The sequence below is a fragment of the Rousettus aegyptiacus genome, unplaced genomic scaffold (genome assembly GCF_014176215.1).
Source record: "Rousettus aegyptiacus isolate mRouAeg1 unplaced genomic scaffold, mRouAeg1.p scaffold_m13_p_10, whole genome shotgun sequence".
NCBI lineage: Eukaryota > Metazoa > Chordata > Mammalia > Chiroptera > Pteropodidae > Rousettus > Rousettus aegyptiacus.
In genome coordinates this window covers 95,967,720-96,028,667 of record NW_023416285.1, presented here as the reverse complement: position 1 = coordinate 96,028,667, position 60,948 = coordinate 95,967,720, and the positions used below count along the sequence as shown (strand labels likewise).

The 60,948-nt window shown below is 57.0% G+C and overlaps 1 protein-coding gene, 1 long non-coding RNA gene and 1 pseudogene across 4 annotated transcripts; 1 reads left to right on the top strand and 2 right to left on the bottom strand.

Annotated features, from left to right (window-relative positions):
- Window positions 1-11,526: 11,526 nt before the first annotated feature.
- Window positions 11,527-41,041, top strand: GATA3 (GATA binding protein 3). 3 transcript variants are annotated; one of them, XM_036228196.1, is made up of 7 exons: window positions 11,527-11,765; window positions 12,007-12,258; window positions 21,711-22,331; window positions 24,540-25,076; window positions 30,120-30,262; window positions 34,530-34,655; window positions 38,462-41,041. In XM_036228196.1, exons 1-7 carry the CDS (start codon window positions 11,729-11,731, stop codon window positions 38,744-38,746), a joined length of 2,001 nt encoding a protein of 666 aa, XP_036084089.1. In that variant the 5' UTR covers window positions 11,527-11,728; the 3' UTR covers window positions 38,747-41,041. The 3 variants fall into 3 exon arrangements, with proteins under 3 accessions (XP_036084089.1, XP_036084088.1, XP_036084090.1); XM_036228195.1 differs by having other exon boundaries at window positions 30,117-30,262; XM_036228197.1 differs by having other exon boundaries at window positions 11,529-12,258; window positions 30,117-30,262.
- Window positions 17,142-20,849, bottom strand: LOC118608707. Its single transcript, XR_004953160.1, has 2 exons — window positions 19,924-20,849; window positions 17,142-19,237 (listed from the first exon to the last, which is right to left on the bottom strand). It is a non-coding gene; the product is annotated as an uncharacterized LOC118608707 (long non-coding RNA).
- Window positions 41,042-49,754: 8,713 nt separating the features above from the next.
- On the bottom strand, window positions 49,755-51,178 carry LOC107505965 (annotated as a pseudogene).
- Window positions 51,179-60,948: the final 9,770 nt, after the last annotated feature.

The window sequence follows — 60,948 nt, the reverse complement described above, 5'->3', positions numbered from 1 at the left end:
TTCCTTCCTGCGTCGCAGCCTCGGAGCTTAGCAGGGTGTCCATTAGGGGGACTCGGTGTCAAAGGAAGGAAGGAATGATGACTGAATCAATATAAAGGCTCAAAAGTCTATCGATATTCCTTCATGTCCCCGAGACCTTCTGGAGGGAAGGTCCATGGGCAGTGATGAGAAGGGGCGTCCCCGTCGGACAGACTGGGTCCCTGGAGAAAAGGGATAAACTTATCTCGTAGGACGTTCTGAGTGTTCAGTGAGCATGTTCTTGTAACCTACGTATTTATGATGGAGGCGGTTATTGTAATTATATAATAATATCGTTACGGCCTTTGCTACACGCCTGGGCTTCGGATCACCTGGACAGCCGTGTTCCTGGGGCAGAATTCCCACCGGTCTGGTTTCTCCGCGATAACTCGGCCGGGCCGAGAGCTGTGTCGCACGTGGTGCCCAAGCCTGACCCTCGGCAAGGCCCCCTGGCCACTGGAGTGCCACGCTTACCCTCTACCCGCACGCACCTGTACGCCGGCCCTAGCCTGACGGCACATGGGGGCATGTCCCCAACACCCCGAAGTTCTGTGGCCTTCCCCTTACCCCCCACCAATGTGAGGCTCCAACACTCAGAGACCCAGGTCCCCAGCTCCTGGCCAGCACCCAGGCACAGTCAGATGTGACCTGTGACCCTCTCGTGCAGGAGGTCTGTCTGCTTCCTCCTGGCCCCGCTGCCAGCCCTCAGCCCGCATGCCTGGCACTCGGGGTCTCCTTTGAAAAGGCCGGGTCAGCCGCCTGCACTCACCCCACTTCGTGTGGCCTCTGCTCAGGCCACCGCAGCCCCCCGCCCCCTGTTACCCACGTCCCCTATCTGCTTCAGATGCCAGCATGCCGACACTCGTTGGGAAGGCCTCGCAGGTGGCCTGAGGTTCCTTTCTCTAGATTATTTTCCTGGGGACAATTCTAGATTGGGAAGGAGAGACCCAGGAGAAGCCTGTGACTTCCTGGGACAGGTTCCCTCCCTTTCTCCCCGGGGACTCCCCTTGCCGTGGGGCTGGCGGTGGCCGGCACATGAGGACCAACTATGGCTCTTCAGTGCCCTCCCACCCAGCCAGGCGCCTTCGGCTGGGGCAGACGATGTCACCTCCGCAGGTAAGGAGAGCATCCTTGCCTGTGCTCTAGGGATAAAAGGGAGTGACGGGTCACCAAGCAAAAGGCATCCCCTCAGGACGAGGAGGCCTCCTGCAGAGTGGTGGCCCGTGGCCAGGGATCCCAGGCTCTGGGAGGGCACTGGTCCCTGGGAGCCCCTGGTGCTGATCTGGGACCTGTCCCAGCCGGGCTGGGGTCTCTGCTGGTGTCTGTGGGACATGGTCCAGCTCCGCAGCCGGGTCCTGGCTGGTGGGTGCCCACCAGAGGCCCCAGTGAGGTGGCTGGGCGAGCGCTCCTCCCAGACGCGCCCGTGTCTGTGGGTGCGGCAGCCCCGCGACACGCTGAGGAGTGGTGAGCGCATCAGGGCGCTGGGGGCTGCAGGGGTCACAAAGGCTGGGGTGGGGGGCGGAGTCAAGCCCACAGAGGCTGCGCCTGGCGAGACTGGGCCCACCGCCCCCAGCGAAGCCTGGCAGGGCGAAGGGGCAGGACCAGAAGGAACAGAAAGGCGGGAGGGGCCGGGAGAAGGTGAGCAGTGGCGGCCTCCTGGCCGTCCTTCGGTCCTGCGGCCCTGCCCGGTCGGTCTGTCCTCGGCAGGCCGTCCTCGACGTCCGGGGTCTTCTGGTCCCCGCACCCGCCAGCCCCCCGCCCCACGCACGGACCCCTGGCCCCAGCAGGCCCTCTTCCTGGCCAGACTGGGGAGAGAACCCCAAGACCCGCGCGCTCGCTGCTGAGAGATGGCCTCTCGAGAGCCACGGCCGGGAGCGCGACCCGGGAGGGGCCTCGGCCGGGCGGAGCCCGAGCAGGGGAGGAGAGAAGCGTCGTTGCCCAGGGACTGCTCGGAGGAAGGGACCCACAGGGGGCTGCGTGCGAGCGGGTGGCAGGGAAGGAGCCTTAGCCAAGTCCCCAGGCGCGGGGGTCCTGACCCGGGAGGCCGGTCCCACCCACGCTCAGATGCTGCCTCCGCCTCTTCTTATCCTCGAGGCCCCAGAGGTGGCGTCGGACAAGGCCCCAGGGGCGGATGGGGACGTGGAGCGACCCCCGGCCCGGGCACAGGTGCGCACAGGGGCGTCGCGCGGGGCCCACGCCCTCGGTGGCCTCGCCGCCCGCGGAGAGCGGGACAATGGCGCCCCCGGTACAAGTGCAAACTAGTTTCCGTGTCGGGGGGGAAGGAGAATAAAAGTTTAATAAACGTGTGCTGTGTTGTGAATGACTTTGTGACGACCTCTGCTGCAAATGGCCTATGCATGCGGAATAATGGTCTCCTCGCAGAGAGGGAAATAGCTTAGTGCTATCGTCGTTGCCTCGGTAACCATCAGAGGCCCCATCTAGCAAGAGAGAAATGAGTTATGAAAAGGCTTGAGTGAAGAAGGGATTAACACATGATCCCAGGGACAGTATGTCAATCAAAACCAACTGAGAAATTACACTGCTCTATTTGAGAATTCCTCCGGAACCCGGACGCTCGTGGAGGCGCGCGCGTCTCTCTCTCTCTCTCTCTCTCTCTCTCTCTCTCTCTCTCTCTCTCTCTCTCTCTCTCTCTCTCTCTCTCTCTCTCTCGTTTTAATTCGAGAAAGAAGGGGAAAGTAGCATCGTGATTCGTCTTCCCGACTCTCATGGAGAGTTGCACGGAGGAAAGGGAAGAGACCCGCCAACAGGAGGGGCGTTGAAGAAGACGGGGGCCCCGCCCCCCCTCGCTCGGGGACCTGGTCCTCGCGCCCCCCCCCCCCGCGGGGTCCCCCCACCCTCACTGCCCCGCAGGGTCCCGCACCGAGCCCCACGCTGCAGGCTCACGGGCATTGCACAGAGAGGCCCGGGCCTGGGGCTCAGCCTTGGCCGGACCCCAAGCTGCACCCGAGGGGGAGTGATGGGGGCTGGGGGGTCCCCCGGGTCCCAGCCCTGGAGCCTGAGAGCACGGCCTTCGCAGCAGCCTCTTGCCGGCTGCCTGCTGCCTCCACTCCATTTCCGACTCGGGAAATGAATCCTCGAGCATGGCGCGCCCCACTTCCCGACCGTGACACCCCCACCCCCCGGCGCCGGGAGCGCAGCTGAAACACCCACGCACGCGCCTGCCCCCTCCTCCGGCACAGAAACCGGGCCTCAAAAATAAAGGGGGGGGAGAGGGGGAAGACCACAATTCCTAAGGAGCCGCCTGCGGTTAATCGATTCCTAACTCCTCCTCTGGGCGCGGAGCCCCGAGAGCCCCGCTCGCAGCCCCGAGGCTGCGCCTGCGGGGACTTGGGCTCCGACACCCGAGCGGGGAATTTTGAAAGAGACCTCGACCCGCTCCCCACCCCCCCGCCTCTCCCCGCAAAAGTGGTTCCCGTCTGCAGACCCGTAGGAGGCGCAAGACCCCGCGGGGAGAGCGCCCCAGGACCCTGGCGGGCCGGGCGGGGCCCGCGGCGTGGTGGCTGCTGCTTCTGACTGCAGAGCTCTGGGGACCGGGGGGCCCCCCGCGCTCGTGCTGAGGAGCTGTAGGGCCGTCTCTGCTGCAAGTCGCAGCGGCCGGGCTGCGGGGGGCGGTCCCGGGCCCCAGGTCGCCTCCGCACACGCCGCTCCCTCCCCCTGCAGCCGCCCCGCGCGCGCAGCCCGCCCTCTGTCCCCAGCAGGGAGGGACCTCAGCCACCATGCAGCTCGAGCCCCTCAGCCCGTGGGGAAACTGAGGCCCTGAGAGCATGCAGTCACCGAAGGCACACGCACACGTTGGCGAGAGCCCAGTTTCTCACAGTTACTTTGGAAAATTGGCCTCATTATAAAAAAAAAAAAAAAAAACTTTTATGGGACTTTTCGCAAACTGAGAGCTTTACTTTGCCCTGCAAGGGTGTGGAGGTGTGTGGGGGTCTCCCGACCCATCTGAGTCTGGGTCTCTCCCTCCCTCCTTCCTGCCTTCCTTCCTTCCCTCCTTCCTTCCCTCCCTCCCTCCTTCCCTCCCTCCTCCTCTTCTTCCCTCCTTCCCTCCCTCCTCCCCCCTCCTCCCTGCCCCCTCCCCCGCGGGTCCCACACTAGGTCCGCGCCCCGAGCGCCGCGCACGACTAACCAAACCGCCCGGCCCCCGGCGCTATTTGATCTTGGCGTCCGGGACACTCATTCGGGAGCTCCCAGCAGCGGCGCAGACATCGGACAAGTCCAGCCTGAAACCGAAGCCTCGCGAAAGGGGGACATGAGGAGAACCTGATAGCTGGAGACTCGTTTCTCCAAAGGCTTTCGCGACATCTTAGCCCGGCCCCGGGTCCGCGCCGCGCCAGGGCGCCGCCAGCGCGGGTGTAAACGTTAAATGTTAGCTATTTGTTCCAGTGATTGGCATGAAAGTCGACTCTCTCTCGTCTTCTTTTTTTCCTCCTCCCTCTTCCCTTTCCTTTCTCCCCGTGCCCCTCCGGATTCCCACAAATACCGATCCAACCGGTGGCTCCTCTGATCCGTCCGCCCGCCCACCCGCCGCCACCCAAGTCAGAAAAGTATCAGAACAATGACGACCAGGACCAGGCGAGGGGACACGTTCCTGGTTCTGCCCCATTTCCGCAGGGGGCTCTATTCGCCGGGGTGGGCTCCCTGTCTTCTGATTCTTTTCTTTTTCCTTTTTCTTTCTTTTTTTTTTTCTTTTTAAGGGGGCAGTTATTCCTTTTAAACAGCGTCGATAGCACATGAGAAATTCAGGACTGCTGTGCCCTCTACCAACCAGAGACCAACAGATGGGCAGATAAACGTGTCGTCTGGTTTCAAAAGTTCCAGTTTGGACTCGAGGGCAGCACCCAACAGAGTGTCTTATTCCAAGCCCTGGCAATTATGGGTCCCCCAGAAAAGGAGGAAGGGCCCCACGGGTGGGGCTGGCTGGCACCCACAGCCCCCTCACCCCATCCGGGTTCCAGGTCTCAGCCCGAGCTCTCCGGCCCCGCTCCCGAACTCTCTAAATCATAACCCGCTTATTCCAGACTCCACCATTCCGCACCCCCGCCCACCGTGGTTCTCCATGGATTCGGTTTGTTCCATCACTTTATACCTTATTCCAACGCAACCTTTTCAAACTCTGATTAGCGAAGCTTCATTCTCCTCACTCGCTCTTTTCCCCAAACCCCGTCTCTCCCTTCCTCCCTCCTTCTTAAAAGATCTTGGAGCCGAGGAGATAAGATACGCAGTCCTCTATTGGGAATCCTGTCTGTTAAAGATCAAATGTGGCATCAATGGAAGACCAGATGCAGAGAGAAACAAAAGGGGAGGCTGGGAGATGCTCATCAGCTAATTACAGCTGCAAATATTATGCAAATTTATCTTGGCACAGAAATGGAGAAAGCGAGTTTAAGTGTGGAGATAATGCCGGGAAATTGAATGTTCACCTGGGCATGGGAACGGCCCAGCAGGCTCTGCTGGTCTGTTTCATCTAGGGGAGCTCGGGTTTTCCTCCCTATCAGATCATCTGCACTTCACTGCTCGGGGCTGAGAAATTAATATTCCTTATAATTGATACTTGAAATTCTGGGAGTAATGTGTCCTAAAGAGAGGGACGAGAGGGGGAGGGAACAGCAGTATCAACACAGTATCAACACCAAACTGGAACTAGACATCTGAGGGCCATCCACTAACATCCACTAAGGCCAAAGAGAAGTGAAAGAGGAAGGGAAAATACCCCAGGAAGTCAGGTCTCTCTCTCTCTCTCCCAGTCTCTCTCTCTCTCTCTCTCTCTCTCTCTCTCTCTCTCTCTCTCTCTCCCCCCCACCTCAAAATTGAAATTTCTTTATATAATCGAGATTCGAGCTTTTAAAATCTGTGATTACGTGGCTGCCTACTTGGAGAGTGTGGGGCAGACTTAGGAATTGAGTCTTGAACTCCAGCTAATGGGGAGCCTAAGGCTGTCTCCGGAGAGGAGCTCTGAAAGGTGGGAAGGGGGGCATCCGGGACTCTGTCGATCTAAGCCACTGGAGGAAAGGAGTCTGGGCTCCCTGGAACCACTTCCTCCATTTTTACCTGCCGTGTTCGACATTCTTCGACCTACTCAGGGACTGTCTGCAAAATCACATTCCCAAGAAACAAACTCCATATCTTCGCATTTCAGACGTAAACGTACTTAAGTGTAGGAGAAGAAGAAAGTCAATAGCAACTACAGGAAACAGAAAAGAATTCTCCCAAAACAAAAAACAAAAAACAAAAAACATCAAGTCCTCCTCCCACCTCCCAGTACGAAATCTACTGCAACCTAGAGAAACGTGGAGAATTTCAGATGAGCATTATTCGGGGGCAAGCCATCCAATTACCAGCAAATTATGATCTGACGTCAGGAGGGGCAATTGGAGAGCGAATATGTATGAATCTCTCCTCACTGGTTTGCATATTTGCAACAATTGTTTAATCCAAGCAACCAGAAAGTAATCAACAGGCACAAAAAGCTTAAAGAGCAAATTACCAGTGGCTCCTGCCCCTTCAACCTCCTGAAGCCTGGAGGTGGCTGCCGATGTCCTCGTAGGGGCGGGGGAGGCTCTGGGTACAGCCTTGGATTTTGAAATCCATCCTACAAGAGGCAGAGAGTAAAGCCTGTTGCGTTGAGATGGCTTTTGTTCCTTTGGCGTTAGGGCAAAAGACAAAAGAAACAAAAATGCCAATTATTGTAACTAATTAACCATTAAATGAGATGTGTGTCTTCTGCTTTCTCACTCTGAAATGGAGGGAAGATGATGAGGGTAGGTCTAGGAGGGGTGTCTAGGAGAAGGGGCAGGTACACCCACCACCCATCCACATTCTGCAAGTGCTGACCAAGCCAGAGGAACCATACACATATATATATATGTGCATATCTACATATACATATACATATATATCATACTTTTAAAAAGAGAGCAATGAATATTGAAAGAAATCTGGAATTGATTTTTCTTTTCTCGTTCACTTGAAATGGGGCTGGGGTGGGCAGCTGTCAGAATGGGAGCTTCGTGGGGGCAGGAGATGGTAAGGAGGGAGAAAATCTCAGGAAAATTAACATCATTGCTATCTTTCAATATAAAGATGCAAATGGCATTTTATCTTAACTTGGCTCTGTGCTTTAGTCAGTGTTTATGATTAATTATCTCCTTTTTCATAAAAATAAATCATGTTAAAAATTAGGATCTGGGCGCTGGGGAGAAACTAAGCCCTGGTTTCAGGTCGATCTTGTTAATTTCAGCCTGAAATTGACACACTAATTAAACAGCGGCATGGTAAAGCGGGGAGCAGGCAAGATTATACCCAGCGCTTTTTTTTTTTTTTATCAGATCTACCTTATATTTTCCCAATTAAAAACTGCAAAAAGCAGTTTCATTGCCCCGGGATAAAAAATAAGAGTCCTCTTTTCACAACATTGGCCATCACTTCCTACCATCAGATTCATTGTGATGTATTAGATGCAATAAATTATCCCATGTAACAAAACATTGGGAGCTGAAAGGCAGATAATCTGGAAAGCAGAGATAAGGATTCATTATTCCAAATCATTATGAATCCAACGTTGCCTCTGACTTCTTTCTTAATCAGCTCCTCTGATCCTGGATATGTGAGCAGTACAGATAAGGAAAGACTCGTTTATAATTCTCCACCTCGTCTAATATTTTAAAATAAAGTCAGAGGCAAGAAAACGCCATAAAACACTGGTGAGCAGGCAAGCGCCGAATGAAAAATCACTTCCATGTTATTATATCCACAGTAAGATTTAATTAAAATTCTCCACGTCCACGTGCTTTATTTTCAGATAGGATTTTTTCCCATCATGTAGTAATTGATAGGAATTTGCAAACGGGGCTATTTATTTAGGGCGCCTGGGTGAAATAGGTCTCAATTTTTTTTTTTTAAATTTCCAGCCACTGCTTCATGAAACTTTTATTTGAGACGTCCAAGGTTCTGCACCACCCAACGCTCCCGACCAGGGACAGGACAAGGGTCTTGTACCCCCCTGTCACCCCCAAACAGGCTGCCTTCTTGGGCAGGGAGACAGAGGCAAAGTCACAGACCCGAAAGTTGAGTTTAATAAAAGTGTTCTGTTAGGAAAAGAAAAAAGAAAAAAAGAAATGAAAGAACTGGTTGTCCCCACCCCAGATCCCGTTTACATCCTCTCAACAGCCCCCGTCCTTGCGCACTTATAATAAATTAAATCTCAATGAGAGGAATTGAAAGATTAGAACTTTCAAACCAAGGCTAATGTCGAGTGTGTTTTCATCTGGTGGAGAGGGGACTTAAAAGAACTAACCCAATGTGAAGGGACGCCCAGGAAGGTAGAAAAAAGGACGGGCGGACGATGCCGAGGACTGGCAGGCAGAGAGAAAAATTTCGCCTGTGTTTTAGGGGAAAGAAACGGGGTGTTGGAACCCTGGAAGAACAGATATACGGTGTCCCCAGCCCTGCGCAGAGCAAGTCTAAGTGGCTAGACATCTCAGAAAGATTGAAGATCCTGCCAGCGATTATTCCTTCCCACAGGATCTCTCTCCTTTTTCTTTATCCAACAGGTGAACTTCACAGCTACCTGCTGGTGGTGGCAGAGATGCAGGCCACACTATTTCTATTATCTGTTCAGTCGTTTACTGATCCACCTCCCATCTCCACAAGCCCGGTGACTTTCCTTTATATTTAAAACTCAACCAAAAGCCTTTGCTTGGAGGCATGTGGCTCCCCGCGACCTGCGACTTAAAGCGGTGGATGCTGGTGCCGGATGATTAGCCTGGTGCGATGGCCTTCGGGAAGGGCCCCCAACCCAGCTCCATCCCCAGGCCCAGAAGGAGCCTCAGAACATGTCTCTGCCTGGTTCAGCCTCTGAATGCAAACCCAGGAAGGAGGACCTCCTGCCCAGGGTTAAGGGGTGAAGAGGCCTGTGGTCTTTCACACCTCCTCCCACCCCACCCCGCGAAGCAGGGCACGGTGGGCAGGGGCCTGGCCGTAGGTGAGAAGCACCTGCAGTCTGTGCCTGGCGGAAGCTGGGTCCCCGTCTTCTCGGGCACCCCAAGCAAGGACTTCTCAATAAAACAGGTCATCTGAGAGTGCTGAAGTCTTGAGAGGGAAGTCACCCTGTCCCCTCTAACTCTCCGGACCACACCAGGCCCTGAGCACCCAGGGACCCACTGGCCCTCAGCCTTTAACTCGGACAGTGGCCGGGGAACAGCAGAAGGCCGCTTTGCTCTCTCTGTCGCTCGCGAACATATATACACACGCACAGAGACCCGAACCACGAATCAGCGAGACAGAGTGGGAGCTTTTAAAATTCAGAGAGCGACTTGTGGCTTCATTAAAGCAACATCTTTACAGCGCGCAGGGGCCCGCGTCCACCAATCGTGAATAAATAAATCTTCAGCCGTCCGACGAAGCGCCCGGCGCCTCTCTTTACCTTCTCAAGATAAATTCTCTCCTTTCTGCACCCCACCTGCCCCAACGTCAGGTCTCCCCAACCCTCCCGGAGGAATTCGCTCTCGTATCCCCAGTGAGTGGCGGGGTCCACCCCTAAGTCCATCAGGGCAAGGAGTGCCCGGCAGGCGCGTCTCTGAGCGTTGCCCCTGTCTGACCATCACATTGAAAACCAGTTGTGTTTTCATGGCGTGAGTCGGGTTGTTTTTTCTTTTTAAAGTCGGAGTGTCTGGCGGCCGAATGTCCTTGAATGAAGCCTTCCTTTGCTAGAGGTGGAATTGGGGTGACGGGGGAGCGGCGCCGTATGCGATCGCATTCCTGTCCCTCACCAGAGTCACCTTAGACCCGGGGACGAGCAAGTGCCCGCGTCGGCAGAAAGGGAACGCAGAGAGGGGCCGCGAGCCCCGCGGGCTCCCCGGGGGGCGCGGGGACGCCGTGGCCCCGAGCGCTGGAGAAGCGCGAGCGGGAGCCAGACTCGGGCCTCGCGGTGCGGGCGGGATCCTGGGTCGAGGGGACGGGACTCGGGCCTTGCGGTTGGAGGAGAATCTTGGGGTGTGTGTGGGGCGGGGAGGACGTGGGGTAGAGTGACCCCCCCAAGAGGGGCCAGAGCGGGGAGGACAGCTCCGAGGAAGACGCAAAGGGCCCCCACGGGCCTAGTGGACGACGACGTGGGGTACAGCTACCAGCGAGGCCGAGGAGACAATGGTCACCGTCTGGGTGACGGATGACCCCTCCCGGGGCCCGCCGTCCAGTTCCCCAAGTGGCAGCGCGCGACGAGGCGCGAGGGGGTCTCGGGAGCCTCCAGGGCCCCGGAGCCCCCGGCCCACGCCGCCCCCCGCCAAGGGCGCGGCAACAGGTGGGGCACACGCCGGCGGCAGCGGGGCCTGCTCCCTGCGCCCCGCAAGGCGCAGCGCCGCCGGCTCCGCGCCCTGGCGCCAGGGAACTGGATTCGGCCGCTTGGTGGCGGAAGGCGGGCGCGAGAGGGCAGGGGGGGCGGAGGAGGGGCCGGGCTCGTGACGGAGGTGGGCTTCGGGGCTCCCTCCGCGGCTGGGGGGGAGGGGGCTTCTCCTCCCCTGGCCTGGCTGGCGGACGACGGGCCCCGCGCTCCGCGCTCTCGGCTCCAGCCCGGACCCCCAGGGTGGGAGGGAGGCGCGGCCCGGAGCGGCGGGGTCCGGGGTCCGGGGTCCAGGGTCCGGGGGCGGCCGCGTCCCCCGGCGCTCCGGCCCGCCCGAGCGCGAGGCTCCGGGGCCTGGGCAGCGCCTGCCCCGGCTCTGCGGACACCGGGCGCCGCGGCCAGCTCGGCCCTCACGCCGCGCTGCGCGGCGCTGCCCAGCGGGCCCGGCCCCGCGCCGCTCGTGCTGGCCGCGCCGGCCAGTGGCCTCGGCCCCGCCGCCACCCGACAGGCGCCTCTGAGCTCCGCGCGCCTCTGAGCCGGCGACTGCGCCCTACCTGGCTCCAGCACGAGCAACTCCTCGACTTCCTTTCCGGGCAAGGCACAGGTTTTATTTAATTTCTCCCCAAAGACGTATTTATTTTTAAAGTCAGTCTCCATATTCTCATTGTATAAATATTGTGAAGGGAAAGCCCTACCTGTCAAAACAAACGGACTCTGACCTTTCTCCCCCAGTGTTTATAGAGTTTCGCTTTACTCTTGCAGAAACCTTTTCTCCACAGACTCCTCCGTGGGCTTTTCTGATGGGCCACCAGTAGGAACAGGGATGGCACAGGGGTGGGGGGCCTTCCACCAGGGCTGCAGGGCGCTGGGTCCAGTGGGGAGACTCATGCACAGGTCGTTTGCCTTAGACATTTTAGCTTCGGAGCTTGCTCGCGCGCTCTCTCTCTCTCTCTCTCTCTCTCTCTCTCTCTTATCTTACTCTCCTAAAAGGTAACTTTCCCCTAGACTTCTTTATGAGTTGGCCCCCCCACCCCGCCCAGAGCCTCTCCCCAAACCTCTACTTAGTGTGTGCGTGGGCACCCCTGCCTCCAAACGTTTTCACGCCCACCAGGAGGAAGGAGAGCCAAAGACGGGGAGGAGGCCCGGAGCCCAGTCAGCCCCCGTCCATCCTGCTTTTCCTAACTTACTGGCCGGCGGCGGCCGAAGCGTGTGGGCGTTTCTGAGGCGTCGGCACGGACAGAAACAGGAGGACGAGTCGGAAGGGAGAGAGAACCGCCCCAGGGGACACAGGCCCTGCAACGGTGGCCGCCAGTGGTGTCTCTAGATGCTCCCACGGGGTCCCCACTTCCTCCAAAAATGGGAGGAAAACTCCACAGAAGTCTTTACACCTACGGTAGGTAGCGACCCAGTCAACTGCCGGTGACAAGTACACTGTTAATTGTGACCCTGCCAGAGACAGTGGGCTTTGCAGGCGCCAGGGGCTGGTCACATGTCAGGCAATCTTCCCCCATCCCCCAAACTCTGCCAGCATCACCCGGCCCCTGTGTGTGGTTTGCATGTTTGCAAAAGGGGGTGAGATTCATTCCTGGCTCAGCCTTCTGCCCCCCTCCCTTCCCCCCTTCGCAACCCGGAAGAGCTCTGCTGTCTACAGTCAGCGGGAGAAGGTGGAGGGAGGGCTTCCCAGGAAGGATGCACATCGCCCAGGGTTTACTTCTTGCTGGAAGCCGGCGTGAGATGCCGTAAACAGCTGGGGCAGCGGGGACCGCAGAGGCAACCACGGTGGCCAAGTCTGCCTGTCAGTCCTGCCTTCTCCATTCTCCTCCGGCAAGTCAAGTCGGGGGAGGGAAAAATAAAAAACAGCTGGCCCGCGGGAGCGAGCCACCCAGGTCAGTGCATGCTGTCTTCTCTAACTCTGCACTCGCGTTCCACGCTCCACGTGGAGAGAATTCAAAGGAGGTCTCGGCTGCAAAGGGACAGCCGCCCCTGGAAGAAAGGGACCGAGACCTCGGTCTTATTGTTCCTCCTGGTCACTGGAAATCTCGGGCTTTTCTGCAGTGACCTTGGGCGAGCGTGGTGTGTGCGTGTGTGTCTGTCCTTGTTTGGAGGAAAGAGCTTAGAGTGGGGGGCACGGGAAGGAAAACCACACAGAAAAATGAAGGTGGTGGGAAGACTCGGGCCGGGCCGGACACGTGTTTTCCGTAACAGGGGTGCAGAGGATTGGGGGGGGGGAGCTCATTTGCGGAGAAGCAGCCCAGCCTTGTCCTGAAGGTGGCTGGAAGGTCCAAGTGTCAATTTCATGTTTATTTCCCTCTGCTTACAAGTGTGTGTTTAGGCTCATTGTCTCTGCATATAATTAAAGAAACAGCTGTGCTCTGTGAGATAAAAGTTGGAGCCCAGATGTGTGGGCATCTGGCATCCCCCCTCCCCCCCAGAAGGGGGGACCTGGTGACGGGGAGGCGCCTTTGCTTCCTGGAGCGGCCCGAAGTGGGTAAGAAACCCGTAGCTTCCGAGAGGGTGCCCAGGGTCATGGGGAGAGGGTGGGCAGAGGGGACAAGAATTCTACTTTCTCCTGGGACACTGGACCAACAAGACCTCCAAGATGTCACTTAATTAGAGGCAGGTCCCAACCAAGAGAGAGAACGTTAAAATGCGAGGGAGGCTGAGGGAATCTGGGCAGGAGAGTTGTTTTTAGACATTTTCGCCTCCTCCCAGTTGCCCAGCCAGGATGCTGAGGAGACTCATACAGGCGACTGGGTCCAGGGCAGAGGAACCGACGGCCACCGGCGGGGTCCCCCCTCCGCTTTGGTCCCCATGTCTCCTGGTCCTTTTCTCCTCCTCTGTCAGCCACATTCACTGGGGATGTCTGGGTGGTAGATGGGAGAAGATGAAATTTAAAGGGACAAATAATAAAGTAGCATCTGCAGCCCTTTCACTGCTTAGCGGCTGTGTTGGGAAGGTGTGTGTAGGGGCCGGTGGTCCTCCGGCCACAGGCTTGGGGCAGGGAGTCCCAGCGAGGCCGGCAGAGTGAAGCCAGGTGTCTGGATGTGAGATGCTTGCAGGCCCTAGATGGCTGGTTGTGGGAGGGGGGTGGCCATGAAACCTCTTACATGTTTGTGCGATTCTGAGGAAAGTGTTTCCTGCCCATTTAAATCCGAGCTGGGGTGCAGTTACCAGGTCAGACAGACCAAGCCCCAGGTGTTTTTGGGGTGCCGCTGTCGCCTTCCGCCTGGGATGGAGCAGGAGGCCTAGCTGCCTGCCAGTTGCCCTGCAGGCCTAAGGTTCCTGGCTTGAGAAGCCAGCTGGATTTTGAGGACACCAGTGAGTGGTTCCGGGCACACAAGCCGTGGACCCCGCAGGCCCACCCTCCGCTCCACACAAGACGCGTCTGCCAGCCCTGGGGACTCAGGGCTGGGTTGGTTTGCCTACCAAAAATGCAGACAGGGTGGGGGGGGGTGTATTTTCCTTTATTGAAATTTCTGCCTTGCCCTTTTGTAAAGACGCATAGCATGGGGGTGAGTTAGGGTGTAGGGAAGGGACAGGAGTGGACCCCTAAGGCGCTGGTTGAGGGGGCCTCTCTGCTGCGACCCCTAGCAGCCAGGGGCCACACACAGGGCCTGCAGAGCGGCAGGCGTGTGGCAGCTGGCTGGCCGAGAACCCCTCTTGCGGAGGGTAAGGCAAGGTGTGGCAGGAACTGTGGGATGTGGCATTAGGGACGCGATCAGGTGTGTGGGGCAGAGTCCCAAAGCCCGGTGTCCGCCCTTGGGTTATCGTAGCCACTTCTGGGCCGCGGGGCTGGGCCGTGGGGCACGGCCGCAGCGCTCAGCCTTTGTGTGGGGACCACATCCTTCTCTTAATGGTCGAAGTAACCAGAGAGGTTTCACAAGTGCGGCTCGGCCAAGGCGCCACGAGCTGGAGTCCGGGCCCCACTTTGCTTCTGGCGGCTGGACAGACGGACTAGAGCTGGTGGCGGCGGTAGGTGCGGGGCTCGGAAGGGCGAGAAAGAAGAACGATGTCCCGGTTTCTTGGGGTGTCTCTCGCCGCGGGCCTGCGGGCTCACGCATGATGCTGCTGAGTTGTTTTAGATAATAAATTGCTTGGGGTCCACGGGGTGGCGGGCGGCAGAGCCGAGCGCGCGGCAGGCCGAACGTGGGGGAGCGGAGGGCAAGGCCGGCGCAGGCCCGCGGAGGTGACCGCGGGGGCCCGGCGTGTCCCCCCTGTCGGAGGGAAGGCGCCAACAATTCCCGCTTTTCGGAGCTCCTGCCTCCTGCCTCCAGATAAGAACGAAATCGCCTCCTGCGTCTTCCCGCTCCCGGCGTGAACACTCCCTCCCCTCGAAGCCCACCGGCAACTGTCCAGCGACAACCACGCCCCCGTTTTCCCGCAAAGCTAGAGAAGTAAGACCACCATAGCCCCAAGATAAAGCCCTCCTCCCGAAATGACAAGCCGAAGTGGCCGGAGGAGAGGCGGTCGAGGCGGCCAGCGCCGAGCCAGGAGGCCGCGACCTGGGCAGTGGGGCCAGGGCCCGCGCGCACCCGAGAACGCCGGGGCCCGGGGTTCACTCGGCTGAGTCCCGCCCGCCGACCACGTCCCGGGCGTGCCGGCATCGCCTGAGGACACCGTCGGAGAAGAGCCTGGGTCCAGACGCGCGCGCCCCTCCTGAGAGTCAGGGGGACCAATGGGGGCCGGATCAGAGGCCTGTGGCCCCGGGGCCCCGCGCGGACCTGCTGGAAGCCCTCCGTCCCTTCCTTTTCTCTGGGGCGCCCACCTGTCCCCTAACCGCCGAGGCCAGGGCGGGGGGGATTGGCGGGAGCTGGGTGGCGCGCCCTCCCTCTGCACCCCCTCCAGGGCGACTCGCACCCCCTTCCACCCCCGCCCCCGCCCCCAGGGAAACCCTCCTCTCCTGTCCAGCCCCGGGGCTCCCCGCTTCGCCAGCCCCCGGACCTGAGCGTTGTTCAGTTCAAAACAGAAATCCCTCGCCCTCTCGCCACCCTCCCCCTTTCCGCCGCACCTCCACCTGCCCCATGTTTTATCTCGCTACCAGAGGGGTTTTCTCCACGGGGCGGGGGGGGGGGGAGGCAGAGGGGCGCGGCAGAAGGAGCGCCGGGATCGCCCGCAGGCGGGGCGGCGGGAGCGGCATCTCCCAGCGCATCTCTCTTTGACGCTTCACGGCTTTCGCGGCTCCTCTCCGGGCCGGGGCGGGTTTCCTTCCGATTTTTAACCGGTGATAGATGAATAAGCAAAAAAAAAAAAAAAAGAAAGAAAAAAGAAAAAGTAAATCAAACCACACATCACCCCCCCCCCCCGCGATGGCTCATTTCCCAGGGCAGGTGGAACTCAGGCCCGGGGCGGGTGGGCGTGGGAGACGGGAAGAGAGCGGCGCGCGCGCGGAGCCCTTCGCGCCTCGGTTCCCGCGGGCTTCCCCTTTGACGTTTCCACCTCCGGCATCTTCCCTTGGCCAGTGAGTTTTGAGGGCCCCCTTTGCCTTGCGCCCCCGCGCCCCAGGTCCCTTTCTCGCTGTTTCTTTCCAAGAGGACAGCTCCCCTGCCCGCCCTGCCTGCCCGCGGCTCCTCGCCTTTGGACGTCGCTCCCCACTCGGCATTTCAGTTCATGCGGGACAGGGACGGGGCCTGGGTGGGGGACCGCACCACGGAACGTGGCGCGTGCTTAACCCGCGCCGACTCGGGGCGCCGTTTCAGCCGCGCAGCCGGGGCCGGGCGGTGGCGCCTGGGGCCGTGTCCCCGGCGTAACCCTCCCGTCCTGCAGCCGGCGGGCTGTTTATACAGCTTTACCTGTGCTATTCTCGTATCCAGTAAAAATCCTCGCCCGGCCACGGTAACCTAATCCGAGGGCCGAGGCGGAGGAGGGGGCGGCGAGGCTGGCTCAGTGGAGAGGGAGGCGCGCGCGCCGCGGGGGCTTCTCTCGGCCTTGCCCCTCCTCCCCGATGAGGAAGGAAATGGGGACGCGGTTCGCGTGATCGAGGTGGGGGCCAGGCGCCCCGGGGCTAAGGAGCGGGGAGACCGGTTTCCACCCCCCTGTCGCCTCCGCTTTCCTCCCTCCAGCGGGCACCGGGGACGGGCGCGTCGCCGTAGCTCAGACGCGTGCTGCCCGCAGGCGCTGCGGTCCGGGGGCGCCCCGCGGGGCTGGCGCGGCCCAGGACGGGTGTCCCCTTGTCCCGGACCAGGACCTGATCGCTCTCGCGCCGCTTTCGACTCGCCACCGTTAAAACTTCCACTCCTCAGACAAAATCCCGCAAGGAAGGGAGCGGACCTCCAGGGGCTCTTTCCTCCTCCGCCCGGGCGGCTGCCGGCGCAGGGGGATCGAATTAAACGCCTCTTGGCGGTGATTGTCTCTCGCTAATTGCTCCAACAATGGCCACTATTAAAATGGAGACACCCAATGAAAGGCCCCGCGGGGCCGCGCCGGGCTCCCCGCGACGAGCTGGCCGCCGGCCTGGGGCTTGCAGACCGCCCAGGTGCGAACGGGGCCGGGCAGGGGCGCCGGCGCCGGCCTCGGCACCTCTGGCCTCCACTTCCTCCCCAGGCGCGCAGCGACCACGGCTGGTTCACACCGTTTTTATTGACCGATCGCAGCCAAGGAAGATTGATCGAGCTGGAAAGGGAAGGGGTTTCTCCTCCCCCAGCCCCGGCTCGCCGGGGCCTCGGGGCCGCGCTCCAATTTCTGGCCTTTGCCGTCGCTCTGCGCCCTCCCCGCCCCCAGCCCCGCAGGTCCCCGGCTTCATTTCTGTCTTTAACTGTGAGGCCGGGTCCGCCCAGGCCGGCGCCGCGGCTCCGGGGGGAGGGACTCGGCGGCGCGGCCCGGCTCCGCGTCTTTCTCTCGCTTGCAAATATTTGCTGCCTCGCTGGAAATCCGACTGTTTCGCGCGCGCGCTCCGCTTGCAAAGTCCTTAAGTAAACACGCTCAAATGACCGCCCCAGGCGGCCCGAGGCACGCTCGCTCCCCCTGCGCGGGATTAGGAACTTTGTGACTGCGACCCCAGGGCTCGGCTTTTCTGGCTCCCCGCTGCGGGCCGCGCGCGGGCGCCCGGGGCGGCCGCTCCCGGCACCTCGGCCCCGCGGAGTTCGCCTGCGCGCGCCCGTCGCAGGCTCGGGTGGGAGACGCCGGCTTCGTGGATCTCCGATCTCTGGGTCCCGAGACCCCCCCAGGGGTGAGCCTGGGGGTCAAGCTCCTCCCCTCTGGCCCGCGGGACCGGGTTCCCGGCTTCCATCCGGGCAGTCTCTGCGCTCGCGGAGGGACGGTGGGAGGGACCTGTATATGGGCTTTTGTTTGGGGGGGGTCCCCCCAGCTTACCCCGACCCAGGAGGGAAAGTCTGGCTCCATTTCTTACCCTTTCCCCAAGAGGGCACACACACCCCGCTCAACTTGACGCCTAAAGCAGCCGCCTCGAGGCCTGGCGCTGCACATAGGCCAAATTGGCTCCTGCCGCCACACGCGGGGACTCGGCTCCTGGGGGGTGGGGTCGTGGTGCTGGTGGGAGGGCGGTGGCTGCGTCGGCTCCTGCTCGGCTCCCGGATACTTGCCCCCAGGGTCCCAGGCATCCAGGCCATTGGCCAGCCCCTTACCCTGCTGAGGGAGGCCTCGCGCCCTGCGGGAGCCCGGGGCGGCAGCTTCGTCCTCGGTCTCCTCCCGGCTTTCTCCACCCGAGCTCCGCCGGCCGCTCCAGGGGAGGAGGGGGGCCTCGTAGACCAGGCCTGGGCCGGGGTGCCCGGGGAGGGGCGGGCAGGTCTGCAGGAGGGCACTGAGCGTCTCCGCAGGAGGCCAGGATCAGCTCTGCAGGGTACGGCAGAGGGGGAATCCGGACCACCTTCCCCCCCCCTTCTCCCGGCCTCGAGCCCCCTCCTCTCCCCTCCCCCGCGCCCCCGGAGGAGGAAGCCCGGCCTGCATTTGCCGGCGAGGCGGGTCAGGCCGGCGCCTGGCCTAGCCCAGACCCCCGCAGCCCGGCTCTGCGCCTCAGGCCACGCGCCGCAGCCTCTCTCCGGCCGCGCTCCCTTCCCCCTTCCTTCCCCGTGGGTCCCGGGCCCGACCTCGGCCCTCCCTCCCTGGTATCCCCCTCCTCTCCTTTTCCCTCCCCCCTGCTCTGTGCTCCCGGCTCTGGGGCTGGGCCCGTGACGTCAAACCCAGTGTGGCGTCGGCGAGACTGGCCGGCGCGGGCCATCAAAAGAGCAACGTCCTCTTTCCCAATTACCCACTGTCAGTCCGGGAACAGGGGCGGACCGGCTGGGAATTAAATGTTAAGTACCCCCTACAGGCTGGCTCCATTACACCGGGCATCCAGCCGCAGCCCCCCACGCCTCTCTGCCAGCTCCAAACCACCCAGACCAAGAGGGGCCTTCGAGAGCTTTTATTTTTCCAAGGTGGTTGGGGATGGGGTGGGGGTGGGGCTCACCATCCCAGTGCAGCCCGACTCGGCGCTCGTGATTTAATTAAAATAAATAATCCCCCCTCCCTCCCCCAGCCCCCAGGTTTTTTTTTTTTTTTTTTTTTTGCGTTATCAGTAAGGCGCCGCTGCACCGGAAGGCCTTCCTCTCACAAATCTTTTCTCTTTGTCTTTAAAAATCGTTCTCAGCGTCAGAAGTTAATATTCTCAAGTCGTGGCGTCGGCGGCACTTCTCCGCGGAGAAAGGCTTGCAGGTCTGGGAGCAGAGGACCGCGGAGCCACGCTGGGAAACTCCCGCGTGGCTTGGGACGGGGGTCTGGCGGGCGAGCATCTCCTGGTCCTGGACTCACGCGCGAAGAAGCGCCTTTCATTTTTTTTTTTCCCCTCTCTGCTTCCACCCTTCATCTTAATCTCGGGATTTTGAGAAAAAACGTGTGTGCTTCCGTCTGTCCACGATTGTGAGCGGTTTCCTGTGTAGGTTAGACAGAAACTAAATAATTAAAAGGTTTGGAGAGCGCAGGAGCGAGCAGGAGGAGAGGCTGGCGGCTTGACTGGCCCCAGAGAGCAGTGGTCAGGGAGGGGAGGGAAATGCTGCTCCTTTACTGGGCCGCCGCAGAAACGCGGAGCAGAGGGGCTCAGAAGAAACATGCGGGCGGGTATGGACTTAATACAGGGATTTTCTTCCTGATCTGCATCTAGGAACTCAATCCTGATTTCTAACAAACATGAGATTTAAGAAGATGGAGACGCGAGAGGACTCGGGGCACCCATGTTTCCAATGCTTCTTTCAAATAAATTTTACTAATCTTCCTACAAGGGTTGTGTATTAAAAAAAAAAAAAAGACCCCCGCCCCCACCACCAAATTAAGGCTGAATATTGATGTCTTTCCTTCACCGCAGGAAAAGAATCCTGCAGAACCTAATTTTAAGGATTATCTCTTCTCGCTCGAATTTCTGTATTTGTAGGGAATTTTATGGGGTGGAGGAGCAAGAGGGTACATATAACGTCTTCATTTGAAATGGAACCTCGCATCAAGCTCAGTACGGTCCGTGGGAAAACCTACGGGAGAACCCCGCACTCTCTCCTCGTACACGTTGCCCCGGGTTAGTGGAGGGTGGAACCTGGGCTTGCTTTTCCCGCCTGACCCCTGCGTACCCCGGTTGCCTTTACCAGCAGGGAGGCTGCAGGAGCTTCCGCGCCGCTAGGGGATGCAGTGGCTCAAAGGACCAAGCCAGGCCGCGGAGGTTGGAGCCCCCGGGGCCGGCCAATCGCGGCCCGGCCACAGCCTCGCCCGCTGATTGGCCCCTCCGCAGGCCCCGCCCCAGCCACGCCCCCGAGGGGCGTCTCGGAGCCGCTCTCCCTCCTCCCGCGGCGGCCGGGCCCTGCCGAGGGAGTCCTCCGGGGCTGCGGGGCCTGGGGAGGGTCTCCGCGGTCCTGCTCCGCGGCCGGGTCGTCGGTGGAGGGGGCTGGGGAGACACGCCGGGAGCCGGGTTAAGTAGCGAAAAGTTGGGTAGCTGCAGTGAAGACCCGAGTTCCTTCTTTCCATCCCCTCTCCCTGCACTTGAAACTAGTTCGAGTCTTTCCCCTCTTCGCCCATCGCACGCACACATCGAGTACAGATATCAGGTCCGGCAGGGACTGCTGCAGCAGCCGAAACGTTCGTTTGAGAGGCTCGTTACCGCCCAAGGCTGGAAAGCATGTTGACGACGACCCCCAGAGTGACGCGGACATTTCAATCAAAGGCATCTTCCTCCTGCCAAACTCCTTAACCTCTTAAGCAGTTCTCTCTCGAGAGAGGCAAATCCTAAAGCACTTTGACGATAAAAAAAAAAAATTTATTTTCTGACCATTTTTACATGCACGTCGCCCCAAACCGATAAACTTCCCTGGATTGAAAAAAGGAAATATTTGCTCATTTAAAACGTCTGGAAAAGCGAGGCAGCCTGCAGAAATGAACTTTATGAATGGAGCAGGCCGCTTTCCCCGGCACGGAATTATCTACCCAGCCGGAAAGAATTGGCAGGAGCCAGAGCCACATTTAAAGGGCCAGAGCGCGAATTCTCTCCTGCCCGCCCCCTCCGCCCCCACCCCCGCCTCCTCGCCCACCCGCCCCGCGGCCCCCGGCCCCGGCCGCCCTCCGGCGCCCCTTCCGGTCAGTGGAGGGGCGGGAGGAGGGGCGGGGGGTGAAGTCCTGGAGCGGGTTTGGGTTGCAGTTTCCTTGCGCTGGGGAGTCTGTCCCCTCCTCGCCAGCTCCAGGCTCCTCCCTCTCGGCGCGGATGACACTAGAACCTCCTTAAGTTGCGTCGCGCCACAGCTGTCTGCGAACACTGAGCTGCCTGGCGCCGTCTTGATACTTTCAGAAAGAATGCATTCCCTGTAAAAAAAAAAAAAAAATACTGAGAGAGGGAGAGAGAGGAAAAGAGAGAGACCGAGAGAGCGCGAGACAGAAGAGCCACGCAATCCGACCGGGCAGTTTCTGCTCTTCGGGTCACACGCCTCCTTCTCCTCTCTGCTCCTCGCTGCCCAGGTTGGTACCGACGACTCTTTTCTTTTTTAAGTTTGATTTTTTTCCTCCCCCTCCTTCCCTCTGCATTTTGGAGAACTTTAAACACCTTTAAAACTCAACGCTCCTCTTCTGGAGAGTTTCTGGAGGCTGGAAGGAAGGTCCGGGACCGGTGTCCCCGGAGGGAGGGAGCTGTCGTCCGAGCTGGAAGGGCGCAGGCGGTGCCGGGCTCCCGGGACGCCGGGGTGCGGGGACGTCCTTGGGAGTCGCTGCCTGCCCGGCCGCGTCCCGGTTTTCCGTGCTCCGCGGGAGGCGCGGGCGCCTGCGCGCGCGTGTGCGTGTCCGGGCGCGCGGGCGCGGGCGGGCGGTGCGACTTCCTAAACCCAGGTGCCACAGTGCTCAGGAGGCTCATCCTGGTCTCCCCTTCCCTCCTTCGCAGGTGACCCGAGGAGAGGGGCTCAGCCTCGGCGCCGCCGCAGAGGAGCCTCGCTTGCAGAATTCCAGCCGGCCTCGCTCCCCCCCGCCCCCGCTTTTTACAACTTGGACCCCCTTTATCCTTCCGTACCTGTTTTCTTGGAATTCCTTGTTTCTTCCTCCTCTTTGCGAAACTACCCCTTAAAGTTTTTTTTTTTTTTTGAAATCTCACTCGCTCATCCTCCCTCCCGCCTCGCCCATTCCCCCCCTGACGACCCCCGCTCCTCCGACGGCGGGCGCACCTGCAGAGCCCCGGCGCCCCCACGCCTGACCGCCCAGCCCACCGCCCTCCCTCTCACGCGCGGGTTCCGGGCCCGGCGAGAGGGCGCGAGCGCAGCCGGGGCCATGGAGGTGACGGCGGACCAGCCGCGCTGGGTGAGCCACCACCACCCCGCGGTGCTCAACGGACAGCACCCGGACGCGCACCACCCGGGCCTCGGCCACTCCTACATGGACCCCGCGCAGTACCCTCTGCCCGAGGAGGTGGATGTACTTTTTAACATCGACGGGCAAGGCAACCACGTCCCGTCCTACTACGGAAACTCGGTGAGGGCCACGGTGCAGCGGTACCCTCCGACCCACCACGGTGAGTCCGGGGCGGCAGGGGAGGGCGAGGGGCGGGCAGACCCGGCCTGAGGCCCCAGTTAGTGCTTCATTTAAAAACTATCGGGGCCCGGAAATGGGCGAGGGAGCCTTCTCGACTGTCAGGAGTGTGTTTTTAACAGCAGCCGCAGAGGCGCCTCTCCGCGGCTGCTGGCCCAGGGGCCTGGCGCTCACCTGGCGGGCGCAGGGCTGCAGCCCTCTGTCCCCGTGCGGCTGCGGTTCCCTCCGAGGGCCCAGGCGCCGCGGGCCAGGGCTCCCCGGCCCCGCGGCCGCGCCGGCCCGGCCGGTCCAGGGCTCGGTTCCTGCAGAGCGCTTCGCTCCCCCGGTTTCCCCTCAGTTCTTTCTCGGGGGCTACTGCCCGCGACGCTGTTTCTGCGGCACTTCTCCAGGAAGGCCCGAGAGACGTCTTCATTCACACCCCAGATTTTGACCTCTCCCCAGAGCTAGTGCATCTGCTGCGTGGGCAGGCCTGCTACGGCTCGGCTCCCAGGAGTGGCATTCTAGTGCTCGAAGGGGTTCGGGTGGCAAGACCAGTGTCCTAAGGTTAGGACACATGCGGTTTCCTCCATTCCCGGCTGCACAGAATTTCCTGCGTCTCTGCTTTTAGGTCGCCTCATTGCTGCTCCTTGCAACTCCCGCCTCGCCCTCTCCCCTTGGCCTGCAACTTTGGAGCCACTGGGCTCCCAAAGGAAGCCGAGGGTCCGCCAGGGTTCCTTGTTTTGGAGGGGCCATTCCAGTAGCCTTTCCTTTCTTTTTTTTTTTTCCTTTCTTTCTCTTTCACCTTGAGAAGTTGGGGAGGATTCTGAAACATTACAAGAAGCCCAGCCCCGTGCAGTTAGGAGCAAAAGCTCTAAGGCTCCCCAGCTGAGCGTGGGTTCCTAAGGAAGAAGAAATAGCAACAAAGTGGCAGGCAGTGCCCCCGCCGCCTGAGGTCTGCCCCAGTCCCTCTCCTGGGCGCGGGTGGCAGAGTCCCTCCCGCAGGCGTCCTCCGCCCTCCTGTCACCAGCCCCAAACAATCGTTTCTGCGGCCGGGGCGCCCTTTGCGCTGGTTATGTGCAGATCGGCGGTTGAGTGGAGACGGGGTGGATGCAGACCTAATATTATTTACTATACTACTTCCTGCATAATATGAATCTTGACCCTCGGTGTTCACAGAACTCTCCTTCCCCTTCACTCTCCTCCCCTTCCTCTCGCTTAAGATTTTAGTTTCAGTATTGTTCTTAATGGTTAAAATAGGCCGGCAAATGCTGAGGCAGGTCCTGGATTAAAAGATCAATAAGTGTGTGGATTTGAACTTGCAGTTTAAATGTACCCCTCTCCGGGTGCATGGACTTAACCGGTCTGGGGTTCGGCTGCCTTTCACCCGTGTGTGAGCGAAACACACACACACAAACTGGAATTTCGTGTCTCGGGCTCAGGTGGAAATTCACATGTCGCCCTGGCAGAATCGCAGCTTTGAGGGCCCCTGGGGCTTATTTTATTTTCTTCTGTAGGATTTGAGAGGGTGACAGGGCCATCTCAGGGTCCGTCCAGCCCTGTGAACTTCCTCCCACAGTCTGAGCGATTAAAATTTCCCTGCAAATCCCGTGTCAGGCCTTGCCAGTCATGAGCCAGCCTGAAGTAGGGTTACTTCTACCCTCCAAAGCCACCCCCACGCCTTCTTGCCTTGGGCTTGGGAGGCTGGCGCTGCCGCTGGCCCGTGTCTGGTGGTGGCTCTTCCTGGCATTGCTCACGGGCGGCCAGGCTCAGCCCTTCAGGCCTCACCATTCACAGCGGGGCCTCTTATCAGGCTGGCTGGGATTAGGTGTGGGGCGGGGGTCGTGGGGCCATTGAAGGGTACCAATAAATCAAGTCAGGTTCTGGAGGGGGACCTCGGGGGATGTGATTTAGAAAGTGTATCTGGAGAGGCCAATAAGCCACCCCATGGCAGCACCTCCTGGGTGCCAGACACAGGCCCCTCGTCCTGTGGGCTTGGATAGGACATTCGTGTGGGACACAGGGGTGAAGTGTGTGTGGGACAAGGTGCTGGTGGCATGGCCCGGATCAGAGGGAGCGGGCCTGCATCCAGGGCCCCCTGCCTGTGGCATTTTCCTGACAGAGAGGCGGGGTGGGGGAAGATCGCCCAGGTGGGCCGGAGGGCCGGCCAGGGGCTGCTCTCACCCTCCGTTCTATCTGCCGCCCCTCGCCGCAGGGAGCCAGGTGTGCCGCCCGCCTCTGCTGCACGGGTCGCTGCCCTGGCTGGACGGCGGCAAGGCCCTGGGCAGCCACCACACCGCCTCGCCCTGGAACCTCAGCCCCTTCTCCAAGACGTCCATCCACCACGGCTCCCCGGGGCCGCTCTCCGTCTACCCGCCGGCCTCGTCCTCCTCGCTGTCGGCCGGCCACTCCAGCCCGCACCTCTTCACCTTCCCGCCCACCCCGCCGAAGGACGTGTCCCCGGACCCGTCGCTGTCCACGCCGGGCTCGGCCGGCTCGGGCCGGCAGGATGAGAAGGAGTGCATCAAGTACCAGGTGCCGCTGGCCGACAGCATGAAGCTGGAGTCCACGCACTCGAGGGCCAGCATGACCACCCTGGGCGGGGCGGCGGCCTCCGCCCACCACCCCATCACGACCTACCCGCCCTACGTCCCGGAATACAGCTCCGGACTCTTCCCCCCCAGCAGCCTGCTGGGGGGCTCCCCCACCGGCTTCGGGTGTAAGTCCAGGCCCAAGGCGAGATCCAGCACAGGTAGGCGCCTGCGCGCCCCCGGCCCGTCTCCCCTCCCCCTCCGCTTGTCCTGGATCCCTGCGCTGGGCCCTCAGGGAGCTGGGCGGTTGGTGCCGGCCCCCCATGAGATGTGATTTCAGATGCGGGAAAGCGGGGGCCGTGTCCCCTCTCATTCCAGTGGCATCTCATTTAACCCCCCGAAGAGCTGGGGGAGGAAAGAGAAAACACGGACCCAGACCCTCTCCTGCCTGCGGGGCCTTCTGGGCTCTGCCAGGAGCCTTCGGTCAGTTCCCAAGCCCAAACGGAAGGCTAGGGAAGAACTCTTTCGTGTTTAACGCTAAACCGAAACCTTCTGGAACCTAAACAACGCAGGTCCCTACTCTGACCCTTGCTGGCCTCCTGGTCGCTCTGACTGCGCCTCCTCCCCAGCTCAGATGGGGTCATGCAGTCAACAGAGGACAGCCCCTCAGACAGACGTGTATACAGAGTGTGGGGCTGTATTTTCTGCCGGCGACCTGGCCCTGGCAAAAGCAGTCCACGTGGTCTCTGCGTGGCAAAGGGGGCTCGGGCTGTGACCTCAGGGGGAGCGAGGCAGGCTCTGCACCGGGAAGTGTAGCCGCCTGAAAAGCAAAAGTCACTGGGCCAGTTCCCTGCAGCATCCTCTCGTGCTGACAGCCCAGGTAGGGGCAGGAAGGCATCTTAGGACGGATTTCTCGATGGCTCTGAAGCCAGAGGAGGTAGGAAGGGCTGTAAAAGCTCCCCAGGTGTGTGTGGGTCTGTTTCCCCTGCTCATCCTCTCTGAAGATGAAGGAAGCACAGCCCATCTGACAGCGCGATTTTTTTCTCTTGGTGTAGACACTTGCATTAAAAAAAAAAAAAAAAAAAACCACACAAAATCCTCTTGCTTTAAAAAATGAAATGCTCCACCACCAATTTTCTTTCTAAGCGAAGCAGCAGAATCAGAGAATTCGAGGTTCTCTGAGATGAAGTCTGCTTGTGTTTTTAGAGATGATTTTGTGAAGACTGCTATGTCTCTTTGGGGTGGGGTGGGGAGGGTGTCCATTTGGGGGGGGTGACTCTGCTCATTTGTTCCCTCCCTGTAGAAGTGGCACACATCACTCGTCTTTTATGGACGAGATGAGCAGTCTCGAGACAGAGCTGGCAAAACCCCGGTTTAAAAATCTTCGTGGAAGAGCTCTGGGAGCCCAGTGACCATGAGATCAGTTTTCAGGGTTTTGTTGTTGTTGTTTTTTTTTTTTTTTTTTTCCAGGGTGACATTCACTCCGACTGCCTGGGCAGGACTGTCTCTATTTAGTTGATATGTTTTAGCTAATCCAATTATTTTCAGACTGCTGCACGCGACAGTTGCATTGTTTATCCCACGCCAGGAACTTTAATAGAGCCCGGATGCGGTTAGGCTGACAGAAAAACTCAGCGTTGCATGTTCAGTGCATGAAAGTCGCAGCAGGAGAGGGAGGCAGGCTTGCCGCTGCAGGCAGAGAGCGAGCAGGGAGATGGCGAGCGGGCCAGCCGGGGGGCGGCTGCCTGGTCGGTGTGTGTGTGTGGGGGTGCAGAGAAATGGGGTGCAGCTTCCCGCAGGAACCCGGGATTAGATCAAGGCTTGGGGGCCGGTGGCAAAGAGAGCAGACCTGTGCATTTTGAGGTAGTGATGGGATTTTATTTATTTTTTTTAAGTTTTCTTTTTCTGGTAGGGCTAAAAGTTTTGGGGGGGAGATGGTGGTATCTGAGGCCGGTGCGGTGGTTTGTGTGGGGGGAGGGGACAGTGACTTTTCCAAACGCCTCTGGTTTGGGTTTCTCTGGCCTGGTTTCCGCATCCGATTCGCCCCCCTCTGCCTCCTCACACCTTCGGCCTCTGGTTCAGTCTTTTCCTTCCCCTCATCTCTTTCCTTAAGACTCTGCACATTTGGGGGGTTGTGGGGAGATCTGCGGTTTCTCCAAACCAGAACCAAGGGGCACCTCTATGCCTATTCTATCTTACTTTTCGTGGGGGCAGAGGAGAGGAAACGATTTAATTCTGGCTTTTTACTTCCTCCTCTGATTCCTTTCTCACAGTCACAAAAAAAAAAAAAAAAAAAAAAAAACCCGAGGCCAGCACACCTGGGCTTCGAGGGGGCTGGGACTTTTGGGAGTGTGGGAGCCGCGAGGGGAAGTTTCAGGACCCCTTCTGCGTAAAGAGGGTGGAAGGGGTGGGAATTCTTGAGGAGGGGATTCTCTTGGTTTTAGCGGTCGCCTTTTTTTTTTTTTTTTTTAAACCTGTTCTTTGCAAAAACGTGCTACTTGCCGAAAAGGAGAGAGGAGATGAGAGAGGAGAGGGTTGTCGCGTTTTGGAGAAACGGTTGAAGCTGTGGTTAGGGCACCTACTGCTTTTGTCATGCCGGCGGGCTGTCGGAGCTGGGATGTATTTTTGCAAACAAAAGACAAAGCTTTTTTTTTTTTTTTTTTTTTTTTTTCAAAGGGTCGGTCCCCGGCTGCCCACCCGCCTCCCGCGGGCACCTCCCTCCACCTTCCTCTTCACAACCTCGCGCCCTGCCCTCTGCCCCGTCCATCCAGCCCAGTCTCAGGATTTCAGTCAGAGGCGAAGGGGTGTTTGAAAATGGCTGTTGAATGTCAAGAGGCCTCCCCGCTTTGTGGTTCTTGTCACCTAAGAGAGAGAGGTGTCTGTCTGAGCCGCTCACACCAGGCAGCGAGCGAGGAGAGAGGAGGAAAAAAGGCAGGAGACAGCCAGGGCCTCCGTTAGGGAAACTGTTTGTTTGCTGAAGTGACAGACTAGAGGGAACGAGGAGAAAAGAGGAAAAAAAAAGAAAGAAAGAAAGAAAAAGGAAAACCCACACGAGGCAATCGCGAACTCACGAAGTGAATCAGGACAGAAAATTGCTCTAGTGCGCAGAACCCGGCTGAGGAGGCAGCCGTTGCTGGCTTTTAAGGTCCCTCCGAAAAGGAAGCTGTCATCCTCCCCACTGTCTGACAAAGGAAAGGAAATTAGACTAAGTGTGTCAGGCTGGGAGGTCCCCCAGCCCAGGTGCCTGGGAGCAGGGCCTCCAGCCCTGAGCGGCTGGTGCAGGAGGGACCAGAGGGACCTCACGGCCACTCCAACGGCGCCCAAGGAGGAGAGGGGCAAAATGGCTGGGAATTGAGAGCCCCCCGCCACCCCCACCGTCTTGCCGGGATGGGGAGTGGGCAGCCCCAGCCAGGCCAGGCCAGCATCCCCACCCCCGAAGGGGCTGACCCAGTGGCCACTTGGGGCCGCAGCCCGCCCAGCCTGCCTGGCTCCTGCCTCCAGCGGCCTGGCACCTCCTGGCCCACGCACCGCCCCCTCCCCCCTCCCCCCTCCTCCATGCCTCCTCCGGGAGCCCCAGCCACAGCCCACAGGCTTGGACCCCAGCGGAAGGTGTCTAGATGCACTTCAGTCCAAAGCCTTTGTTGAGAGCCCACAGACGCCGCTGGCCCCCTGGAAAGTTGCCCCCGGCATGCCAGGGCCATGTTCTTGTAGATAATCTCAGGGGTTCTTGGAAGGTGCTGTGTAGACCCTGGGTTAAGAACCTCTTTTGAATTTGGAGGAAAAAAAAAATCTTAACTCCTTATTTTTATTTATTTTTATTTTTTGACAAAGGGAAGTGGACAGAGACTACGGAGCACTGGCATGGACCACGGCGTGAGGGGGTGCAGCCCTCTGCCATGTGCAAAAGTCCTCTGCCCTTCCCAGTTCGTCCCTGGGCAGAAGCGTGGGCTCACAGGTGTCAGCCCCCCAGTTCCCATACCCTGGGCTTGGGGGTCTCCAAAGACGGGACAGGCCCAACCCAGGTCAGACTTGCCTGTGGGCGTCGAGGTTCCCCAGCACCCCGGTTCTCCTTCCTGATAGTTTTGGCATAACTGAGGTTTTTTCTTTTTTCTTTTTTTCTTTTTTTTTAATCAAAACAACCTTTCCCCCCTACAATCCTCTAAAGCCTCCCTCTCAGCATCCCAAAAAGAGCAAAACCCTGTCCCCAGGCTAGTGGGGCCATTGGCTCCTGCAGAGACCTGGGGCCAGCGGGGGACTGGAGCAGGGGGTCCCTGGGACATCCTGGCTGCAGCAGCCAGGCAGAGAGACTAGGCCCCCCCAACAGTGGGGCAGGTGCACCCAGAAACCATCCTCCCCCTGCAGGAGATGGAAAGCCATGGTGTCCTCACACGCTGCTTGAGGGTCTGGCTCATTGTCCCACCCCTGGAGTGAATGCTGAGGGAGAACCTGGCCTGGCCAGTTTTTTGTTTATTTTGTTTGTTTGTTTTTCTGGGAAAAAAAAGACGAACTGTAGGCAGGCCTTGGTTAACGAGCCACCGGGAGCTCCCCACCCCCTTTTGTAACTGGCCTGTTCTCCCGATCCTTCTGCCCCCCCACTCTGCCCCCACCAAACCCGTTCTAGTCCCTTTGCCTAAGATGTCACTTCGGTCCCTGTCACCGTGGTTGGGAAGCTATGAAAAGCCTTGAACTTAGCTGGGTCTTCATCTATTACTTGCCGGCCAGGGACATGTACGGTTTTATTGGAAATAAAATCTCAAGCCCTCGCCACTAAAATCAATCGGCCGATCAATCAATCTGCTCATCTTTTTACTATCTGTTGATCTGTCTTGCCATTGACTCATCTTTCCTCTCTCCCTATCCCGACCTTCGTTATTTAATCGACCCGTATAGACAGCCGTAGGGATGAGGACGGGTCACCTTCGTCTTCCTTAGAGCACACTGAATGGAGCGTCTTGCTTTCGCCGTGGTCCGGGGCCCAGAGTGCTGGGGGGAGCTGTGAGAGGTGACAGGTGGCCCTTCTCCTGGGCGGGGGGCGGGCCCAGAGCACGCCTCTGCTGCCGTGTGCTCGTGGGCCACGTCTCCGTGTGCGGGAGAGGCCCTGGGCGGGCCACCCGGAAACCCCCGTCCGGCCTGGGAGCCCCCTTCAAGGGAGGTGGGGGTGGGGAAGCTCCCCGAAAAAAGGGAAAGAGGAAAAAGAAGGTCTCCGGCGTCTCGGCCGGACCTCCCTTCCCCAAGTGACTTACGCGTGGTCTTGTTTCTAGAAGGCAGGGAGTGTGTGAACTGCGGGGCCACCTCCACCCCGCTGTGGCGGCGAGACGGCACCGGCCACTACCTGTGCAACGCCTGCGGGCTCTACCACAAGATGAACGGGCAGAACCGACCCCTGATCAAGCCCAAGCGGAGACTGGTGAGTCGTCCGGGGGGCCGCACCCCTCCGAGCGAGGACCGCGTGGCGTCGGCTGCGTCCGTCCTTCGGGGCGACAGCTTTCTGTGGGAAATTGGCAGGACAGGGCAGACTCATGTCAGCTTGTTTGGGAGAGCCTCCCCCCGCCCCCCTTTAAAAAAAAAAAATGAGCTATACCGAAAAAGCTTTCTTTTCCCTCCCCTCCCACGTTTCTTCAGTTACTTCTCACATTTTTTCGGGGTGCAGGCCTCTTGGTCCTCGCATCCGAAATGCGTTCCCCAACAGGAGGACTTCTCTGAACGGACCAGAGGCACTGATTTACGATGCGCCGGTAGTCACTACTCGACAGACAGGGACATTTAGCGTGTGTGTGTGGGGGACTGTCCCAGGCACCCCCCAGAACGTAGGAGAGGGGTCCTGGGTGGTGATCACAGCCTCACTGCTGGAGGAACCTCGCGTGCCAGTAATTTAGCATCGATGGGGCCAGGCAGCTGGGTGTCACAAGCCTGAGCCATCAAGCTTGTGGAGTTTTTCGTGTCCGTAGCTGAGGGACCCCCACAGGTAATTCCCGTGGGGAACATCGTGTGACTCCCGGCTGGCCTTTTGGGTCCCCTGCCATCCATTTGGCCTTAGATCGTCTTTGAACTGCTATTGCTCGAGCGATGGCTTTTCCCTCCACTCTTTTTATTTATTTTTTTCTTCGTTAAACTTCTCGACCTTTACGAATCCTCGGGAAAACTTGGCACAGTCCAACACGTATGAGGACAACTAGCAGGAGATGTTCCCTTTGTCAGCGTGTCCTTGGACTCTCAGGCCAGCTCGATTAGCAAGTGGAGGTAACAGACAAGTTAAAGCAGGGTGGCAGATGATAACTCTAACCACAGTCAAGAGATCAAAATGCCTTTTGCGGCGATGACCTTCTCCATGCAGAGAGGGGAGGAGGGGGTTTCCCCATGCAGATTACTGGATGAAGACACGTCCATCCGATGCTCAAGGGGGGAGGGGAGGGAGTCCAAATCCTCTCTACTCTTCTTAAAGAATTGCTTGTCTTCCCCATCGGTTTCACTGCAACTTGACACCTTTCACATCCTCTTCAGAAGAAGGAAAAACTTTCTAGGGATGGAAGTACCCACGTGACTAATTTTTGGCAATCCTCAGTCTCTAGACGTTATTCTTTCTGATCTTTGCCCCTTTCTGCAACTTTCTCAACCTCCCCGTGCCCATGTACTTTGGGTTTTTTTTTTTTTTTTTTTTCTTCCTTTCTGTCATGTGCAAAGCTAACTTCCTAGGAAAAAGCTGCCGGATATCTGAGCTCTGGAGATAACTCATAAACAACAACTCAGCTTCCCCAATCTAAACATCAAGATGTTTGAACGGATCAGAACAAGACGTGTCTGAAAAAAAAAAAAAAAAAAAAGGCTGGAGGTGTTAGCACAGAATGAATATGATTACATCACAAAAGAATGTTCTGAATCACTGAGAGCCTGGCCTTTTTTTTTTTTTTTTTTTTTTTTTTTTTTTTTTTTTTTTTTAAAAAGGAAGAAGGAAAAAAAAGGGACGAAAAAATTAACAACAAAAACCTTCTCATTAAAAATAAGGCATGGCGCTGCCGTAACTGAGCTTCTTTTTTTTTTTTTTTTGAAAGGTAATAGTCAAGGCAGAAAAAGAGGAGGAAGTCGAGTCTCAGACTGTGTGCTGATCGATGCACGAGGGCGCACTTGCCATGTTCTCAGGGTTTCTTCTCTCCAGGCAGATAGGAAGCTCTACTGGCACTTTATACGATTTAGTCTCCATTCGCCTTTCGTAAGAAGTCTCTAGACTCTGAGTAATGCTCGCTCTGAATTCTAGAGCTCATTGGCTGTCACATTTGAAGCTGTCTTTTCTGTCTTACTCATCCGTTCTGGGTGGTTTCGTGTTTTCGTTCCATGGAATTCGTGTGTTTCCGAGAGATACTCGGAGCACACACATCTAGGGTTTTTTCCTTTTTCACCCTTAGGCGCACTTGACTTCTGAGGACCCAGAACCTTCCTTTTTCTTCTGTCATATTATTTCCTGCCCCTTCCCTCCAGCTCCGTCTCTCCAGTTGGCTAGTTTTGTTTTGCACGTTCGGTGGATTCACCGAGGACCTCCGGGCCCATCCCCACGTAGCTAGGTCCTCTATCAGATGCTTATCTTAATACTGCATAACCTGCGTGGATAATAGGAGGAATGACTGGAGGGCACAGCCAAGGCGTTTTTCCCTCCAGGGTCCCCAGGATTTTCGCAGGTGTCTCTAACACCCTGCTGCGTGGCCTGGTTTATTAACGTGCTTTATTCCCGCTAGGGAGCCGAACACTGTGGCTTGGAGACGTGCTCCGAGCCGGCTCGTGCGTCTCTTACATTGTCAGTACATGGCAGATGGTGACCCTCATCCTTTGGAGCTCTCCTCTTGCCCAGTGGCCCGAGGTGCTGTGTACTAGGCTTTCCAAGTTGTTGAGCTGGGAGACGTGGTGCCTGAGGAGACAGAGAGAGAGACAAAAAAGTACAGGACGATGATAAGAATCGCGTGAGAGCGTAGTCGTCAAAATCCTCAAGCACCGACGTGTGATGTATCATTTTCTTCCCACGAGCACAGAAGAAACAGTGATTTCAGTCTTGATTCATCATGGTTCGTGGAGGCAAAGGTGGGGTTAGAGGCAGTGCTTCGGGGCCGGGGCCGAATTATTTTCAAAACGGACAGTCAAAAAGTGGAACCTTCTCAACGAAGAGAGAGAAGGGCTGTTTTTAATTTGCGGTGCCCGAGAACGCAGAAAATAAAGAATTATGGCCAAAATAAATAAATAAATAAATAAATCTATGTTTTAAACTGGTAGGAAGGACGAGCAAATCTGTGGAACCATTTAGAGGCTCCGAAGGAAAGGGAATCAGTCTGGTTAATTCAGATCCGCCCCCCGGGCTTGCCTTACCTGGCAGCTTCCCGTCTGGGGCCTGGCTTTTTGACTGATAAGATATGGATGGAAACCCGGAGAGCGATCTCTGCCACTTCTGTCCCACGCTTTTGTGACCACACCGGAATCGTCTCGATGGCAGACTGAGACGAGCCGAGCGCCTTCTCCTTCTCTTGCCTTTGGTACCGTGTCTTGTTCAGGAGCGGAAACAATTTTGTAGTTGGACATTTCCTTTTACGCGGGGCAGGGGGCTGAGGAGTTGAGAGATGGGCGTGAGAAGTGACCCAGTTAATTCCATTCTCTTTCAAAAGTTTTTCAGTTTGATTTTTTTTTTTTTTTTTTTTTAAGGCAGAGACATAGAGAATAAGTCCCCTTATAAATGTAAAAGCGAAAGGCAAATTTCCCTTTCAGAAGACGCGAAGGCACAGTCAAGTACTTAAAATTCAGGGCGAGGGTGACATTTGACCTGCACCATTCTGCCCTGTGAACGGCAAATAGGAAATACCTAATTTCCAGAAGGGGGAACGAGATGGGGGCGGGGGGAGGAGGGGCCGTGTTCTCGGCGAAAACCCCGATTCCCCCTGCTTTACAGTTTGTCTCAGTAACTAAAAGCCGCACAAAGAGAAGGAGGATGGCCGCTGTCGCCACGAGTGACAGGGTCTGAAAGGGCCCAACGTGACCAAGCCTGGATGCGTGGGCTGAGCGGCTTTGGGGCTGCAGACGCGCCGGGGTCTCGTTCACTTCTGACGCCCCCCAATCATGCGCGCCACGCGCACGTGCACCCCCGCACTCTGCCGGCGCCCCGTTCTCTCTGCAAGCCGGCCTTGCTTTACCCTCGGGGCGGCCGGGCGCTTTGGGGGCCCGGGGTTGCTCCCTCTTCGCTGTGGCTGGTCGCGATGGCCGGGAGCCTCTCGTGTGGACGTCACATCTCAGCAGTCGCGCTGGACCTCGTGGGCCTGGCGCACGGCGCCGCGGACGGCCCGGCCCTAGTCCTGTTGATTGACGTTGCTGCCCATAACAGGGAAACATCTGGGGCGCTTCGTGGGATGGGGAGAGGGGGGAATTAACTCAGAGGGGTGGCGTGGGCTTTCGGACCGTCCCGAATTCCCCACGGGAGCACAGCGGGCTGAATTGGGGGCGCTGGGCCACAGGGCCGCAGGCCCCTCCGCCCCAGACTCTTTCTCGAGGCTGCTCCTGGAGAATCTTTCTTACTTTCATGTGGGCCACTCGCTAGTTTTGATTTCAATGATAATTTCTTTCTTTCTTTTTTTTTTTTAAGTCTGTCGTTCTGAAAACACATTTAACATTCGTTGCCCCTCCCCCTCCCCCTCCCCGCCCCCCAGTCAGCAGCGAGGAGAGCGGGGACATCCTGCGCCAACTGCCAGACCACCACCACCACGCTCTGGAGAAGGAACGCCAACGGGGACCCCGTCTGCAATGCCTGCGGGCTCTACTACAAGCTGCACAATGTAAGTGTCTCGGGGGCCAGCCCCGCCCGGCCCCCTCCCGCCCAGGACGCGGGTCCCCCAGGACGCCCCTTGCCAGGTCCCCGTTCCCGATTCGCGTCACCCCGGGACTCGGGGAGTCGATGCTGGCAGACCCAGGGTAGGACACGGCTTCCCGCGGCGTAGCCTTGCTGAGCGCGCCGCGGTCACAAACAGGCCGCCCAGGCCCCCTAGTAGGGACCGAGGACAGCAGTCCCGCGCGCGGGGCGGGCCACGGAGGGGAAGCTTCCCCTTGGGAAACAGTTAGGCTTTGGTGCTGCCTCGGGGTTCATTCTGATGGAGGAGGGAGCAGAAGAGAAAGGTGACCAGAGTCGTGATGCGGGGGGCACACACATTCTGCAGTCGGGGGGTGCAGACTCAGTCCCCGAGTCAGCGCTGTGGGTTTTAAGGGGTCCTCTGGGTAGAAGACACGCGGCCACGTGCCCCAGAGGCACCGTCTGCTGGCTCCATCCTCCCAATAGACAGAGACTCGGGAGAGGTGAGGGGCGCAGCCCGTGAGCTCCCCACGCCCGGGAGGGGAGAGGCAGGCGCCCCCTTCCATGTTACCTCAGCGGGGTGGCCGTTGCCAGTCGGCCACAGCGGGGTGCCCTGCTCTCTCTGGCCTTTTACCTTGGGGTCCTCCCACGTTGCAGCGTCTTTACCTTAAAACTTTCCCCCCCAAACAACTCTGGTTGGCTAGTCCCAAGGAAATGAGGCTAGTCCCAAAGAAAGAACTGTGACCGCTTCCTCTGTCTGTCTGTCTGTCTCTCCCTCCCTCTGTCTCTCTCTGGCAAAGAGTCCGGAGCTGAGCTGAACGGGGAAAAGGCAGAGCTCTCTCCCCGGGGCCATGCTGGCCTCGCCTCATCTTACCCATGACTACTTGGGAATTTGGGAGGAAGCGTTTCTGGTTAAATTTTTTGAGTCACGGGAGGACTTCTGAGGGTGACCCCAGCACGCCAGTCCTTTTTCGCCTTTTGGGGATCAGTTGCTTTGATTCCCGGGGATGACCGACCTTGCCTTCGGCGTCACGGCTTCTCGACACGGTGCCCGGGCAGCGCCAGCTCTGATGAAACCAGGGTCTTCCCACAGTCAGCCGGCTGTCCACCCCCCTCCCCGGCCCCTGACCAGTCCTCGGCGGTGAAACCCAAATCCCGTTTTCACTGGGGAATTTACTTGCTCACTGCAGTGGGGGATAAACAGATTTGTGATCGAAATCTGGCAGATTTGGGGCATTACAGTTTATGAGCCATCGGCCGTCGGCACAGCCTATAAAATTATTTTGGGGTTGTCATTTATGGCTTTCAAGGAACCTTCACGACCCTTGATTACCCTGGAGCCTCGAATGGTCCCACGATGTAGACGGGGCAGAAATCGTTTTTATTTCCAGTTTAGTTGGAGAAATGATGACTCAGAGAAGCGAGTACACTCGTGCGAGGGGGTGCAGCCGGTGGCATGGAGGCGCAGGACCGAGTCCCGGGGGCTTTGCTGGGAGGCGTCAGGCCGGATGGGGACCGGGGGCAGTGAACGCTCTCTCCGCTGAGCATGCCCCCAGTTCGGTTCCGAGCAGGAATCGTGCCGGTCTATGTATTTCTTTCCTCCTTCCACGGAAGCATAGGAATCATGGGAAATTCACCAGCTGTAAATTTCTATGACTACTTAATCATCGTGAGAAATGATCTCGATTGTGTTTAATGTAAAAAAAATATATATAGATATATATACACACACACACATATGTGTGTGTGTGTATATATGTGTATATATACACACACACACATATATATATGTGTGTGTGTATATATACGTGTGTGTGTATATATACGTGTGTGTGTATATATGTATACATATACATTGTATATATATAAATTTCTGGAGAACAGGAGTTTCTCCTCAAGTCAGAGTCAACGAACCCTCTTCGCTGCTCACTCCCAGCCCTGTCTCGTAGCTCCTGAGTTCACGGCCGGGCTGCAGTGGAGGAGAGAAACTCGCTTGTCAAGAGTACTTTTACTGTCTCCTCTCGTTTTGGAAGAATTTAGGCAAGGAGGTGATTTATGTGTGCGATTTAGGTGCATTTAACAATGAGAGATGATAATCTATTAAGGTTCTCATTGTGTTGTCTTTCACCCTACCCGTGTGTGTGTGCGTGTGTGCATGTGTGTGCGCCATGAGTTAGTTCCTCTCTGCTTATCGAGGTGTTTAGATAACTACAGCTCTCAGTATCAGCGTTATCGAGGTGGTGTTGGGACTAGGTATCTGGGTTTGTGTGGCTATCTGTGTAACTAGATATTATATTCAGATAGCTGGCTGTGTGTATCGAGATATCCGGGTGAAGAGCTGTGTGTCTAGACGTTATCTGGGGGAGACTTGACATGACAGTCGATTCCTATCACCTCTGCTGGCCACACCTGGATCTCGATCATAACTTTGGGGAAGGAACCCTGCGACGTCCTGTTGGCAGGGACCTTTTGCCTCCTCTGCCTTCGCGTTGCCTTCCTGGAGCCAGGGGGGGGCATCAGGCCTCACGTCCCCTGGGAGGTTCTGTGTCCCCTCCACGGTCACCTCTCCCGCCTCGGCAGCCCGTCCCTCCTGATCACCTGCGTCCTCTCTTCACTGTCGTTTGTGTGCGTTTGGAGCAGACAGGTGGATCGTGGAGGAGGGGGAGGGCGTTTCTCCCCCACGGGGTCAGAAAGGACGGGGGCCGGGCGTCCGCTCCTCGGGCTGCGCGGGCACAGTCCCGGGACAGGTGGCCAGATGTGGGCTTTGCTTGTGGGCAGATGTCTGCTGCTGCGGTTCGCCTGTCTGCGACTCCTCGTGGAGCGTGGTCTCCGTGGCCGTGTAATGACGCTCCCTCTCTTGGTTCCCGCCCCACGTCCCGGAGCAAAGCTATTTAAAAATAAACCAAACCAGTGAGTCTCCTCGAGGAGAAATGGAATGTCGCCTCTGTCCCCCAGTTCATTCCTGGTCTGTGAATATTCGGGTGAGAGGAACAGTACTTTGCACCCGCCCCCCGCCAAGTGGTCGTTCAGCTCTTCCTCTAGTTAGAAGCGAGTGGTCAGAACTGGGTAGAGATGGCAGCTTTCAGTCATCACAGTTTCTGTGACGTGGGCGAGGGAGGGCCTTTTGGAAAGACACGTATTCAGATACGACCCCAGAACGTACACGTTTCTGGGGAAGATTTGCCAGCACCTTCGACTGCGAATGGGCCAGGTAGGAATGAGGCACCCGAATGCCTCTTTGAAGAGGGGGTGCAGTCCTCCTTGCCCTGACGCCCCGATGTGGATTTCAGACGGGTAGACAGACTCTCGCTTCTCCCCTGAAGATGCCTTGGTTGCTGTCTCCGTTCTCAGGAGATGTGCTGCTAAGGGAGCCCTCACCAAGTAAGACCAGGCCTTAGATGTTAGTCGCCTGAAGTTCTGTCATTTAGAAATGCAGTCATACCAGGGAGGTCTCTAGAATATGGTCCTTGAGGATGCCCAGTTCCCGAGGCGAGAGGCCCCTCAAAATGACCAATGAGGATAAACACAATGAATAGCCTCTGCTTGGAACAGCTCGCCTGTGGCCTCCGGGGCCTGCAGCTGGTAGAGGCTGACCGAACTCTATCGCAGACCTAGCCTGCAGGACTCTGGGTCCCGGGGAAAGGGGGGCAGGAAGGGGGCCCCCCAAAAGCAGATCCCTGAGCCGGGGCCTCCAGAGGAAAGCCCGATGGGGGTGCCAGAAAGAAAGCCTGCAGGATTTCAGAGCTGGCAAAAAAAGTAAAAAAAAAAAAAAAAAAAAAATCGATGTTTGTTTAGATTAACAGACCCCTGACGATGAAGAAAGAAGGTATCCAGACCAGAAACCGGAAAATGTCCAGCAAGTCCAAAAAGTGCAAAAAGGTGCACGACGCGCTGGAGGACTTCCCCAAGACCGGCTCCTTCAGCCCCGCGGCTCTGTCCAGACACATGCCGGCCCTCAGCCACATCTCGCCCTTCAGCCACACCGGCCACATGCTGACCACGCCCACGCCCATGCACCCGCCGTCCAGCCTGTCCTTTGGACCCCACCACCCGTCGAGCATGGTCACCGCCATGGGCTAGCGCCGCCGCCGCCGGCCGCCGTGAGGTCCCCGGGCGAGACGCCCCCCCGCCCCTCTGCGCACATCTCTGCAGGAGCACTATCGTGAAGCCGAGAACCGACGGACACCCGTGTGTGTGTGTGTGTTTGTTTGTTTGTTTTTTGGGGAGGCAGAAAGCAGAAAGCAGGAGGACGTCTGCCGCCCTCGCCGAGGAGCTCGCCGCGCTGTCTGCGACCCCAACCGCTGAATCCGGGTCCCATTTGTGAATAAGCCATTCAGACTCATACTCCCTATTTAACAGGGTCCTCTCTAGTGCTGTGAAAACAAAAAAACAAACAAAAAAAAAAAAACGCGGACCGTTGCATATAACTTATATTGTAAGACATACTGTATATTCGAAGACGACTTTTATCGCATCCGGCGGGTAGCTGTGAGGAAGGCGCGAAGGACGCCAAGAGTTTTAAGGGATATGGGGAAATAATGTATGGGGATTAAGAAGGAACTAGGTCTGGTATCCACACGGACACATTGCCAGTTTTGTTGCCTTTCACTGGCCACAAGCGTTTGATGCATTACAAAAAAAAAAAAGAAAAAAGAAAAAAAAAAAGAAAAAAAAAGAAAAAAAAGAAAAAAAAAATGATATAGGCGAATCATTTGTTCAGAGCTGTGGGCCCCCGCCTGGAAAATTCTCTCAGTTCCGGGCAATGCGTGTTAACACCCACGTCGCTGTCGGGGGTCCCAGAGACCCTCCGCCCGGGCCCACACGCTGCGTGAACAAGCCCCTGTAATTGTTGTTTGTATGTATAATTCGAAGCACCAAAATAAGAAAAGATGTAGATTTATTTCATCATACTATACAGACTGAATCGTTGTACAAATTTATTTACTGCTAGTGTTAAGATCGGCTTTTTCCGTTTTGTTTTGTTTTCATAGTTTCCTCCTCTCTCAAATCTCAGTTGAGTCAAGAAGACGACCTTCAGTTGAGCCGAGGCGGTTGCGCCCCAGAGGGCTTCTTTTGCATCTTGTTTCTTGACGATATTTATTAAGTAGCTTCTTCAGGGTGCGGCAGCATCTGGCTTTGTCCTCACCCTCCGGCAGCCTTTGTCTTGGGAGCAGCCGTGAATGAGCTGCCGCCCCGCATGGCATGTCGTTGGCGGCCGGGGCCGGTCCCAACCGGGCCGCTCCGGCTGACTGCTGCCTCCTTTAAGTTCTGTGCTGGCGATCGCTGCCTTTAATCCGGTCTGCTGGAATGAGAATATAAAAATAATAATATCGCAGCCCAGTATCAGAGCGGCGGCCAAGCTCCCCTCCAACCTGGTGGCTCTAGCGCATGTAAGAGGAAGGAGTTTTAATTTAAGAAGCGGCAGCTGCCCGGACGTGTCAGCGATGCGCTGGGAGACAGTGCAGACCGCGAGCTGTCCGCGTGTGGCCCTTTTGGGAGGCCACGCATCCTCCGAGCTGCCCCTGCAGCCGGGAGGGGTTTGCGCCCGGGCTGGGGTAGCGCCTGCGGTCCCCCAGGGGGCCGTGGGTGCCTGTTCCTTGGGCATCTCCAGCAGACGGTCTTCTCAAAGGAGCATGGGGACGATGCCCCCTCTGTGAGACCCGAAGGGGCCGCGCCGGCTTCTCGAATCCGTTTCCGCTTTTCCGCCGTCGACCGCCACGGGCGCCGAGGGGTTGCTGGGGTGTCCGCGAACGATGAGATAAACCGCTTTGTAACCTATGCTGTACAGTTTCCTTCGCCTCTGTGGACGGAACGTGTAACTATGGCGCACATTTTAAAATCTCTGTTAATCACCTCTCCGCTTTCTTAGCAAATATTTTAAACCTAAAGCTAAATGTCGAAATAAAGGAGTAGAGAATCACTGAGATGCAAGTGGAGATCTTACTGGCTCCCGACGAGCGGCCCGTGACTTGAGCGTTGTTCTCGCTGACCTCCGAGGCACCGGAGCAGAGTGTCCCCTTACCGCCACCCTAAACTCGGGAAACTTTTATTGTATGGTTCCAGCGTCCCCTCTTCTTCATGAGCAGATCCGAGTTAATTAATGCCCTTTCACCTTAAGGAACAGGGAGTTCAAATTCTTGACATTCTTGGGGTAGGAGGGGGGGGGCAACGTAAAAAAAAACCCAAAAACCCAAACCCAGTATTCTAGCTACATTTCATTTTAGGTACTTTGGTGATGATAATGGCATAGTCGATCCTATTCCTTCTTCAGAGAATTGTCTTTTTTTTTTTTCCATTCTGTACATCAATTCAGCGTTCTAAGATATTTCTAGAAGATGATACAAACGATTTAAAAATATATATATGTATGCATAACAGCAATGATTCGGTTTCTTCTTTAGAAAGTTATATGTCGTCATGGTTTTAGTGGTTTTCGTCTTCTTTCCTTCATTTAAAATACGTAGAAGACTGGCACTAGAAAAAACAGAACAAGATTGTAGGTCTAAAATAGTGCCCAGAGATCTTCGAGTAGATCGTACCCCTATTTAATTTTCAGCGTGTTTGCCTCACTTTTGAAATAGCCAGCTGCATTAAGCCATCCATAAATCACGTGAGAAAAACATGTGAAAATCTGGATTATTTCTCTGAAGCATTTAAGGAGCCAACCAAATAGAAAAAGTGATGAGCTCCTTATACGTCTAAGGGGAGGCAAAAGTTTTGAATTGAAACGCTTGTTTTTATGCGTTCAACAGATACCTAGTGAGTGTCTGGGTGGGAGCCCATTTAAAGCCACTGTTTGATATTTAAGCAGATCAGGAAATAGAGAAACCGAGACGTCACTGTCTCATTCTTAGTTTTGACATTTACATGTTACTCCCCTGGTGAGCTCGCCAGTCTGGTCTGTGAGGCTCGGGCGCCAGGCAGCCAGCGGGCCCCCCGAAGTGGTGACGCCCGGAGCCTTTCTCCTGACATCACTGCCAAGTGTGTAAACCCTTCGGAGGTTTTGAACGTCTTCGTAAAAGCTCGCCCTTCGTCACGGGACTTCATCTGAGCGATCGCGAAGTCTAGAACCCCGGGGAGGAGGGGCAGGTGCATCCTTCCCGGGTCCTGCAGGCCTGACCGGAGTTTAGAAAAACACCTGTTCACAAAGCTCACGCGCCCCCGGCCCAGCGCCGCCGACTCCCTGCCTCTGGTCCTCCCCTCGCGATGGCAAAGTGTCTCGTGCACGCTGAGAGGCTTCGATGCAGCGTTCCTGCACGGACCCTTTTGCTCCATTCCCCTGTCCTCAACCCCAAATCCATTCTGGAATCTAGAACCGTTTCCGTGACCTCCTCTGGACAGCAGGCATCATCGACTCCTTTTGTTGATAAATCGCCTTGAATGTTCCCTTAAAAAAATCATTTTTTTTAAATTAAAAATTAAATAAAAGGACCACAGAACACTTTTGAAGACAGAGCACCAACGTTAACCATTTTCCCAAACAGCCGCGTGACACGCCAACCCCTTTGCTGTGCTTTCAAATCGGAGAAAACGTCCGAAAAGCATTTTTATTGTCGTGTACTCCATCTTGCTCAGATGATGATCTCAGGACCTGTCTGAGCAGAAGGCACCATGATTCCACTGACCTTTTTTTTTTGTCTGTCTGTCTGTCTTTTGGGAACGTCCTTTATTAGCAGAGGTGTCCTCACACCCCGTCCGTCAGCATTTCGACCGGGTGTTTTAAAAGCCTGGAGAGAGAATAGTTTGTGCGATTCCAGAACTTACGAACTAGGACCCCGGGGTAGGTCCGCTCGCCTCTGTCCTTAGTGCCATCTTAAGGAACACGGATTAACTGGTGTTTTGTGACTGTCCATCGAGGACAGGAGTTGGCGTTCCAGTCCACAGAGTCCTCGCTCGTCCTGAAACGTGTCGGGGCCCCCTGGGGCGCGCACGCAGGGCTCGCCCGTCCCGCCGAGGTCTGCGGCGTGGCTCGGATCCCGTTCACCCGTCGCGTGCAGGGATTCTGCCTGCATCGCTTACAGGCCCGTCTCGGGGGGCGGCTGGGGTCCAGTCTGTCTTTTTTTCTTGTGCCCCCTCTCTGCTCCTGTCTGGAGAAGGGGACCGGGAGAGGACGTAGGCCGGCGTTCCCCCAAGCCGTCCCTGCCAGGGTGTTCCGTGCGGCCCGTGGGAGCTCCGGGCACTCGGGCTCCTTTGCGAGGGATGTCGGCCCATTAGCCACATTGTTCGCGCTGTCATGTCTGTGCGCACGGTTTGGCAGGCCGGCGTTGGAGGGGGATTTGGAGAGCGAGCCTGCTCCCCCCGTCCCCGGCTCCCGCCCCGACCCCACAGGTCTTAGGCTCGGCAAAAGGGGTGCAGTATGAAGCACTCCTCTGCACCCCCAGGCCTGGCAGTGGTCCCCAGGGGTGCGAACAAACACCTGAGAAAGCCGCTTTGGGCCAGCTCCGCACCACCGAGGGACATCTTGTGACCACACCGGGCCCCGATGTGGCGAAGCGGTCCCAGCCGGACCCCACTGCAGAGAGGTTTGGAGGGTCTCCGCACGGTGCCTCAAGTACCGCGTAGTTGACCAAGAAATCAGCCCATCAGGTTTTTGGGGTTTTTTGTTTGTTTGTTTTTCTTTTGGCCTATGGGCATGAGAAAGTTCTAGAAAACAAAAATTTTTTTCTGATTATAAAATCAGTTAATACTTACCAAACTTGTGAAGTAGCCCTCTCCTTAGTTATTGTTTTTTTTTTTTTTTTTTTTTAAAGAAGCCCAAGAAATAGGATTTTGGGGGTGCCGTGGATGTGGCCGGGTGCAGGCTGGTCTTCTGGAATTCTTCCCTGGGTCTGGTGGCCCTGGAGCCGGGGGCTTGGGGCTGGGCGCTTAGGCAGGAGCTCCATTTTTCGAGGGTCATTAAGCCCGCGTTCTGTGTGCTGGAAGGGGTCCTTAAGCAACACGGGCCTGGGACACGGGGGCTGCCCTCTCCCTCGCACGGGTGGAGGGGGCCCCGCGCCCCAGGTGGGGCCCGCCTCTCCCAGGACAGCCGCACTTCTGGAACACAAGCACCGGGCAGCTCTGCAGGCCCCGCCGCGGCCGCTGCCGACGGGGGCCTGACCGTGCCCCTCGCCGACCCCCCGTAGTACCGGGCTCTCCCCGAGATCTCGCCTCTGCGGGTGACCTATCTGTTATGAACCGGAGACTCGAGTGCATGAAGCCATCCATTCTTCGCCTTGTTGGGGCAGAGCCGCCGAGCTGCCTCCTTCAGAGAGTTCCGAATTTCCAGCCGACAGATTGGGGTCACACTTCTGAGGACCTCAGGGGTCCTGACAACTGCCTGGAGCCCTGGGGGGCCTCCGGGCAGGACCAGGGAGCGGTCATCTGTTCACCCCAATCCCCGGGACTCACCCAGCCTGGACGACGAGAGGCATGAGCCCGAGAGAATGAACGGGCTGTTGTTTGACACATGTCGGCCACCAACACAGATCACGACCTGTCAAACAGAGAAGTGATGTCTCGGCTTCTCACCAAGGCGCCCCGCATGGGAGACCAGCTGCCCGGCTCTTTAGATGAAGACAAGCCCTGTCGAGCGGGAAGATAGTTATCCTCATTTCATGGATAAGAAAACTGTGGAACTATGGGGCAGAGAGAGCGAGTCACTTGCCCAAAGTCACACAGCAGTGAGAGGTTTTCCTGGGACCGGACCCCGCTGGGTCGCCCGGAGCAGCTCAGCCTGGCAGCCCCGTGAGTAGCACTGTGCCTGGCATGTGAGATGCACCCCACGGCTTTTGTGGGGTGTACGAAGGATGATACCCCGCTGCTCTGAATATCCATGGGTCCCTTTCTCAGGGGACAAGTCAAAATCGCTCGTCAGCCTCGGCGGCCTCCAGTCTGCCCGTGTCCTGGCTGGGTGGCTGTGGAAGTGAGGCTCACAGGATGTGCTCCAAGTCCCCCAGAGGCCCGGTCATGGACCCGCAGGACCAGGGGCGTCTGTGGCTCCAGGCAGGTGCTCCCCAGCGTCAAGTTCAATGCCTCCGGGAAGCCCGATCCACACTCCCCTCCTGCCGCGGCTGCCGCCACACGGGACGGACGTGGATTTATTCCCTGCCCCTGCTGGAGGCCCGGACTCTGAAATCAGTTTCCCTGGGCCCGCGGCCACGTGTCACAGGCAGGGTCCCTTCTGGAGGCTCCGGGAAGCTGTTCTGCCTTTTCCAGCTTCCGGAGACCTGCCTCTCTTGGCTCACGGCCCTCACCTTGCATCTCCCCGCCCTCTGGCCTCCTTCCTCCCATCCTCTGATCGATCCTCTTTGGTCAAAAAGCAGTAACTGTCACTCCCGTGGGGGGGAAGATATGATTCAGAGGCTGCGGTAGGGCAAAGGGTCCCCTTCCTTCCCTTCTCTCTGGGGTGACATGTGTGACAGGGGGCTAGGCGGAGTTTCCACTCTGCAGTTAACCGGCCCCCGCTGGACCCGGGGCCCACGATCTCGCCTTCACTTGCACCGGACGTTAATCAGCTGGGTGGGCCTGACTGGCTGTGTGTGTTCCTTCTGACCCCAAGGTATCGGATGAAGAGATCAGGACATGAGAAGTTCCTTTCTCAAGCCCAGGGCAGCTTTGTGCATGACTCCTAATCTCACAGGGCGACTCGGGGTCCCTGGACCCCGAGGCGATGTGTGGGAGCGTGACCTCACTCATCTCACCGAGAATGAGTCGTGACACGTGGGTGAACTGGGGGGTGGGGGGTGGGGCAGGAAGCCCTCTCTCCAGTCTCCGCGCTACCCGGCCCTTTCTGTAATGGTCGAACATAATAAAACAATAGTCACCCCGTTATTCTGGTGTGTACGTGAGGGCGTCTCCGCGATAGCATTTCACCCCCATGAAAGTTTGATAGAATGAAATTTCAGAGTCTCTAGTAAGTGAGTCGCAGGGATCTAGCTGAGTAGGAAGCTCTCAGCTCCCAATAAATCATACCAAGTAAGTGAGCACCTAATCCAACTCGGTGTGAAGGCGACCCTCCCCGTAAGAGGCTTACAGTCTCTTTGGGGGTGACAAGATGGGCCTGAGAACAATTAAACTGTGAATGCGGACCTGGCTCCCTGGCTGAGCAGGTTCTGATGCTCAGTCCTGAGCGTGGAGCAGAGGAGACGGGGGACCATGCCCTCCTAATTGGATCAGGGGCCTGCAGCTGCCACTCACGCTCCCTAAATGTGATCGGCCGGGGCATGAAGGGATGGGATTTGGAGCTTAGGGCCCGCACCGCTGAGGCGCCACACCCCCCACACCCCCGACGCCACCGGAGGCTGACTATCCAGTTTGTGGATTAGATAGGCTCCATCTGCAGCTTCCCCTCCCGGATCCAGCGCCAGCCCCTCCCCCGGCCCTCCGCACGGGCTCTGCGAGCGGCCAGCGGCTCCCACGCAGGTGGAGGGTTCCGACGACGGCGTGCCTGAGCTGCGGTTTGGGGATTAGGTGTCTCTGTTTTCCATCACCCAGATACAAGAGCTGGCGGAATGTGCGGCCTCGTAGCCAGCTGGCTGGACGGAGGCGAAAGGAGAGGAGGGAAGAGAGGGGTATGTATCGATCCACTTTTTCCATCCCGACGTCCTCTGAGGTGTGCTGCTGGCCCGTGTTCCCTCTCTGTCACACCCCGGGGAACCGGAGCTCCGGGGACATAGCTGAGGCGCCCACAGACACAGAGAGAGAGGCCCGTCCCCCAGGGCCTGTCCTGGACCGTGGCACCCTGGTGTGTCTGTTCTCAGCATTAGCAGTAAAAAACTGGAAAACGTCACGGCGTAGGACTTGAGAAAAATGCCGCTTCGGCTTACTGCTGACGAAAAGATGTTCGATGTCTAGATACGGCTATCCCGGATGGATGGTCTCGCATCTTCCAAAAAAAAAAAAAAAAGTTCCATTCCTTCAACGGAAGTTTTGTTCCATGTCTTAGAACCGTGCTTTGCACCCCTCAGCCACTGAACCTAATGACAAGAAAGAGTCCCAGCTTGAGCCTAGAGTCTCTCGGCGGACTTTCGCTGAAGACCGAGCTGTCATTTAGGGAGCGAGGATGCTCACGATGGCTGGGCAGAGTTTGCAAATCAACACGACGTGTGGCCTCGCCCGAGACTCCCCATTTTGTTAAGTATTACGTTTCTCCATGGTTGGCAGACTGGACCACGCCGGCCAGCGAGGCCCCACCCGGCCAGCGAATAAACGCACTCGAGGCGTTGGAGAGCGGGTGGAGGGGGACGTGCATGCAGAGGCCTCAGGAACATGAAACCGGTTACGAACTCAAAGGTCATTTTGTTCAGGGCAAGATTCTTGTGCGGAGTGCTGACAGTTTGCCCTCTGGGTGTTTCCAGTGCTTAAAGGATCAAGCTCGGCCACGTGAAATATGGAATGTCTCATACGGGAGCCTCCTGCGCCCCTCGGCCCAACCTTTTGGCCCTATAATTAACATGGCTTCGGCTTCCTGCTGGATCCCACCCTGCCCCGGCTCCAGGGTAGGCGTGGCCTCACTCAAGTCCCCGCCTGGCACCTCCAGAGGGTGTTTAAAGAAGGCTTACATGATAAAACAGAATGGAATAGCGACAGTCCGGAGCATGTTTCAGGCTACGTAAAGGGAGAGGGGAGTGTTTTCATTTTCCACGTCTGAGCCCGGTTCCCAGCGATGACGGGGCTTCTTTGCCTCCGTGCAGAAACCCACCGGGGTGACAGGAGACCTGGCTGCTGTGCCGAGAGGGATAAACCGACCTTCCACCTAAAAAAAAAAAAGTCTGATTCTCCTGGAGGTTGGTAGGGAAGAGCAGGCTGCTCTGTTGAGCTTTGCACGTGAAAGAAGCCGGGAACCCCTCAGAACTTACACCGAGCTCCCGTGGGAGTCCTGGGCACCAGGAATGATGCAGCGTTCTGGGGCAAAGGGGCCTTTTGGTGACTCTCAACCGCAAGCACAATGCGCTGTGCCGAACAATAACACCGGCGAACGCGCAAGGCGGCCACCGGGTCTGGAAACGTAGCGATTGTTGTACTGTGTAAGGAGATCAGTATCGGCGAACCACTGGCCGCCTCCGGGTTGCCGGGCTTGGTGTCCGCCCTGGAGAACGAGCGCTGGCGAGGTGTTTCGCCAGGGGATTCCTCACTTAATCTCCCCAGCAGCCCGAGCGCGTAGGTGTCACTATTCACCATCCCCGTTTTACGTAGGAGGACACGGAGGCTTCGTCGGAGAAGCCGAGCTGAGTCCCGAGCTCACAGCTGGCCGGACTCCAGAGGAGTTCCACATCCTCCTCTGAGCGGCCACCCCTCAACCTGGAGCAGGAGCTGAAGGGGGGGGGTCCCTGACCTGCACGCGGGGCTGCCAGGGCCAAGGTCAGCCCCGCTACAGGCGGCCATTTGTCCCTTCTCCCTTCTACGCCGTTGACATCACGGCAAAGAGCACCGATTCTGGAGCTGGATGGGCCGGATGCAAATGCTGGCTCTGTCACTTAATAGCAAATAGTGTCAGTTGATCCACCTGTCGTAAGGGGATATTCACGCATTCAGTCATTCTGGAGAGTAAGTGATGTCCGGGGAACGATGTTAGTCACCACTCTGGCCCATGATGTCTAAGAGTCATCATCATCCCTTTAATTACTAAGGTCTCCCCAGAGTTTAGTTATCAGTGGATTACTTACCTCGCAAGGGTTCGTTAATGGCGGGGTCATAGGAGAGGTGCCCGGATGGTGGGGAGAGTCGGGGCACTGTCTCCATCATGCAGAACCCGTAGGGGGGCCCTCCAGGGCTCCTTCGCAGCGGGCTGGAAAGAGCTGCTCTAGCACATTCGGGGGCAAAGGTGGAGGTGGGGTGGGGTGGGGATGCTAAGCCAGCCCAAACCCAGTGCTTTGGGAGATGAGTCCAAATAATTAGTTCTGCATAAACATCCCAGACCGGGAGACTCTCCCGGAGGGGGCGCAGAGGGTGGGTGGACCCCGAGAGCGACGCCTGGAGGGCAGCAGAACGGGGCGGTTCCGGGGAGGCCCGGCTCAGCGCCTTTCTGCTCCTGGGCGTGTTGAAGACCCCGAGAGTGACGGTGCCGGACGCCTTCGGCGCGAGCCGGCCTCGCCTCTCCGGGAGGCCAGCCGTCATTCCCCGCCGGGGCTGTGAAAGGCACCTAGTCAGTGCCTGCGACCCCCGAGGCAAAGCTGGGTGTCAGGGTGTGTCCTCGCGCCTCACCCTCGAAGCCAGAGCGCCCCGAGCCCCGGCCGTTCCGTGCTGCGTGCATCGGCTCCACCACGTCGGCCTGTCGCCGGCGATACCCAAGGAGGGAAGCCCCCAAACGGACCCAAAGCAAAAGGAGACCCGAGCGAGCTCCCTCCCTCCCAGGAGGCGGCTACCAGACTTCAGAAAGACAGTGATCGCACAGGGAAAGACCCCGTGCCTTGGTTCGCAAAGGCACGAAACAGAAATGTGGAGGCAGCTGCTCGCCAAGGACTGGACGACAAAGACCGATTTCTAACCGTCCGTCTGGCATTCCGTGTTTACAAAAGCCCTGGAATTCTAATGCGAGTACAATTCATGTTTAGTTTTTTATTAAAGACATATATATATATATTTTAAATAGAGAATATCCATTGATCTTTATTTGGTTCGACGAAATCGGCATTATTAAAAGACAGGTAACAAGATCTGAGCTTACGTCGAATCTGACAAATTAAGTTCTGTAGTATCTAGACTATGACATCAGAAATATCACCTGGGAACCGGAGAAAAGCATCACGCGCAGATGCTCCTGGCAAAGGCAGAGCTATGTCTGCAGGTGAAGTCCCTACTGTGCGCACACAGGAAAACCCTGCACACCCTACTGTGCGCGCACAGAAAAACCCCGCACACGACGCAACTGACTTACTTGGGAGAAGCGTTTTTCCTTTGGGGAGAGGAAGAGGCAGCACACAGGGCCAGGAATTTGAAGGCGTATGCAAAACGGCTCCTCCATTTCAAAATGGTCATAAAAATATTTAGCTCGTGGCACTAGGGGACCCTCTGGGGAAAAAACACCTGAACCAGAGGAGGCTGTTTGCATAATTCTTTAGCAATCGTACAGTTTTCAGGTACTGGAGAGGACTTAACGAATTGTTGTATTTTAACAGTGGCCATCTACTTTTCTTCCCATCTCTGGGCCTTGACCTGTCCCGGCATCACGGGGACATTTTCCCATGCAGTTTCTAGGGACCCTCCCCCCCATTCTTGAGATACCTTCTGAGAAGGCGTCGTTGAGAATTCTGTCTTCACATGACCAGCATCGCAACCCTCTCGTGGCTAAAACGATGTCCCCTTTCTGCGGCCTGGTCCGGGGCCTTCGGCACGGGGGCTCGTGAAGGTTTCGACTCATTTACCTGAAGGACAGTGGACCCCGCTGTCATTGTCCATTACTTTATCCCGAAGGCTTCTCGCTCTCTTACCTGCTCTCCGTTTCGACCGTTCTGTTGTTAAGCTGTACAGGTGACAGACAGCCTTCTCTCCTCGGCCACTCCGGTCCACCTCCTTCGGGGACCCACGTCAATACCTCTTCAAAGTTCCATTGATTTCCACAGCATAGGGAAAAACAGAGGCTTCATGCAGTTGATACTGAATTCGCTTTTTAGCTTTTTCTCGAATCCATGATTCAATGGAAGTTTTGTTTCTGAGAATTATTTTCATCCTGATTAAAAAAACAAACAGACAGACAAAAACATCCCGAAAGCTACAGTTGTTCCTAAAATGGACCCCAAGGCACACGAGGAGGCGGCTAGCCCCGACGGAGCGACCGGCCGGGGCCCTCGTTCCGGTCTTGACCGTGTTCCGCCCGCAGGGAGGCCGGCGGGTCACACGGCCGCGTGTGCGTGGTCACAGCGGGGATGAAGGCGACCTGAGCACGGCCCAGCGGTGCTACGAACAGCGTGAACGGAACCCGGTTCTGGTAACTGAGTTGTGGCTCCGAGGACGGCGACGGCCCATCTTCATCACCCAGGCGACAAGGTGGCCACGGCGCCTTTTTCAGGTACACGCTTTCCTGAGAATGTTCTGGTCTTCACCCCAGAGGGACAAAGCCAGGACCAACGAACGTGGCACTGAAGTCATTAGATGAAATCTATCAGTTTAGCCACACGATGAAATCCCCGCTTCCTCCAGGTGTCTGTAAGGGCTGATGGCACAACACAGAGCCAGCCGTCCCAGAAGCTACGGCCGTGACGCCGAGGGCTGTAGCGGAGTCTCTTCGCTCCCTGGACATTTTCCAACTTGATAACTGAGCCGCGTGTACCCGTTTGGGTGAGGAAAAAAGGACTTTCCTGTCTTGGAAGAATTCTGGATTCCTGTTTTTGTGCAGACATCCAGGTGTGTCATGCCTTCGAGTAGTGTGACGTCAATGCAGGCGACACCATTTTCACCGGGACACACTCAGCCTGCGGGGGGCGGGGGCGGGGGGCGGGGGGCGGGGGCGGGGGGCGGGGGGCCCGTGCTCCCTCGGCCATCGCTCTCACTGTTGCTCTCCCACTCGCTCCCCCCACCGCCCCCCCCCCCCCGCATCCCCCGTACAATTCGGGTTTCATTTTGTACTTTTCTCTGTCAGTGTTATCAAGAAGGGAGAACCAAAGTCACCATCAGCATGAGACGTGCGGATTTGCCCAGGGCTCGCATTTGATTTTTTTTCTGCCTCTTGGAATCACTGGCTTCGTGACGGCAAGTGATGAAAAATATCCAGACCGCCAGAGAGTCTCGGACGTTGTCCTCACTTTCTCGTGTTACGTGATACCGGTCCAGGCGCTCGCTCTCCTTGCGCTAGAGTTTCCTCATTTCGAGACCGTGGGATATCATGGTAATTACAGCGTGCGGGTCCTGGGGCGAAAGATGTATCCATCAGAAGCGTTGTCAGCTCCATTGTGGCCTCTTTTGTTACCCCCAAGGGCTGTTAGTCGGGCCAAGACTGAGGTCAAGTGGCTGAATAACTCTGAAACATGTTATAATGCAACGTGCTATTTGACCCCATGTGCAAAACACTGGTAGTGTGAATATTAGCCACACACGTATCAGGGAAGCCTCAGAAAAAGGAACAGGATAATAAGGCTTAGAACTATCGAGACATTCCCCTCCAAAAATAGGATCAGATCCAAGTCGTAATGAGGGTGGTCACAAAAGTGGGCGTTTATCCCTGAAAGTGTGTGCGCCTGCATGTTTCTCCATGGATGTGCGAGCATTTTACGTGTTCGTGTGAGTTTCTTGATATTTTCAATTCGAATATGTATTAGTTTGGGTTGATTCATTATCTTGAGATGCTCATGTGTTTTATCTCCTCCATCGGAGAGGACACCGGAAGCTTAGTGTTTGGGCAGAGAAGAGGGTATTTTTCAGGGTCGCCTTCTCTGTACGTAGGGTGAAATTCACTGGAGAAAAAGGTCGGCGAGGTCTGCTCTTGCTTCTCTTGTGTCTGCATTGGAGACCAACTTGACAGGAGCTCAGAGGGCCTGCTCTTCCCCGGGGAAGCGGGTTTCTGCTCTGTAGACAGGCTTCTGCTCTGTGTGTGGTTGGTGTCCTTGGAGTTTCATTTAAGGGTCAGTCAACTAACTATCTGAACTCTTATTTAAAACAGTTTGCTAAAGCGTTCAGGCACGAGCTGCAATCAGCCATCATTTAGGACTTGGGTCTTTGATTCTCCCCAAATCTGGAAATCGTAGAACCCTGAGCAGACAAGGAGGCATGTTTTTTCTCTTTGGCACTTTTGGAAGGTGTGTTTCCATGCGATCGAGGCACACTTGTCTGGTTTTGTGTTACGGCTGTGCGTGCACGATAATTCAATTACCACCGACAGAGGAAGACATTTTCAATAAAAGTATCACGTGCCCACTCCGCCCCAGACACGGGCCTTCAGTGGTGACCCAGTGGCGTGAAAGATGCATAGCGCTTCAAACCTGGAAGAGAAATGATTCAGACACATTAAGACAAACAGGCCTGACTGCCTCTGCTATCCTATCGACTTCCGGCTAGAGCTGATTAATAGCTGCGGCAAATTCTGTATGAGTGGCTCGTCGTAAAGAGAATTAGTGGCTGCATAAACTCAGATGTTCTTAAAATTAGACACTGAGGCCAAGTTCTGGTTAATTCCCCAAGTTCCCGGAGCTTGAGTAGAGGTCCTGGGGTCAGAATCACGGAATCGCGTGTTTTTAGATTGTAGAAAATATATTTTTGCATCTGTAAAATGAGGATTTCTGTGGTGGTTAGATGAGATGACATAGGTAGAACTATTAGCCAAGTGCTTGGCATAGAGTAGATATTCAACAGATGGTGACTATTAATAGTATTATTAGAAGGGCCCAACTCTCAATATGTTTAAGACCTTTGAAAATGATGCTAAAAATAATAAGTGTTGGTGAGTATGTGGAGAATTTGAAACCTGTGTGCATCGAAAAATTAAAAATAAAACTATCGTCTGATCTAGGAATACCTCTGATTTATTTCTGGATGCGTATCCAAAAGAATAAAGTCAGGATTATTCACAATAGCCAAGTTGTGGAAACAACCTAAATGCCCATCGACGGATGAATGGATAAACAAAATGTGATATACACACACCGTGGAATACTATGCAGCCTTTAAGAAGAAGAAAACTCCTGCATAAACCTGGAGGATGTCACACTAAGTGAAATAAGCCCTTACACAAGGACAAATATGGCACGATTCCACTCGCATTATGTATCCAAAGAAGTTAAGTTCACAAAACTAGAGAGAGAAATGGTGGTGGTTGCCAGGGGCTAGGGAGAGTTAGGGAGGCAGTCCATTCTCTTCCCCTAGTCGATGGGCATCATTTCAGTTAAGCAAGATGAATAAGCTCCAGAGATCTGCTGTAGAACATTGCACCGATGGGAAGTGTTCTTACCAGCATTCGAGATGGAAGACCAATGGGGCCAAGTGGAGAGAAACCCACAGCAGGCGGAAGAGGAGGGGATCGGGAGCGTAGCAGGTGGGACCAGCCTTCTCTTGAGCCAAGAGAAGAAGAGATGGAAGGAGATTCAGAAGTGGGGAGGAGGGGCAGAGGAAAGGGTGTCATGACCTAGAAGTCACACCTCCAGTTATTTGAGGCCAATGGCGGGAACTGGAGAGGTGTTATGCATGACAAGGACCGTGCCCTCAGTAAGGCAGGAGGCTGGGCTAGCCCCAGGGAGGACAAGAGCGCCAGGCAGGCTGTTGATTCCAAGAAATCCTTCTTGGGATTTCCTTGTCATTTCTATAGGGAGTCGGTAAGGAGTCAACAGGAGCTGACTCCAAGCAGTGGGACAGGTCCCAGTGAAGTTAGGGACCTTTCTCCAGCAATGCCCAGAAGTCTGGGGACCAGAGCTGGAAATTAGATTGAGATCATGGATGTCATGGCATGCCAGCCAGCTGACTTTTTTGAGACCGATTCCCACAGTAAGCACTGCAGACCAGTGGGACAGACAAAGAGAATTTAGAAGAAATAAAATTGCTTTCTACTTCTTAGCTAGGGTAGAACGTGGACAGCTTAGGTGTCGGGGGGGCCTCTGGGGCCAGGGTGCCTTCCCCGGCCCCCGCGCCCCTCCCCACCCCCGCTCCCCAGGCCGCCTTGACATTCTTCTGCTGGATTCTCATTGGATGATCTTTGTATTTCCTTTTCCGAAAGATGAGAGAGTGACTTCCCTGAGAGGCAGGACACCTGGCCCATCATTTGTGCTGCACTCTGCTCGTCTGTGCAGGGTGCGACGTTTGCCCATCACCATCAGGCACCGAAGGGCAGCCTTCGGCAGCAACGGCCTGGTGGCAGTTTATGGTCCCGGGGTTGCGTGTTCCAGGGCGACATGCAGAGTTTAAATTCTATAATGACAAAGAACAGTGGCGGTGACAACAATGCGAGTCACGGCTGATGGAAGTCGGCGGGTAGCTTTGCATCGACCCGGCGAAGCCGGTCACGTGACGGGTGAACCCTCGCCAGCCCGGCATCACGTGGCCTTCTGAGCGCGCCCGAGGAAGCCCACCTGATGCTGAGAGGAAAACAAGGCACCGGCGACTGCATGAGACTTGGCCTCAGAAGACCTGGGTTCAAGTCCACGAGCGTCCACTAGACGCTCTGGACCTCAGCCTCACCGGAAAACGGCCACACTAATTTCTACCTTGCAGCATTATTGGGGAGATACCTGAGGTCGTCCGTGAAAGGGCGGTTGTCACACGCACCTCACAGTTCCCACGTGCTGGCTTGGTTGTTTGTCTCCCCCACTGGACGACGCCTTCCCCGCGGGCGGAAGCCACAGGGCCTCGGAGGCCGGCCGTCAGCAACGGACGATCGTTCAATAGACGCCCGACCAGCACGGCCTAAGTGTTTAGCTACCGCGTTCTAGACACGCATTATCCTGCTGACTCTTCACAACAATTTCAAAAGGAAATACCGCTGTTATTGAACAGGTGAGGGCGAGGAGGCTTAGCGAGGCCGAATGGCCCGCCGAGGTCCACACGGCTGGTCGGCGGTGGAGTGACCTCTTAGCCACTGTTCTGAGCTGCCTCGGGAGAGACGCGCAGGGGCAGGGAAATGCTCAGATGGAGGCGCCGATTCTCAGGGGCGCGCCAGCCGCCGTGGACCCAGGATCGGAAGATATCCGCTCAGGGGCGTCCCCCTAATAGTCTTCAAGTTGTGCACAGGCATCAGGCCGCCGGCCCGCCACCCACCTCATGTGTCAGGCCAAACACACCCACACACTGTCGCCACAAGCGCGCACCCGTGAGGGCGGACGCAGCGGAGGGCGGGCCCGTTGGGGAACCAGCAGTGGTGGGCTGGGTGGGCTGGGTGGGCCCTACCGGGACCGCCTGCCGGTGTTTCCTGCTCTCGGGCTGCTCTCATGATTAATGGCACAGTGGAAAATTCCTCTCTGGGTTTATTTTTTTTCCCTGAACTGAAAACTCGATTTAGGAGCAGTCAGTGCCCCCAGGGCGATGTTTTCCCATCTGTCAGGACTGGTGGGCTCCACCCTCACCTGGATGGGTGTCTCACGGCGCAGGTGGGCCGGGCGGGGACGGGCCAGCCAGCATCTCCCCACGCCCAGGCTTATTTGCTCTGGGGGGAAGAGGCCCCGGGAATGAGCAGTTGTTATTTTCCAGGCCTCTAGGCTTCTGTCGTCTTGCTCCGAGGAATACGACGTGTCTAGCACCGTGTCAGCCTTCCTTTGAGCTCACCCTGGTTTCCCGCTGTACTTCTTTGGTGGGAGACGGTGAAACTGGACACCCCCTTCCTCTGAGCGGACCCTACCTTGGTTTACCCTTGAAGCGATTCTCAGTCCTATAATTTTTGTATTGTTCCTATTGAAAACAACGATAGCAACAACAAATCATAGATCTAAAAATATTCATCGGTCTCCTATGATGGGCTTAATCTCTTAATCGGTTCTGAATTTCTTTTCATTTTTCCTGACCCTCCCTCTCACGTCTCCCCACTGGGTTCACACTGCTGAGAACTAGCGAATATTTGCTTTTTGATACCATTGATTCTTCATCATAAGATCTGCTTCCTTGTCTACCATGTTAATAATTATTTTCCTTTCATAAAAGTCCTCAGAAACCTTAACTTGGGGGCCTTAAGTTTGCGTCTTTGGTGAAGGAGATGGGAGAAATTAGGAACGAAGTGACCCTATCAGATTTGTCTCCTGGATTCGCTCCTACCGAATTGCCTTCTTCCCAAAGCCTCCCACGGCCTAGTGTCCTGTATGGAACTTGAGCTGTGCTTGGAGTATCGGGAAGATTAGCTTCCAGCACACGCACACACTTCGGTGTAAGTAAAACTGGTATGTGAACACCAGTAGGAATTCTCTGCTTTGCAAAAAAGATGCTTTGCTAGTAAAAAGGAGTCACCAGAAGGTTCCTTTATCTCGCTGGCTCCCCAGTGCATCCAAAGGCGGTCACTCCAAAAATTCAGCACAGACAGACGCAGTCATGCAGAATTCGCGGGAAGTAAGGCATACCTTAACTTTTCTGTGCTGTTTTGGGCCCCATTGTCATGATTCTTCTCCCCTCCCCTTTTTTTAGAGACTCTGGGGCCACTGTCTTTTTACCCAGTAGGCGATATTGCTAACAGTATCATATAACTCCAACTGTGGATATCAACGAGGTTAAACAAGGAAGCAGTGTGCCCGTAGCCAGATTCTGCGTGCAGGCTGGTACAGCGTGCCTACGGAATTACGGTAATGCTAATTCCTTCTCATGATTATTGATTGGAAGTTATGAGACTGGGGGTCTAACGACGGTTAAGTCAATTCCTAGCGTGTGTTCTCGGGCAATCACGAAGCCCTTTGTCACCCCTTTGTTCACCTACCTAATCAGAGCGTGGTCTCGAAAGCCTCTGCAGACCCTTCTCGATCTAATTGACTCATTGGGTGGATGGGTGGTGAAGAATCTCGCAGGAGCCCCGCACGCAACCTCGGAATTCTGTTTCATCTGGTTGCAGCTCTATTGCTTGTAGGGAATTTCGCGGGACCTACGGAGACAAGAAGCCACCTTTCCAGGAGAGGGTGGCGACACACTCTCAGGAAGGCCGTCAGGAGCTCGGCCGGACTCGCCCGCCGTTGCAGACCAGAGGGCCCTGTCCTCTCTGCAGGAGTGACTGGGACATCACGGTGCCCGTGCACGAGGCGCTGGGGTCTAAGGACCACGGGTCACATGCAGGTTACAGGAGGTCGGGGACGTCTTTGCTATGGGGCCCTCACCCCTCCGGTGCGCCTCAGTTTCCCCGTCCTTAAAACACGCACTTGCCAGAGTTTGGCTTGGCTTGGGGAACCCTCGCGAGAAGACTGGTGATGGTCAAGCGTCCTGGGCCGAGGAAGACGCGCCGCGGAAGGAAGGGGTGCAGCCGGGGCCTTAATTATGGGTGACTGTCCCCAAATCCTGGTCCTGCTTCCGGAAATCATCCCCCTTACTTACGCATCTAGTGATGGGGTTTTCAGCAGACAGGAGCTGGGGGGCTTCTGGAATTTGGGCTCAGGTTGAGACTAGCAGGGCGGGGTCTGTGCGGGTCCATGTCCTTCCAGAACTTTCCGAAGAGCTGGATGGACAACGAGCGGTGGGAAGACACCATGTGCGGGCACGCCGGCCACGTGCCAGAAGGCCCCCCACATCTCACTCACGCTCCTGCCATCACTCATTCGGACACGGCCTCGCCCGGCGGTCCCGGGCGCGAGGCTCTCTGAATCCGGCCGCCATCCTCCAGCCCTGGCCTTCGCAGGCTTCGAAAATTCTCTCTTCCCTCCTCCTGGTGTGGGGACCGGATGTGGGAGACAGGAGGCATGTTCTCCCCAGGTCCTGTTCTGGCAGGGGTCAGATAAGACTCAGAAGCAGGGGCTCAGAGATTCATGAAGCCAGAGCTTCGTGGTGGGCTGTAAATCCACGGAACCAGATGCTGGGCCCTGGAAACGCCTCGAGGCCAAGGTCGTGGCTGTACCAGCGAAGGATGGCAGATTTGAGCAAGAGGCTAAGGTCCTGCGGGAAACAGAATTCACGAGGAGCCCCAAAAGCCCCCGGGAGGGGAGTGAGGGAGGGCGAGGCTGGGGGACTGGGCTCCGGCTCTGAGAAGGGTGTTGGTAGCAGAGGTGCCGCCCTGAGCTTCCAGCCCTGGGGGGCCGGAGGGAGTGGCGGGTCACCTCCCTAGCCACCCGCTCCCTTTCGGAGGAATGGGAGTGGCAGGAGGCACCTGCGTTTGCCTCTTGCCCCAGGAGGATAGGTGAGGCAGAGACACCTGTTGGGGCTGCCTGGCTCCCTCGGAAGGGTGCGGGGAGCTGCTTCAGAAGCTGCTGCCCGCCAGCCCCAGGGGAGGGAGAGCTGGGGACAGGCGATGCTTGCAGGGTTTAAAGAAGGAGGGAGCAGATCTCAGGGTGGCGGGTGTTGCCTTGGAGAGCCTTGTCCAGAGTTTTCTGGCCCTTGGAGTCACTCCTGACTTAGAAGGTTCAGAACCTAGGAGAATGCTTTTCTGGAAGGAGGCGTCAGGACAGAAAGGTTCCTGTTATCCTCAGGGCTGGCTTCGGCTCTGTTGGAATTTGCCCCCTGGTCTGACTTGTTCTCTCTCCCACCTCCTTCTTTGTGGGAGATGGAGCAGCAGGAGCCAGAGGGTGTGTCTCAGCTCACCTTCCCGACCTTTCCAAGGGCAGCGACCTACCTCCTCTCGGGAGAAACCAGGTCACTAGATGGACACGAGCCCCCAGTTCTGCTGCGGGTGTGTGTGGGGGGCGTGGGGGTGGGGGCCCAGGGCCGCACGATGGCTCAGTGCTGGCACTCGAGACTGAGCCCGCCTCGGCTTGTCAAACCCTGTGATCTGATCTTCTTTTCATAAGCGAGCTACCGATTATTCTTAGGGGAGGGGGTGCGAATTTGAGGAAATTCTGCGTGTGTGTGTGTGTGTGTGTGAATTTATTTGATGAAAGCAGGAACGTTTTTCTGGTTCAGGTGTTGAGAACCTGGACCAAACCCGTTTTCACCCCGCAATAACGATCGCCCCGCTGGCCGGTCTCAAATGCCAGCCGAAGAAGCAGGAATAGGTTCGCTCCCTATGTTCTTCCGACAGTTCCCAGCATACCCTCGCAGCGTGGGGATTTTCAGTGACTCAACCAGAGAGACGACAGGCCAGCAGGCACAGCTCCCTGTGAGATTAGGCTTCTCAGGGAGGTGAGTGAGCTCTCGGTTACCTGCCCGAGACGAAAACGGTGGCCTCTGGGCTGGCAGACTCACAAAGATTTGTGATTGAATATTAAGTCGGCTATTGCATTTCCCCGCCGGCTGCACGGTGCCCCGTGAGTCAGTGGGATACACGCAGAAACTCGGTTCGATGGCAGGGAGAAGCGAGGACGCTCTGAGCTTCTACGAGCCGGCGTCTCAACAACATTCCACCTTCGGCTTCTGAAAACCACGGACGCCATTTGGATGGCTAAAGACTCATGGCCTTAGCACAGAGGGAGAGAAAGCCTTTCTTGACGTTGGCTTTCAAAAGTGGTGTTATGAACGTCCACGCAAATCCCGCCAAACAGGCGGCATGATGGGTAGGCCTCTGGGACGAGAGTCGTTCCAAAGGAGCCCCAGGAAAGTCACAGCCGACTCAGGCCAGGAGCAGGCAGTCACCTCCCTTATCCTCAGGAGAATCTCGGACATCAAAGAGGACTGCCGGGGAGGGAATCAGATCCCTAACTGGGATCAAATGCTGGACCAGGCTCCAGCCGGCGACCTGAAACTTATCATCTCAGCCATATCTGATGCTGGCAGAAGGGAGCCAGCTGACTTCCCTGAGAACGACATTTCCCATGACGTTCCGGGCGTTTATAACCCTGCTGAATGTGCAGTTACGCATCCTGCAGAGAACCACCCCGACGACCCCGGTGGTGATGCTCGCTCTCCCCCCGACGCGGGTTCTGCGCCCACACGGAGGCAGGCGGCAGACCCGCCGTGAGCCCCCGCCACCCCGGCTCCCGTCTGGTGAGCAGGCAGCACCAGGCGGTGTGTTCAGGTGTGGCTTGAAGGAGTCATGCTGCCAGGTGCTCACCTGAGGGGCAGCGTTTCGATGCCCATGCATGTGGTGGCCCCGGTGGCGTCAGCCTGAGCACACGCAGGCCCGGCCTGGCTTCGAGCAGCGCCGTGAGCTCGGACGGGACGGAACCGAGTGGTTTGGGGGTCGCACACCCCCTCACTCCCTGGGGACCGTCACGGCCCCTCTCCCAGCCCCCTCTCCAGTGGGGAAGAAGCAGGCCCGTGGGGACGTTCTGCCGTCTGGAAGACGTTCCCCCAAATCGCAGGCCTTGGAGAGGCCCATGGTGGGCGCGGGCTCCCCTCCCGGGCAGGCTCACTGCAGGAACCGAGACAAGCAGTGGGGCGCGGGCCGGCAGACCCCCGGCAGCGGAGACGGAGAAGCCATCAGACGCTTCGCAGAGAGCTCCGGGCCCCTCTCCGTGGCCCCCTGTTGAGGTGGCCCCTTGGCGCACTGGCTCCCTGGGTCCCAGGAAGGGCTGTGGCCAGGGTCCCTCACCCGACATCACACCAGGAAACGAGGCCCCATTTGGTTGAGTGCGGGGGAGCTTTGGGGGTCAGTCAGGTCCAAGTCCCCGTCCCAGCTCCACTTCTGGGTGCGCTCGGGCAAGTCACGTGACCTCAGCCCGCCTCAGTGACTCGCGGGGAAGCGAGGGTAACATCTCCATCTTGCCGTGTGGGGCCTCATCACCACGCTTGGCACTTGGCCAACACTGTAAATAGTCGCTAGATTCGTACCCCACCTGTCCCCCACTGCCTCGGTCTGCCAGCCTCGACTGTGGCGGTGAGGGTCCTGCATTCACGTG

What these genes read in the sequence shown, in the direction of transcription:
- GATA3 (XM_036228195.1), top strand. Translation starts at nt 11,729, where the DNA reads ATGGGAGGAAAACTCCACAGAAGTCTTTACACCTACG. An exon ending in CGCGGGAGCGAGCCACCCAG is followed by an intron (nt 12,259 to 21,710) that starts GTCAGTGCATGC and finishes CCTCCTTCGCAG; the next exon opens with GTGACCCGAGGAGAGGGGCT. An exon ending in CAAGGCGAGATCCAGCACAG is followed by an intron (nt 25,077 to 30,116) that starts GTAGGCGCCTGC and finishes TCTTGTTTCTAG; the next exon opens with AAGGCAGGGAGTGTGTGAAC.